We start from the raw sequence: 72,089 nt of genomic DNA on the forward strand, positions 1-72,089 counted from the left end.
TGCGCCGAAGGAAACAGCAGCAGCCGCCATGCGAGGGGAGCTGTGCTGTTCCTCGACGAACAATACGGGCGATGGCGAGGCACGTGGGGACATGCCCGGCGTGTGCTCGTCAGAGCGCTACGGGGACCTCTGGTCGCGACGTTTCTTCTTCCGTGGCTCGAGAGGCTGAGAGCAAGGGACGGGGTTCAGGTCAAAACTGGCGAGCCGAGCCCGAAGGGTCTGCAGCGTCAGTTCGTCGCACTCCGGGCAGCCGCCCTGGTTGAGTGCAGCCTGCGTGTGGTCTCGTCCGAGACATGACACGCAGATGATGTGACGATCCTCGTCCGCGATAAAACCTCTGCACGAGGCGCAGGAACGAGACATTTGGAACAACGTCTCGGCTCTTTTTGAATGTGTAAAACACAGAAAGTATTAAAAGGATATGTGCCGGATGGCGCAGCTGGAAGGCAGGCTGAAGGCGGAGAATCCGACGTCCTCAGGCTGCAGAGTTCCGCTGGGTGCGTGTCGACGGCAGGCTTCGATCCAGAGCTCAGCGATAGCAGTCGCTGAAGAAGAATTAATCTGTCTAACCTTGCGAGACGGGGTCTTATATACCCTTGGTTATGCAAATTCTGTTGCCCCTTGTGGCGGGAGTTTAGAAGGACCTGATTGGTCCGTCCCGCCCCACGGTCTCACTATAGGTTGCTGCTGTTGCAGTGGCACAGCCAATCAGCACGCAGCTGCTTCCTGCTGAGAGTTGTGCAGCTGCACTGCGTGTAAAAGGTATTTTTGGATAAAAATTTGCTTCAATATCTCGAGGAAAGGAATTCCCCCATAAGCGTTTAGCAAACGCAATACGAGAGTACTCTTGTAAGGGAACTGTAATAGTGTCTTTTTCACCTGGGACTTTTTGTTTTTTATTTAACAAACAAGCCTGCAAAAGGCTGAACCAAACAAAGAAACAGAAGAGTTTAAATGCCACATCATCTTCAAGTGGGCGGTCACTTCGGAGTACGACATGCATTTTCTGCAACTGAGGGCTTGCGATTCAGACAGCACACTGCAGTTACCACCCGAGTCGTATACAGGCTCTGATGTCATTCTCCGAGGAGTTGGTTTCGGATGCAATAAAGTGCCTTTGCATACGATTTATCTCCGAACAGGAATAGTAACGGGAACTGTATGTGTTGGGTTGTGTTCCCAACTCCCTGTGGAAGGAGTTGAGTTTATTTTGGGTAATGATTTGGCGGGTGGGAAGGTTTTTCCTCTTCCAGTCGTGGTAGATACCCCTGTTGTTAACATGAAAACAGATGTGTGTCCTCAGTTTTCTGAAATATTTCCTACCTGTGTGGTAACACAAGCCCAAGCTCGTAAGGAAGAGGAAGCAGTAGATTTATCTGATAGCTTTTTGCAAACTGCTGGCGAGGGTATGACTGTGAAAGTATGTGCTGACGTGAACCCTGTTACAACTCCGGCTGAAATATTTGGTACTTGTGAGTTCCCAATACAATTAGGGCGTGAGCAGTTATCTGCTGCACAGAGAAATTATCCTTCACTGACTGTGTGTATCGCTGCGGCGGAAAACGGGACAGTTGTTGATAGGAAGGTGCAGTATTTCTGGGAAAATGATCTACTGATGCGTAAATGGGAGGATGGTGATAGTGTTCACCAAATTGTTATTCCTGTTGGGTATCGCTCTCAGATACTAATGCTTGCACATGACCATGTTCTTTCCGGTCATTTAGGGATTAGGAAAACATACGAGCGAATATTGAGGTATTTCTTTTGGCCCGGACTTAAGTCGGATGTTACTGCTCATTGTCGTTCCTGTCATTCATGCCAGTTAGCGGGAAAGCCGAACCAAAGTATACCTCCCGCGCCTTGACGTCCAATCCCTGTGATCAATGAACCGTTTGACCGTATACTGATGGATTGTGTTGCCCCACTGCCTAAGTCTTGGGCGGGACATCAGTACATTCTCACTATAATGTGTGCGGCTACGAGGTACCCTGAGGCGATGCGCAGTATTAAAGCAAAGGCAGTAGTGAAGGAGCTAATTAGGTTTTGCTCCGTTTTTGGGTTGCCAAAATTTATTCAAACAGATCAGGGCTCTAATTTCACATCCACTTTATTTTCACAAGTTTTGCGCGAGTTATTAGTCAAACATCAGCTATCGAGTGCCTATCACCCCGAGTCCCAAGGTGCTCTAGAGCGGTTCCACCAAACGCTTAAATCTATGCTGCGCACATTTTGCGTGGAAACAGGCAGGGACTGGGATGATGGGTTACCGATGGTAATGTTTGCCGTTCGTGAAACCGTACAGGAGTCTTTAGGGTTTAGCCCTGCCGAGCTGGTGTTTGGTCATACAGTTTGTGGGCCGTTAAAGGTCCCATGGCATGGCATTTTTCTATTATTTTATAGTGTTTCCTGAGGTGTACTTATATTGTTAGTATGATTTTTACATCATAAAATGTCATAATTTAGAAATAAAAGGCATTTTGTCTATACTGCTGTTTGCCCTGTGGCTGACTGCCCTGTTTCAAGAGGCGTGTCTGCTGGTAGACTTCAGTAAAAACGCCCACTGTTGTGATTGGCTGACATCTTTGCATTTGAAATGAGCGGAGGGGGCGTGGTTTAACGAGGTCTACGACGCACAAGCTGCTGCCAGAGAGACGGATGGACCTGAGTTCACTTCTCATCAGTTCTCTCAGCACGTCTCAGTTCAGGGTGAACTGTTGTAGTTACTAGAATATACTTCAGGTTATTAGTTTATTTCTAGTCGGAGGGGCTGTCACTCATGTCAGAAAGTTAGTAACTTTAGTAAATTATGGATCAGCGCTGACTCGAGACGCGAACCGTTTCGAACGATTTAGTCCGATTTGGTGAACTGGTTCGGTTCACTAAAAAGAACCGATTCAAAAGAATGATTCATTCGCGAACCGGACATCACGGAGACGAAGCGATTGCTAACAAAGTTATTTATAGTAACTACTGAGTTATGAGAGCGCTGTCTGTCAGCGCGAGTTTATTGTGTTTGTATCTGAGAGTTCTGAATAAACACGAGTCCCAGTCACGCCGAGTCCGTCTTCATCATTATTCTACCAACTTTGTAACACATGCAATGTACCATTACAGCGAGATGAATGAGTTAGTAAGTTTGATTAAAGCATTATTTCTAGATATGTTCCAATCATATGAAAAGCGTCAGTGACGCGCATTGAGTAACTTACACAGCGCAAACAAAGACACAACAGCAGTAATCGAATGTAATCCAGTTTATTGTGGGGAAAGCTGGCTAGCCTAGCCGGATACCCTCACGCTTACCCCCCTTCTGCTTAATCTCACGCTGCGTTTGGTGCCTCCGCTGTGGGCCAGATGCAGTACTGGGGGTCGGGGATGTTGAAGGCCGAGCTGAAGGCGTGCGTGAGGTTTATCTCTAAAGATGTGGCTCTGCCGATGTTAAGCAGAAACTCCCGACTGTATGCACATTTAAGAACAGATAGACGTGACGAGGACGTACAAAAACACTGACTCACAAGATAGAAAACACGAAAACACCGTTCTGTCGGGAGAGAGAGAAGCCGCAGTGTGTGCACGAATAATAAATAATTAGCTACACATAAGAAATCACTGATCACTGATCAGAAGGAACTGAAAAAAGACTTCTGTTTTCATTTGTACACCCAAACACTGAGAAACTGCCAGCATTCACTCGTTCACAACCCATGATCTCTCGAGCGTTTGCATGGGCGTGCCAGATTCTCTGGGTGGAGGAAAGGGAGGTAACCGTTCCTGCTTGGACGTCAAACCAGGAGACTTCAGGATTGGCTCGTCTGGCCTGTCATTTTCTCAAAGGCAGAGAAAGTCAGCCAGAACTCGGTTTTACACCGATCAACATTTCTATCCACTTGGGGACAATATTCAGGCTAGGGGAACTCATATTAATGTTGAAATACCTCATAAAATGAAAATTTCATGCCATGGGACCTTTAAAGCTGCTTCGAGAGCAGCTAGTGAGTAATAGTGCCCCTCCAATTTCAGTCCTGGACTATGTGAGTAAGACACGTGAACGTTTGCATAATGTGTGCGAGATGGCAAGAGCAAATTTGGCTGTGAAGCAAAAGCAAATGAAACAGCAGTTTGATAGGCGTAGTAGTCGGAGTTTCCAAGTGGGCGACTTGGTATTGCAGGGTGTTTCCTACATTGAAAATTTTTTGGCGGCCGCCAAAACAAATGTATAATTTGTGATTTATGAGTGATGTAGAATAGATGACTGCTGCACTTGCGTTAACTGAGTGACAGAGAGAACCATCAGAGAGCTCCTCCCCCGCTCGCACTCTCTCTGTCTTCAAAATAAGCATTCTTAGCTTTCTAATATTTCACATATTACGTTAATCAAAATCATAAGGTCGGAAGACCGAATCCATGTTGCACGTGGCGCTGACAATGTTTTCCTTTAATTTCCGCTGGGTGTGAAATGCGCTCAAAAAACATTGACTGATTCTCTGACCAGCTGACAATAAGCATACTTTCAATAAACGGGAAACAAATCCTATCCAGTTATGAAGTATTTTCTGTGTGTTAACAAATCTTTTGCGATGTTCTAACAGAAGGGATTCACACACAACGCGTCTGCTAATGTCCGATTCGCCACCTAATGACTCCTTTGAACCGAATCATTTTAACGACTGGTTAGAACAACTGATCAGTCCAACACTGAACTCACAAATCAGTTTAATCATTTACTCAGAACATCTGAAATGAGAACACAAGTGTGCTTACCCACTTTAGAAAGAGTGGATAGTAAGAATTAGCTTTAATCATCCACAGTCTTTCAGCTTATTTATTTGGACAATGTGTAGTAAAATAAATAGCCTAAAATCATTTAGTTTAGACTGGAGTGAGGTGAACCCAGAACCCAGTTGTTGTTAGCTAGCTGATAATTTTATGAAATTGTATATGGCAGAAAATTAGGCTATTTGTTCATTTTTTAATACTACTTTTAAATATTGATATGATTATATACCAAAACAATTATCAGTAAATAGTGTAAAAATTAGGAACAAAAACAAACATCAAGGTATCAAAATAAGAAAAATAAGTTGGACAGATGTACAAAGAGTCGTTGTGCTATCAAGATGATGCACCACACCGTCTCGTTGCATTGGTGTGAACTGTGGCAGCTTTCAGAGCGTTGCAGACCGGAGCGCTACTGCAAGTAACTGCCTGGAGGATTAATCTCGTCTCGTCGTTACCAAGGTTATAATGGTTAACGAAAATGAACGAAAACTAGGTGGGTTGTCGTTAACTGAAATAAAAATAAAAAAAGAGGCATTACAAAAAAATTATAACAAACCAAAACTGTAATGTGTGTTTAGCAAAACTAACTAAAATCAAATTATAGATTAAATGTTCTTAGTTTTCGTCTTTATCAATGTCTTTCATAGAGCAAATAACGTTCAGCTGCATTTCCTTTCCCTGCGTCTCTCACTCACGCTCTCTCTCACATACATGCGCGCGCCCCACACACACACACACACCGCCATCTCCATGAGAACGAGTGTTCGACATTGAAAGCAAGTTCGCGAAAGGTTGGTATCTCGTGAACACCTTTACACAATCACACATTAAAAAGTGGTATAAAAATATTTTTAATTCAGAATATAATTTTGTCAGTGTGTTAATGTCGACCCGAGAAGCGATTGCTACTTTAGAAAGTTAACTAGTCGTAAGTTTGACGTAAAATGCACTTGGGTTGTCGATGTCAAAACACTATATAAGCTGTGATTCAAATATTAAATAATGTTATGTCATTTGTTTACTCTTACACTGAATGCTTGCTGCTTCAATGCAGATGAGTAGGCTATTGTAGGCTATAGGGTAAATTTAGTTAGGGTGTGAAAATTGTACAGCTGTGGTATTTGTATAGGTTTAGCTCAGTTTAGGTTTAGGTTTAGCTGTATATTTGTATTTTACCTCAAAAATGGGTTGAATACATGCGGTTATGTGTAATTAAATAGCATTCTGTGGACAAACCTATCTTATATAGAGAGGAATTAGATATAGTATGCTATTATCATACATTTACATGAGCAGACAGATAGCATTTAAGTCATTGCTTATAGTAATTCATCAGGAGCAAAGTCTGGCCTAAGTAAATTCCCCCATGCAGCTTTGATGTGTCTAAAAGCTAACATTACAGTAAATTTTCTTTAACAGAGTAGAAATGGAAGAAGATGATATGTCTGTCACGTTTAACTTGTTAACATCTTGGTTTCTTGACTGGTTGTTGACATGTGACGAGTGTAGCTCTAGATGTGAATGCAAAGATTTTGCAAACGCAAGTTACAAATACCCTGAGGGCTAAGCCCCCACTGTCTTCCGATCCCAGTGACGTTCCTGATTGTGTTTATTGTGTTCCCATATAAATGTGAATGTATGTACACACATATATACACACATTCACAGAATTAGTTACAATCAGTGGTTACAACAGACTTCTAGTTCCCAGCATGGTTTGCACTGTTAAAGGAGAGTAAATGTTAAAATTAAGTGTTATTTCACATGTTTTGCTCAATATTAATATAGGTGGAGATCATCTGTTAGTGTTTAATGTTCTATTATATTGGAATTTTAAAAGGTTTTCAGGTCTGTGTGAGTTTTTGGGGTTACCTATGTGCTGAAGAGTTGAGCCTGTGGTAAGGTTGATAATTGGCTGAAGACCATTAAGACTATAATTGCTTTATTTGAAAAGTAATGGCTGTGCGCTCTTCAGCACAGTGATAGTCTCTTTGCCAATACTTTAGTACATCCATGTGTAGTTGTATTAACTACCTATATATTAACTTTAAATATAAATAATTATGAAATATAAGAAATGTCTTACATTTTATATTTCTCTGTATATGTGTTTATACTCTGTAAAATATATCTGCAATATATTACACATGCAGCACCATATATGATCATATATATATATATATATATATATATATATATATATATATATATATATATATATATATATATATATATATATATATATATATATATATATATATATATATATATAATGAAGTGTATTCTGAATATAAAATTACATACATTATGAAATATTAGTAAATATATGGTAACATACTTTTCAATATATAAAAAGCGGAACTGTCTTCTGTATTATTCATTATTCGTATGGGCAGTTCATCAAAGGATTGATTTTAAGGTTATTTTATTGGTTTATAAAACACTGCATAATCTGGCACCTTTATAAATTTTTAAGACTGTCTGTCGAGATACGTTCCAAATCGCAGTTTAAGATCCTTTAGCGCTAATCTTCTGGAACATTATACAGTAAATCATAAACGATCTGGCAGTACTTCTTTTAGCTACTTTGGAATTGTCTACCAAATGAAGTGAAAGAGGCTACTAGCATTCATATTTTAAAAGGCTGATTAAGACATCTTTTTAAAGTTGCCTATCAGTATAACAATAAGGTGTGAAGTTGTGTGTAAGTCAGTTTTATGATTTTATTTTAACTTCTGCTTCACTTAGTTGTTTTATTTATTTATTTTTATTTAAGTTATATTATTTTATATTGATATTGAGGTGAAACTGTTTTGCCAATTTCTTTATTCTACATTGTGAACCTTTTATAGTTGTTTTTGAATATTTTAATTTTGGCATTGTGTGAATTTGTATCCCCATTATTTGCTTTTTTGCTTGTGAAGCACTTTGAGTTGCATTCCTTGTATGAAAAGTGCTATACAAATAAATGTATTATTATTATTATTATTATTATTATTATTATTATTATTATTATTATTATTATTATTATTATTATTATTATTATTATTATTATTATATTCAGCTACATTGATAGCTGGATGCCTTTGTCCACATAAGAGATTTCTCAAAAAGTATTATTATTTGTCTTGGACTGTCTTGCAGCTCCGGCTACCAGTATGAATGAAGCATACACTATATGACAGTTTTTAGCGCTCCATAATGCTCACATTTTGTGTAAAAAATAAATAATAAAAATCAGTTTAACATGTGTTTTTCTCCAAATGAGCACACCTTTGGACTGAAAGCCCTGAGGGACGTTGTTTTGTAATTAGCTCTGAGGAAATGTGTATTGGAGTTTTTTTTTTCTTTTCTTAGAGGATGTATAAGAGGCTAATTTTAAAGACTTTTTGATCTTCTCGGTTTTGCACAATAAATTATTATCACTATAATTTATTTATAACAAAATAGAGGTATTAAAAAAGACATTTCTAATGATGTATAGTATGTCAAGATAAAAAAATTATATTACTTGTTATTACTAATGTTATTACTTAACTTATGCGGTAAATAAAAAAACAAAGGTAATTTATAAATTAACATCAATCAAAAAAAATTTTTTTAATGCTTTAAAAGATATTCATTAATTCATGATACCTAATTTAAAATGTAATACGTGTTAGATGAGCAAATGATAATGTACACAACCTTGTTGTAAAGCATTAAGAATCACAAAATAATACCCACTATGCACCCCTTAATCATAAAACTTTGCCCGACTACTTTTGAAGTTGTAGTGCCACCCTTGCCTGCAGCTCCCCCTTATGTCTGACTACTAAAGATAGGAATACCTAGGGCCCACGCCTGCAGCATTATCTCCAGAATCCTCCACAAGCAGTACATTAGCAGTACAACAAAAGTACATTTTCAAGACTTGGTCTTATTGACCTAGATTTGTCAGGTCAGATTCATCAAATCACTTACATTACAGCTGCCCTGTCAAGAAATGATACTCATAATCCCAACATGACTACTCAATTACGAGCAAGTTCGTCAGATTCATACTCTGTCTCGGATTGGGGAATGGACATGTCCTAGTTAAGAATGTGGACTCAGAACATTGCAAAGTGAGTGATATGTTATTTGTGGCCTGGGGGGGTACTCTATTTACTGTCGTGTCAGTAGCACTTCACCCAGTGTGTCAAGAAAGCTCAGTATTCAGTTGCATTGGCTTTTATTGGGCTACTTTTTTAAGACGAAGTGGTACTCTTTTTCTGTTGCTCTCTTCCTGTTCATTTCTTCTAGTACCTTGACACAGCCTCTTATTGGTCCTTTGGGGCCTGGGGCGTATTTCCACGGCAACACAGGCCAAAATAGCAGATGACAAATTGCTCCAAGGCACTGTTTATTCGCTCTCTTGCTTTTACAGCAATTCCAGCCAATTATTTTGAAGTCTGACACTTAAAGCGTAATCAGTGGTGGATCATTATCTGGCGGGAGTGATAGCCAGCAGCCTCCTTCCCTGGTTTGCCCAATTTGGCAAGGAGATTGCAATTAAGGGTGCAAAACTCTTCTGTCTCAAACTTTTCTTCACACAGTTATTGCTCTTAAAATATCGAAATGTCCCTTACAACTACTCGGGATGAGAAATTGTGTGTGAAAGTGGATAAGGCAACCTGGAAAGTATAAACAATCCATCCCGATGACATGCACAGTTGAGACATCTGATTTCTGGCAGAGTTTGATGTTCTCTTAGTGTGATTTATGAGGGAACGCTGATGTTCAGAACAGTAACAGGTGAGAGGGGGGAAATGCAGACCAGGCAATTAGGTCTTTCCGCAATGTCACTGAGCCCATTAGAGCTAGCACTCGGATATAGATATTAAACCTTGGATTATTTGTAGAGCGATAACCTCAGGTGTCCTGCTGCTAAGACAAGAGTCCCTCATGGAGCAAATTACAACAGCTGTTCTGTGTCCTTGTAATGAGGGAAGTCAGGAGAGGACGACAAGGAGAGGGAGGAGAATATAGCTGAATGAAGAACCAATGAATATTCACTGTGGATGTATCCATGTTGTATTCCCCACCGTTCAGTAAAAATACACATTTGCCATCAAATAACCCAAAGGTATTATGTAATTAGACTTTTGAATTCTCCCATTGAGTAAACAACTTTTGCAATTCCAGGAATCAAATTGGAAAACCCATCTGGAAATTGTCTCGTCATTTTAACATTTTAATAATTAAGCCTTGTTCACACCCACAGAGATTCTCAAAAATCCTCAAATTGCAGGAACTCGACAAGCACAGAATTCATATAAACAAGCTTACAACACTCTAAACAGAAGAGAGTCACAACTGCCATGCTCATTATTAATTTCTTATTGGATCATTAGCCCATTGTCAGAGCTGAATAAAGATTTTAGTATTACAGATTACATTAATAAGAGAAGCTTAGAAGAGCACTTCTAATGATGGCGGTCTCTCTGGTGGAAGTAGCATTGTCTAAATTGTTAGAGTTACTCCAGCACAGCTCTCTCTCTCTCTCGATAACCCTCCTTCCTACATCGTCTCTCAGGAATAGCATGCATGAGTACCTGCATTCTGCTCCATGACTGCTTTGCATGCATGACTGATGTTTAGCTGACTATCCTTGACTCATTCCTGCATACAAAACCTCTTCCTAGCATGTTGGGGTTGCCCTTAGGTGTCCAATTTACAGTGGGCCTTCCTCAGAGAGGTTAAATAAAGATGTTTTATACTATTATACAAAAAAAAAATCTACTTTTGAGTCTCGACAACCTGGTGTTGCTTCTCTTTTTGCTTTCACTATAATATGATGCATTTCATAAGAAGCATCACATGAATCATATGAATGCCTTTCACTTGAGAAGGAAAAGATCAAGCTTTTTACCATGTTCTGTTCATGGTTAGACTGAAAATCCACTGCTTCTGACATAGACCCCTCTGAATATATTGTGCCCCTATGTCCCACCAGCTCCTGCAGAGACCACACCAGTACCACAAAAGGTCAATTGTAGGGTCTGAATGCACGAATGAAATGATATTGTCTGCACTGCACAACACATTTGGCAGTGTTTTGGCATTTGTTGATGGGGATATATCCTTAATATAAGCTGTTTGACAGCTGAGGCTACCCATCCTCGTGCAATATTTCACAATTAAGGGACAGCAAGGGCAAAGGCTGCCAGCCTGATCAATGCAGTTTTTGATTGGTTGGCTGAAGCTCTAAAGGAGCTTCCTCCAGAAGACTTGGAACGTTCCACCATCATGAAAAACAACTTGAACAACTTGGGGTGGAAGAAAATCCTTGAGAAAGACCAGGAGTTCATTCTTGAGTTATTCATTAAATCAGTCATTGAAGTGAATAAGGATACAGTTATGACCCTCCTGCTGACCTTGAGCAAATTTGGTCAGAGGGATGAGAAGGGAATTGACAAACAGTTGGAGTAGGAGTGCACTCTTGAAACTGCTTCAGATAGATTGGTGTACAGTTGTTTCATAACATTTCCAGTAACAATTCTTGCCCACTATAATCTCATGTTAAGATGCCCTCTAAGCTACCATCAAAGCTAATAAAGCAAATATTCAGGAACATCTTGAATGTTTTGCAGGAAACTCTTGATGCACCAAAAGGTTTTTTTTATTTATTTATTTTTTATCATCTAGGTAAGAGAGGGCCATAAAGATGATACTTGAAAAGAAGGCTACAAACACAACACAGAGCAACAGCAGCATCTTCTGGTAGGATGTGCACACTAGCTATAAAATCAGCACTGAGTAAAAATGACAAAAAAGGCTACACCTTAAGAGACTAAATGAAAAATTGAAGTACTCGTTAATCAAATTGCAACAGATCTTTGGCTACATCTTCATAATTACTATCTCAGAAGAAAGAAAAATTTGATGCCTAGACAGTTACCTGAACATCAAATGTAGGCTTTTGCCTAAGTCTCCTGATTCTGACATTTGTCTCCTGAGAAAAACCCTTTAAAACCCACACGTTTGTCTCCTAAGTTTTAGAAGAGACCTCAACATCACACACTGTGCTCAGATTTTTCTAATTTGCTAGACTCTAGTGTTCTCATATTTGTCTCCTCCTAAAGCCGCTTTTCCACTGTCAGGCCAAATCAAACTCGTGACGCAGCCAGTATGGATATGGTTTCATTTTCCACTGTAGGGCTGATAACAGCCCTTTTGAATGTAATACAAATGCGTCAGTCGTTGTGCGACTATGTTGGAAGTCACCATGCTGCGACTATGTTATGGAGGATGGTCAGATAGGCCTATTTCTTTTAATTTTATTATTAGCCTAACTTTAGTTTACTTCGCTCAAATAGTGCGCTTGGCCAGCTACAAAGAAACTGATAGCAGTGGCTAATGTAACTTGCACAGGTGACTCACAAAAGTTGTTTAGGAAACCTAAGCCCTGCATGGTAAACCTTATATTTGCTTCAAATAGGGTGTGATGCACACCGGATGAGAAATGCCATGCCACACACCAGACACATTGCGTTCTCAAGTTCAAGACTGCAGTCCAAAACAATTAATCGAATCACTAAACAGGCAAAAATGTCACTTCAAGAATGAAAAAAGGGAGTTGATGAAGTTTGCTTTAAAAAAAAACGTGAAAGAGCAATCTATATTATTATTATTATCTCTCCATATATACAATCCTCAATCCACAGAAAGACAAATATACAAACATCTGAGACACAGTTGAGACTAAAATGAGAGATCTGGGAAAAAAACACAACTAATTCTTCTGAGCTTAAGAAAGCCTCTGAGCAATACATTGGTCATATGGGTGCCATTTTTGTGGGATAGATGTACAGAAAATGGGTGTCAAGTCAAGTTAATACCTGCAGTCTTATCTCAAAGGTCATTAAATCAATGCTCCATCAAGGTCGTAACTACAGGGTTATTAGGTCAATGGTGATTTGAACATCCCCATGTGTCAAGCAGCAGTAAAGTACTGTTCAGATGGTGGTGCATCAGTACACAGCTCTTAATGTGTTGGTAAGGGTTCGTTGTACAGTTGTGGCCAAAAGTATTGGCAGTGACATATATAGATTTTGTGTTTCACAAAGTTTGCTGTCTTATCTGTTGATTATTTTTTCATATGTTTCTATGATATAGTGGAAAACAATGATAAACATTTTACACATTTTTAAGGCTTTTTTTTGGCAGAAACATTCAATATGCAAAGAGTCAATATTTTCAATGTTGACTCTTCTTCATCACCTCTGCAGTTCGCTCTGGCATGCTGGATATCAGCTTCTGGGCCAAATTCTGACTGATGGTGATCCATTCTTGCCTTATTAGTGTTGATCACAATTTGTCGGCTTCTTCTTGTCCACTCGCCTTTTGAGGATTTTCTATGGGATTAACTACTATGGGAGTTATACGGCCATAGATCTAAAATTTCAGTTTAATGATCTACAAGCTACTTCATTATCAATCTGGACTTGTGACATGGTTCTCCATGATGCTAGAAAATACATGGACAAGCCTGATCTCTGAATAAAAAACAACCCTACACATTGATGGTCTCAAAATGCTTCACTGGACTAATGGTAGCATTCACCTTCTCCAGACAATCGATTTTCTAGATGTTCGAAACTCTCTTATCAGAGAAAATGACTTTGCTCTAGTCTTCTGCTGTCCAATCCTTGCACTACATGCACTTCGTGGTGCTTGCTGGACACTCTGGGACATCCTGAAGCCTTCTTTACTGAAGTTGAACCTTCTTGTTGATCTGGTACATGGTTCTTTCAGGTGCAATAGTCTTTGCAGCAATTTCCTTAAATGTAAGGCCATTTTTACATATTTATTTGGAGGTAACCATTGCTAACACAAGAACACAATGATTGGCTCTTCTTCCCTCCATTTATATTAATCAGTCTGCTTTTATAATATAGTCAGAATGATAGAGTGATTTTACCAGACTAGTACTTGTTCACACGTTTCATTTTGTGCCATGGCTAAAAGCTAAAAAAAAAAAAAAATTCTTAGCCAATTAAGCTTTTTTCAATGATTTAAAATGCATTTGATCACTCTAGAAACAATATGAATCAACACGACAACAACTGAAGCAGCAAACTTTGAGAAACACAAAATTGAAGTCACTGCCAATACTTTTGGCCATGGCTATACACAGTGGACATATCTACAGGGTTTGACTCAGAACCAGGCAGATCTGAGCTTCTCTTAGCACACTAGAGGCAAAGCAGTTGAGCTGAAAGTGCCATAACCGTCAAAGCCCTGAGCAAGATGGCAAGACCTGCTGAAATATTTATCAGTGACAGCCACATTCACAGTTTAAATGTTGAATGTGGCACATCAAATATAGTAAACAGAAGCTCAGTCATGAATGCTTGACTTGAGAGAACAATCTTCCAGAAGCTCATACATACTTGCTTGAATAACACACAAGCACACACATTTGAGCTTCCCTTTACCATATTTGATGTGCTCTATGTATGCGTGTTGAACAGTTTTTAAATGTAAATAAAAGCCTAAATTATATTTAAATTAAAATAATCTGTTCCAGAGCCAGCCCTATATCTATTAATGATATAAGAGGTTGCATAAGACCCCTGTTAGAGTTACACTGTTAGAGTTACACTAATCCTTGGTAATAATTATAACTTTGATAAAGTTTGCTTGTGTCAGTAGCATGTGTTAATGTTTAAAAATGAAGAGGCAGCACTATCAATCTGGTGCAAAAAGAGGAAAGTGAGCAAGAAAAGATGTTGAAAGATGTTGTTAAAATGGTGGTTGCTGCATCATGTTTAATTCACTTTGAAGATGCTGTGCCAATGTAATAGTGTCAGTCACATCCATATTGTGGTAATGAACATGCATGATGATTGTTATCGAGGCACTTACATTAATAATTCTAGATACTTCTTTATTTGAATTGTTTAGTTTTGTAGAATGCCCAATAGCCCAACATTTTACAACAGTGCATATATGCTGCACTAAAAATTGGACTGATTTTCATGTTGATCAGAACAAAAGTAGCAGATGGGCTAAAAGAGAATGCAAAGTCACACAGTAAGTGTGTCTCACAGACAGTAAGTGACACTTAGAGAACAGCAGAAATACAGCTGTTAACGTTTACCCCAAGCACAACTTTCTATTTCTGACACCTGCATGCCACAGAAAAGAAAGGAAGTCAAACAGTATTTACGTATTCAAACAGCCCTTTAGTATTTCTGTAATTGCTTTGGTGTTTATCAAACAACACCATATACTGAAAAACCCACATTTATTTACACTTTTGCATTTTTTGCATATTTACATTTTTGCATTTAAATCTGGACTAAGACATGCCAGCCCAGAAAAGAGATTATTAACTTTTATTATACTACGGGGCCGTTGAATGCTTGAATCTGATTGGTTGATGAACGTTCTGAGGTGTGCAATTATTTTCTGGGAGATGCACAGCGAACGTAGTTCCAGGCAGCTCTTGACCGCATTACAGTTCCATATCACTTCGCATAGTTAACTGTAATAACGGAAATTACAGGACTAAAAAAAAACACCATGACAGACGATTTTCCTAAAGTTAATTTTAATATTTACGGGAACTATAAAACGTTCAACAAATGGGCGGCAGGAGTATTAGACGGTCCAGATGAAGAACAACATAAACGGAAGCGGACATCAAAGACAGCCGGCAACTACAAAAGACATAAAATGATTAGCGAAGAACAGCTAGACATACTCGAGGGAGAAAAACACGAAGAAAACACCAAAAAAACGTGTTTTCCGCTCCGCTTCGCGTCGTGACCGCATCACCACCTCGGGTGTGCATTATCATTCTAATAATTGAACGGCCCGTCGTCAATTATTCCTTACTTATTATTTATAATATTTTATTATTCTTTATTGTTATTTTCATACCCCATTGAGGGGTGTTTTTGCTTTATTAAAGCATTAATCTCACTCAATTTTTATAAATTTTCTTTGAAAGCAACAGTTGAACACTTAAAATGTAAAAATATATATATATATAGATATATCTTCATAGTTAACTCTTGAAAGATAAATGGGCCTATGGACCAATCCCCCCAAAAAGGTCCACAAGAGTGCAGGAAAGGTCTCTGTTACCAGAGCTACCATTTTCAGGGTTTGTTGAAGGGATGCCAGAACTGCAAACACAAGAGCTGTGTCCCAATTCAAGGGCTGCATCCTTTGAAGGCTGTGTCCTTTGAAGTGCGCGACCGAAGCTGCCTTCAAAGGATGCACCGAGACTCGTTTACAGTGGAAGGTATAGCGGATTGCGTCACCGCGGCGCGACGAAGGCTGTCCCAATTCGTAGGTCCTTCGAAGGCTCCTTCAAAATACGAAGTGAAAGTTGTATCCTCATTAATTATGGCACTTATTCAGTGATATTTAAGTTTATTGACCAGAATAAGCAGCTTTTACGGACACAAAACATACTTTTGTTGTATATTTGTATATTTGGATAAATGGTTTAAGGTAAGGTTAACATTGAAACAAACGTATTATGTATTACAGAAAAAAACCCAGAAAAATATATTTTATATCATGAAAAAAAGATGTACAATTCCCCTTTTACCATTTTATAGATACATGTTATATCCCTAAACCCAAACAGAGAATAAAAAATGACAATACAACTTAATGAGCAGAAATGTTTTGGAAAATTAAAATTTTAGTAACAATATAGCATTACAATTATGTGTTGAGCCACTAATCTCACTCAAACCTCTAAACCTACATATAAACATTTCTTATGCAGTCAGTATGTAAGTATGTAAAGTTAGGGTGAACTTATGAAGGAAAAACATAACAAAAGTGTAATCACAATAATTTCCTTATTGTGAAAATGTCAAAAGCGATACCAATAGTAGTCCAAATGACGATGTTTTGCAGTCGGAGTCCTCTCTGGCGATATAGAGAATTTAAGTTATTTAATTTAAGCTTCACTCCACTATTTGAAGGCGCACGTGTTTCTCATTCAAACACTAAAACACGGCATGTCGCAATCTGTGACGAAGCAGGCGAGAGCCAATGAGCGTTTGATATCACTGCCGTAAAGCGAGATTCTTTTGAATTCATAACGTGTGCGGGATTTGTTTACGGTGTACGGTCGCTGTTGAACATGAAGATGAAGAGCGCTGGATAAAGATCATCGTATGGATTCTAAAGATGTGGATTACAGCGAACAAATTAAATTGGTGTATTTTGTGAATTTATGTTGCGTTTTGGTGAACTTTCTGTCATTGTGTCCACGGCAAACAAAATAAGTATTACATGATAAATAATGGTTAAATTATTACAGAAATGTTATTCATTTTAGAGTTTTAAAGGGAAGTTTTGTTTAACGTAATCCTTTGAACCGAGTTTGCAGCAGAAGTCACAAACAGCGAAATGTTTAGTGATAACTCAATAAGTGCCATAATTAATGAGGATACAACTTTCACTTTAGAATAGGGGGTCAAATTGCCTTTATTAGTACTGTATTAATGGTAGTTAGGCTTAATTATTGGTTTATTCTGGTTAATAAACTTAAATATCATTCAATAAGTGCCATAATTAATGAGGATAAAACTTTCACTTCAGAATAGGGGCTCAAATTGTCTTTATTACACTATTTTAGCAATTTCTAACGGCAAAATCAGCAGTAATTAAACATAATTACTAGCTTATTGTTCAGTTAACTTAACAGAAAATACAGACATATAATTACACAGCTACAGAAAAATAATATATGGCTTATTAAGTTGTAAATTATGTCTAATATGCCCTTACTGTAATGTTAAGTTAATCATTAATAACTATTGTGTCCATGCTTAACTAATGCTTAGTTGTGAACAAGTTAATCCTTAATTAATGCTTAATTAATGCATTATTCTGGACCCTTAAAATAAAGTGTTACCATTTAGGGTAATTTACAAATTATAACTTGCATAACAAAAATAATGTGTAGAACGATAATATTTCATTTACACATTTTAAATTTACAAAACCAAAATTTTAGTTCTCAACTATCTCTCAAGAAGAGAAAACAATCAGTCCATTCTCTCCCTGCTCTGTCTCTCGCTGAAACTTCATGTCCTCCCTCAGTATCTCCGTCAGCTCATCCTCTCGGTCTCGTTTCCTCTTGGCTGGAGTTGCTCCTCATCTTGGTCATCCGTTGCTGAACTTGGCCCTGGGGTTTCCTCAGGGATGGAGGCAATTAGGGATGAAACGATTACCGGTTTCACGGTAAACCACGATAAAATTTAGTGACGGTTAGTAATATTGTATCAAATTTAATTATCATTAAAACCGCGTGTGATTATCACGATTGTGAAAACTCGCGGTAAATCTTGTCCAGTCAGTCTGACGCGACACCGCTGTTTTCTGAATGAGAAGAAATGGCAGAAGGCAGTGACAGCACTCGGGGGATTGTTCAGCATCTAAAAGGACCAAATCTGAGGTGTGGTCGTATTTTGGCTTTTACAAAAGTCCTGAGGGAAACTTAATCGAAGATGGTCACCCTGTCTGCAGAACATGCCAGAAGAAAGTCACTGTAATGGGGGAAACACTTCAAAACTACGAACGCAAGGCAAGTGGACTTTGACCTCAATACCAAAACTACGTCTGGGAAATAATAACGTGAAGCGAACAAACAAATTCAGACAAGACTAGGGTGACATTAAGGGATAATAATCAGGGCTTGACATTAACAACCGCCATTTGCGGGTGTAACGTTATTTCGGCTGCACACTAGCCACTCTGGCTGTTGAACTTATTATAGTCTTCTCAAAAGCCATCTGTTATAATCGCGTTGCGCATTATAACCACTCACACGTGTTGCTATTGAGTTTATGAATGCAATGTCTCATAATCAGAGGCGTTCAGATTAGCCAGTTATGTTCAGAGCGCGCGCCGCTCTCACTCGCTGAAATATTCACTCAAAGCAGAGATAAATATGCGATGTACACAAGAGATTCATTCATCATACTGTGGTTGACTGTTTTTGTTCTATTTCAGCAGCGAAAATAGTTTCAAACAAACACAGCAGAACCAAAGCGCATCTGATATGACTGGAGTAACGCTGGCGAATTTAGGGACCGTCTCTAAAGTTACATACAACATTGGTAACGTTATACACGTTTCTGACTTCAATAGCATTTGAAGAGAATGACAGTCATAAAACTGACTGTAAAGTGTTCATCTAGGTGTCAGGTATGATGCACACATTTTGATATTTAAAATAATCTGTCAAATCAAATGGAAATATGGATATGCATTATTTCACTAGGATACTGTTTGGGCTCTTACACAAAATATGCTAGATTTAAATGCATCATTGCTGAACACTGATGAGAATATTGCTTGTGAATATATTTACAGAGATAACATTAGAGATTTTATTTACAACAAATTATTATTATTTATGCATTATGCGTTGCTATTGACGACGGCCATTAAGGAAGGAAATCCCACAGAATCTAGTTTAAAAAAGTGCATAGAGCTGCTTTAGTTATTTGTTGTTTGTTGAATTTCAAATATAAAACTTGTTGAAATGTTTTAAGTGTGTGCATCTGTTCTTTTTGAACACTTTCATCTCGTTTGAACAAAACCGTGATAATATTGATAACCGTGATAATTTGGGTCACTATAATCGTGATGTTAAATTTCCATACCGTTTCATCCCTAGAGGCAATGAGGACAGTGGGGTTGTCCGAACACCCTCATTCATGAAGACAAACCATGGCCAAGTTTCCCACTCCCTCACCTGTCCCAGGACACTTTCAATCCTAAGGCAGAGAAAATAAACATGTCTGTCAACAACAAACACAACAGCACAATACATTTCAGCAAAGATGTGTCTATTAACTTGCATACTTGTTTTTTTTTTTTAAGTTGTTCCATTTTTTTACCTGCAAGGCAGGGGTGCAATCTTAAGAAAATTAAAAAATATGATGCATCAGTAGCCTACATAACGTTACATACAAAATTATCCAGAAATCATATTTATAGATACTCAAATTCTATATTCTTTTTGTTGTGGGCTTTGTATAGGATAAAGCCCCCCTATACATACACGAGAACCTATGGAAATACTACAAATGGGTCGTACTCCAATCCACACTGGCCGAGTTTTTCGGCCAGGTAAATAAATACTAATTTTCTGCCCTCATTTTAATAAAGCTGTCTGCTCCTCCTTGAACTGCCACCTTAACGTGGTGGAGGGGTTTGAGTACCCGAATGAACCTAGGAGCTATGTTGTCCGGGGCTATATGCCCCTGGTAGGGTCTCCCAAGGCAAACAGGTCCTAGGGGACGGGTCAGACTAAGAGCAGTTCAAAAACCCCTTATGACGACAATGACAACGAGGACCGTGACGTCGCCCGGTATGGCGCAGCCGGGGCCCCACCCTGGAGCCAGGCCTGGGGTTGGGGCTCGTATGCGAGCGCCTGGTGGCCGGGCCTTCCCCCACGGGGTCCGGCCGGGCTCAGCCCGAAGGAGCGACGTGGGGACACCTTCCCGTGGGCCCACCACTCACGGGAGGGACCGTAAGGGGCCGGTGCGGAGAAGATCGGGCAGCAGTCGAAGGCGGGGGCCTAGACGACCCGATCCCTGGACACGGAAACTGGCTCTTGGGACATGGAATGTCACCTCACTGGCGGGGAAGGAGCCTGAGATTGTGCGTGAGGTTGAGAGGTTCCGACTAGAGATAGTCGGAATCACCTCTACGCACGGCTTGGGCTCTGGAACCACACTCCTCGAGAGAGGATGGACTCTTCACCACTCTGGAGTTGCCCATGGTGAGAGGCGGCGGGCTGGTGTGGGTTTGCTTATAGCCCCCCAGCTCTGCCGCCATGTGTTGGAGTTTACCCCGGTGAACGAGAGGGTCGTTTCCCTGCGGCTTCGGCTCAGGGATAGGTCTCTCACTGTTGTTTGTGCCTACGGGCCGAACGGCAGTGCAGAGTACCCGGCCTTTTTGGTGTCCCTGGGAGGGGTGCTGGAAAGTGCTCCGACTGGGGACTCCGTCGTTCTACTGGGGGACTTCAACGCCCACGTGGGCAATGACAGTGACACCTGGAGGGGCGTGATTGGGAGGAACGGCCCCCCTGATCTGAACCCGAGTGGTGTTCAGTTATTGGACTTCTGTGCTAGTCACGGTTTGTCCATAACGAACACCATGTTCAGGCATAAGAGTGTCCATCAGTGCACATGGCACCAGGACACTCTAGGTCGTAGGTCAATGATCGACTTTGTGGTCGTTTCATCTGACCTGCGGCCGTATGTCTTGGACACTCGGGTGAAGAGAGGGGCGGAGCTGTCAACTGATCACCACCTGGTGGTGAGTTGGATCCGATGGCGGGGGAGGAAGCTGGACAGACCCGGTAGACCCAAGCGTACTGTAAGGGTCTGCTGGGAACGTTTGGCCGAGCCCCCTGTCAGAGAGATCTTCAACTCCCACCTCCGGCAGAACTTCGACCGGATCCCGAGGGAGGCTGGAGATATTGAGTCCGAATGGACCATGTTCTCCACCTCCATTGTCAAAGCTGCCGCTCGGAGCTGTGGCCGTAAGGTCTCCGGTGCATGTCGAGGCGGCAATCCCCGAACTCGGTGGTGGACACCGGAAGTAAGGGATGCCGTCAAGCTGAAGAAGGAGTCCTATCGGGCCGGGTTGGCTTGTGGGACTCTTGAGGCAGCTGACATGTACCGGCAGGCTAAGCGGACTGCAGCCCGGGTGGTTGTGGAGGCAAAAACTCGGGCCTGGGAGGAGTTCGGTGAGGCCATGGAAAAGGACTATCGGCTGGCCTCGAAGAGATTCTGGCAAACCGTCCGGCGCCTCAGGAGGGGGAAGCAGTGCCCTACCAACGCTGTTTACAGTGGCGATGGGCGGCTGTTGACCTCAACTGGGGATATCGTCGGACGGTGGAAGGAATACTTTGAGGATCTCCTCAATCCCGCCATCACGCCTTCCATTGAGGAAGCAGAGGCTGGGGGCTCAGAGGAGGACTCGTCCATCACCCGGGCTGAAGTCACCGAGGTGGTCAAGAAACTCCTCGGTGGCAAGGCACCGGGGGTGGATGAGATCCGCCCTGAGTACCTCAAGTCTCTGGATGTTGTGGGGCTGTCTTGGCTGACACGCCTCTGCAACATCGCGTGGCGGTCGGGGACAGTGCCTCTGGGATGGCAGACCGGGGTGGTGGTCCCTCTTTTTAAGAAGGGGGACCGGAGGGTGTGTTCCAACTACAGGGGGATCACACTTCTCAGCCTCCCCGGGAAAGTCTATGCCAGGGTACTGGAGAGGAGAATTCGGCCGATAGTTGAACCTCGGATTCAGGAGGAACAGTCTGGTTTTCGTCCGGGCCGTGGTACACTGGACCAGCTCTATACCCTCTACAGGGTGCTGGAGGGTTCATGGGAGTTTGCCCAACCAGTCCACATGTGTTTTGTGGATTTGGAGAAGGCATTCGACTGTGTCCCTCGCGGCATCCTGTGGAGGGTGCTCAGGGAGTATGGGGTCCGGGGTCCTTTGCTAAGGGCTGTCCGGTCCCTGTACGACCAAAGCAGGAGTTTGGTCCGCATTGCCGGCAGTAAGTCAGACTTGTTCCCGGTGCATGTTGGACTCCGGCAGGGCTGCCCTTTGTCGCCGGTTCTGTTCATAATTTTTATGGACAGAATTTCTAGGCGCAGCCAGGGGCCGGAGGGTGTCAGGTTTGGGGACCATGCGGTTTCGTCTCTGCTCTTTGCGGATGACGTTGTCGTGTTGGCCCCTTCTAACCAGGACCTTCAGCATGCACTGGGACGGTTTGCAGCCGAGTGTGAAGCGGCTGGGATGAGGATCAGCACCTCCAAATCCGAGGCCATGGTCCTCAGTCGGAAAAGGGTGGCTTGCCCACTTCAGGTTGGTGGAGAGTTCCTGCCTCAAGTGGAGGAGTTCAAGTATCTAGGGGTCTTGTTCACGAGTGAGGGGAGGATGGAACGGGAGATTGACAAACGGATCGGTGCAGCTTCTGCAGTAATGCGGTCGATGTACCGGTCTGTTGTGGTGAAGAAAGAGCTAAGCCGTAAGGCGAAGCTCTCGATTTACCGGTCAATCTACGTTCCTACTCTCACCTATGGTCATGAGCTTTGGGTCATGACCGAAAGGACAAGATCCCGGATACAGGCGGCCGAAATGAGTTTTCTCCGCAGGGTGGCTGGGCGCTCCCTTAGAGATAGGGTGAGGAGCTCAGTCACTCGGGAGGAACTCGGAGTAGAGCCGCTGCTCCTCCACATCGAGAGGGGTCAGTTGAGGTGGCTCGGGCATCTGTTCCGGATGCCTCCTGAGCGCCTTCCCGGGAAGGTGTTTCGGGCATGTCCAACCGGGAGGAGGCCCCGGGGAAGACCTAGGACACGCTGGAGGGACTATGTCTTCCGGCTGGCCTGGGAACGCCTCGGTGTCCCCTCGGAAGAGCTGGAGGAAGTGTCTAGGGAGAGGGAAGTCTGGGCATCTCTGCTTAGACTGCTGCCCCCGCGACCCGGCCCCGGATAAAGCGGAAGAAGATGGATGGATGGATGGATGTCTGCTACTTTATCCATAAAACAAAACGAAATATTACGTCAGATCACCTAATGAATAAAGCCGTGCAGTGGTAACACAGAAATAAAGACCACCGGCTTTTAAAATGTTTCGTTGGTTATTTGAGTAACTCAAAACACAATACTTACATTTATAAGTGTATTCCTCGGCCGCGGGATGGGCAGAGTAATACACTGCGAAGGATCCACTTGTTCTGGTTGGTTCTTTGCGGCCGGGGAGAAGGACGTGGGTAGGGTGGCCAGGTCTCTGCAACAAAAGTAGTCCAAAACTCCCAGTGCGATTTTCTCCAACGAGCGGTCGAATTCTCCACTGGAGTTGTACGTTTAGCGGTGTTGGAGCGGCGAAATCGTACTAATGGGGTAGAAACCAACCCGCGGAAATAATTTTTACCCGTGGCAACAACTTAAAAGTAGCCTAAATCGTAGGGATGGCAGACGCGAAACAGACGTTTCGGGGCTTTGCCGAGATCCCGAAGCGCAGATGTTTCGAAACACTGCTCCGAACTGTGATTCGAAACACCCATGTCACGTGACTTAGGCTGCGTTCACACTGCAGGGCTTAAGGCCCATTTATACTTCTGCGTCGAGTGTACGCCGTAGTGTACGCCGTAGGCTACGCGCGTAGCCGACGCCGTCGTGAGCATTTATACTTCTGCGCTGTTGTCTGCGTCAATGTGCAATTCCACATGCAGACACTAGAAGGCAGTGTCCTCGGGCATGTTGGTGTAATCAAGACAACAGCCGAAGAAGAAGCAGCTTGATGTGTAGAATCTGTACATTCATGTCGGAATATCAGCAGCAGTGAGAGAGCGGCTTTTCTTGCAGCTTGAGTTGTTGTATCTAATACAAATTAAGCATCTCTAGTTGATTAGTAAAGTTAAATAAGGCGATCTGGCGCTGGAATGCATTTGTGAAACCATGCGGAGCTCGTGGCCGCTGTTTTCAGCAGCGGTGGCTCAGCAAGCGATTGTTGTTGCGGAGACTTCATTCACGAAATATACCCTAATGTGTCCCTGTTCTTGATATACAATTACTGATTAACATCTTTGGTTTTAATGAGAAAATAAATAAACTATATTCAGCGGATCTATGTATTTATTTACTACCATAAAGAATCGCTGGACTGCAAAATAGTGTGTTATGACGCAAGGAACTATCATCCAATTTCTGGACACACACACACTCCTATCGCAGATTTTTTATTTATTTATTGACCTGAGGGAAGGGTTCTGGCAGACCAATCACAGCGCTTGCGGTCCGCGTAGAATTGACGCGTTGTTACATTTTTGGAGAGGTGCGCGTCAGGCTACGGCGTAGGGTACGGCGTATCCAACGCGTCTATGCGTAGGGTACGCCGTACCCTCTGCGTGCACTCGACGCAGAAGTATAAATTGGCCTTTAATGCTCAATTCCGATATTTTGAAAAAATGCGATTTTTTTGCAAGGCCGTTCACATTTCCAATTAAATGCGACCTTTTGTGATCTCCTGTGTGAACGTGAAATGACCCAGAAGTGACCCGCATGCGCAGAAGAGTACTCAACGGTCAACGACGTCACTTGTTGTTTACGGAAGTAGCCAAATATGGGTGTCAGCATTGGAGTTTGTTTAGCTTTATTAAAGTTATTTTCGCAACGGAGCCAGCACCATTACAACCTTCTCATGTTAAGAAGAAAATTAAAAAAGAGGAGGAGAGCAAGGTTTTTGGCCATGGCGTTTTGTGGAGCAGTGGTAGCAATGTCGGTACAGAGAAACGTGTGGGTGCCGAGTCGCAGCCAGGAGTGGTGGGATACTGATGTGAGTGGCTTTACTGATACCGAATTCGTCAGTAACTTCAGAATGACCAGATCCACCTTCAATTATGTTTGTGAGCGCCTTCAACTAACTTTGTCACGGGAAGAGACACGTCTGCCGCAGCCCATAACAGTGCAGAAACGCGTTGGAGTTGGAGTGTATTGGCTAGCAACAGGTGCGTACTTCTTCTTTTATTGGCGGTTAGCAACTATTTCTTGTGCATTCAACGTACAATGATGACGTTTGTCGCGTATCAACGACGTGCGGGTCGGATACATGTGACCTGGCAGTTCAGACTGAAGACGCATTTCAAAAGATCGGATATGTGACGGATTTGGACCACATACCCAAGTGGCCTGGGTCGCATTTGAAAAGATCGGATCTGTGTCGTTCAGACTGTCATGAAAAGATCAGATACAGGTCGCATAAGGGCAAAAAAATCGGAATTGGGTCGTTTCAGCCTGCAGTGTGAACGCAGCCTTAGGCTAAATGAAGCTTCAAAGTGTTTCATCAGGTGGCGCCTTCCGAAACTGCGTTGATTAAAGGGGGCGGGAACAAGCCAAACAGTCACACATCTGTATAAACCACCACAGTTTAAAAGTGAAGTAAATCCATCTTCAACTCGAGGGTTTTTGTGAGAGGAGAGTGATTTTGTGATAGCAGTGATTTTGTGATAGCAGTGAGATTTATAGTGCGCTTTGGTTAGTTATATTTAGGCTAGATTTAAATTAGATATATTGACTGATAGGTATAGACAGTGACATATAGTATAGATATAGTGACACATTCATATAGGCTAAGTTAGATAGTGACAGATAGATAGCACAGCATAAGTTAGATATATAGAATTATATAGATATAGATTCATAGGTGATATATAGATAGATATATTAATAGAATATATTAGCCTGACGTCGTCATACTCAATTCTAGCCAGAATATGAGTCTGATATTGCTCGGTTGGGCTGTAATTATGGGGCGTGTTTCAACCGAACCAGGAAAGATCTCAATTGGATAGACCTACAACCAATTAGAGCAATGGAGCGACGCATAACGTTAGTTATCAAATGTCAACAGAACTCAACTGCACTGTGTTGCCATGTCCGCGGGTTGAAGCGACCCCAATTATGTGAAATACAGACCCAGGAATGCAAATTTTAGCTGGCATCCCTGCCAAAATAACACATATTTTACCCCCCAAATGCCTTTCCCCCCTGGACAACCCCCCTGGAAAGCTATTGGGCTTGTTTTTGGCTAGTTTTGCGGAATATTAGCAATTGGGCGTGTTTTGTTGTAAAGACTTGGCAACCCTGTCTGCACGCACGCTGGAATACGTTAGAAGAAAAAGATGAGTGAACGATCTTTGCCGGTGTTGTAAAATAAGGATACACAGAGTACTTACCAACATCATAATTTCTGAGAGAAATAGTAAAAGTGAACGCATATACGAACAAGTTCTCCGTTTAGGATTAGAACAAATTCAACCCAAGCACCTTTGATGACGTGGATGATTACGTTACTGTTTACCATCTGTCCATCATCGTCTAAAGCCCGCCCTGACAATTTCATTGGTCCGAACAGCTTCTGTTCGGGCATAATTTCTTCTCTACCGATCAAGTCCAGACCGAACTGCCCGTGTAAAAATGTTGTGGGCGGGGCTAAGTTCGGCTGGCATCCAGGCTAAGAATATATAAAAATGGAGGCTGCACGCAAGAGATGCCGTACATCTGTGGTGTGGGAGCATTTCCATTTGGAAGCACCAAATAAAGTGAGATGTGTGTATTGTGATCAGAGCCGGCTCTCCCTATAAGCGAACTAAGCGGCTGCTTAGAGCCCCGCCGCCACTAGGGGGCCCCCTAACTACAGATTGCACTCGCCAGCGTCGCCGCAGTTTATCACGCAAGACGCTCAATTCGCGTCATTCGCACCGCGCGAAAAGCGCCTTCCGCGCCGCGGGACCTCCAGACGCTCATCAACGCGCCTTTCCATTGACTTAACATTGAAATCAAATCACTCGCGCCAGACACTCTATTTGCGCTTGGTGTGAACGCAGCATAACGTTAGCTGTCCGTCGATTATGCTGAATCAACATTGCTTGCGCTATGGTCCAGCCGTCGGCCCCAGCTCTGGGCTACAGACCGCGTAGAGACAGACCAACCTCCTATGAATGTATTTTCTTTTTAACAGTTAACGTTACATGACCTACACTAGTTCTGGGAAAGAAAAAAACGAAAAATCTTTGTCTCAATAGACGCTTATTACAATAAAAAATAGTTTAATTATTGAACATTCGAGAGAAAGAAAGTAAAAAGGAAGAGAAAGAGCAATCATTTGACAGTCAAAATCAAAATGAAGTTTAAAATAAAGCGGTTAAATACAAGCTTTTTCTTATGGTCTTAACTGAATAGGCAATTAAAGATTATTAATAAATATTAATCTATATACTATTATGAAATATTTTATATATTGTTAAGCTAAATCGCCCAGACCATTTAAACCTAAAGAAAACACAGTGTCCTCTATGAAACATTATTGAATGATGATGATCGATACAAGACACCTAAAAGCAAAATGGATTTGTGGTAAATTTTTGTAAAGAACACTGTAAAAAAAAAAGCAGGTCCCCAATTGAAAATGTTCTATTGAGCGATCACATCTAAATTTTTCAGTTGACCAAATTGAATTAATGTGAATTGATGCAATTTAATTCAATTAAAATTCAAGAAATTAAATTTGGCCAACTGAAAATTTTAGATGTGATCGCTCACTAGAAAATTTTCAATTGGGGACCTGAGTTTTTTTTACAGTGAATGTATTACTGTATGTAATCATAAAAGGTAAAAAATATCTCACTCCATGCTGTGAAGGTTTAATATATGAACAGCATGTAAGAGTTAATCAACCAATAATTAAATAATATAATTTAACATTGGATTTCTTTTAATTTACCCTTAACATAATTGTAAAAAACAAAATGTCACTTTCTCAGGAGGAGCTTAAATATTTTGGTGGTTGTGGAGAAACATTTCATGAGGCTGACACCAGAGATGGCACAAGTAAATATTTCCCACTGCCTTTCTTTTGAATAGTTTTGTGCGCAACTTCAACATAGCTAATTTTCCTCTTGCCAATAAAAAATATAGTTTTATAATCATAATTCGCTATGTTGTCTAATTGTACTTTAATATTAATTTAAAATTAATGTGTTTTATCTACTCTGCATACTGTATTTATTATTAATTATATTGTAATCTCAACAGCTGGAGGAGGTGATTCTACTGCTGCTTCAGTAGAGCATAGCGAGCCGCATACCACTATGGCTAATGTTGTAAGTTAGCTATATATTGTTAATGCTAAATTATTAATATTTATTTGTTTACAACAAATTGACCTCATGTATGAAAGAAATTTGCACATCTGTAATCTTTACTTTTACTGTTTCAGTGAGTGTACTTTAATAAGCAGTAAAATAATTGTAGGCAATCATGTTAAAAGATATACAGATGAAATGTGTAAGTGTTAGATTGTATACAGTTGCTGGTTTGCGGTGCAATACTCCATTATTCACTGCAAGGCAGGGCCCCAAAATTATCCTGCTTAGGGCCCCCAGATTTACAGAGCCGGCCCTGATTGTGATAGGCAGCTAGCCTTCTGCAACAATACATCATCCATGTATTTACATCATCCAAAAATATTTGTGCATGCCAGCAACAAGTGTCCCTTGTGAGAGGATTTTTTCAAAGGCTGGAGAAATTATATGTAAAAAAAGAAGTCAGCTGAGTCCTTCAACAGCAGAGCAATTCATATTTTTGAATAAAAATGTTTTGTGACAAATGTGACACATTGTGGCTTTATTTATTTTATTAATGTTCATTTTGTATAACAAACAAAATATATATAGTTCTTTACAATGACGAGGCTACAGGTTACAAAACCAAGATCATGTAGTTGTCAGACAGATGTTAAAAACAATTTTTTTTACATGGATCATTGTCAAGGTATTTCAGATCAACACATGGAAATGACCACTAGATGCAGTGGCGCCACCAGGGGGTGGCCAGGGGTGGCCGTGGCCACCCCTGGCCGACTCCTGGCCACCCCACTGGCCACCCCATGGCCAGTATAAATTTTAGTAGCATCAGTTATGCATTTCATCCCTAATGCACAGCCAGGCAAGCCGCTCTAGACCTTCGATCACACCCTATGGATCACACACAGCCCGCCCCGCCCCTCCCCCGATGCCGCTGTTGCGCGCTCACACAGCAACAGTACAGGTCAGCGCGTGCCCGTCAGTCAACAGTTTCAAAAGAAGTTAGAAGACGAAGAAGACTACCGTAAATAAGTCAAAAAATATTCTTTAGTAAAAGAAGACGGGGAATTATGTGTCGTGACGTGCTTTTTAAGTGCCAAATGGTTACAGTATACTGTTACAGCAGCTTTTTGATGTGTCTTTGACACGTTTTGACAAGAGTACGTTACCTAGCTAACGTCGTTAGCTGGTGCAAGTTATATCAATTTTCAGACAATGAAGAGAAAGTCCACAGACATCTCTTCTTATTTTAAGAAGAAAAGTACAGAAGGAGGAGTGAAAGAGATGGCAGGGGAGCAAGAGAAGCTTAGTAATAGTGAGGATGAGGAGGAGGATGCTTTTATTTGTATCTGCCAGTATCTGCTTTTCCCCAGTAACTGTTTTGTTTGCAATAAATGTACACCTTATGCCAAATATAATTGCAAAATAAAACAGAATTGTTGTGCAACTCAAAATGTTAACTGTACTGTTATTAGTCTATGCACATTATATAATTAGTAACATTAAATATAACACAATAAACCAAAGTATATCAGTAGGAGTTTCCTTAAGTCTTTCTGATAGTTTTCTACAGGCCGGTTTACTACACCAGTAGAACACAATTCTGAAATTATGGTTTCTAGTTTTGGTGTGCCACCCCAAGATTTTAAGTGGCCCCATCTGGCCACCCCTATGAAAAATTTCTGGAGGCGCCACTGACTAGATGGCGCCGTAGAGACGGGTGTCAGATTGATTCGAAGCTTCGAAACAATATGACACATTTGCTTCAACTGCTTCAGTGCTTCACGAAGCCTCGGTCTGCCCATCACTACTAAATCGGCCGGAAAACCGCGGACTTGGCAACATGGCCGGCAGGCAGCATTTGAAGGCCCCTTCGAATTGGGACAGCCTTCGTCGCACTGCAGTGACGCAATCGGCCTTCAAATGCGGCCTTTGAAGGATGCAGCCCCTGAATTGGGACACAGCTAAGGAGAATAAATAGGGAGCAAACAAAAGAGGGTAACGAGGGAAGACAGGTGGGGCAAATTAACCAATAATCAGGAAACAAGATGGGCGGGGTTAGACTGTAGTGACTATGAGTCAGATAAAATAATAACTCAACAGGGAATTGAATTAAAATGAAAGAGACTCAAATTACATTATAATTTATAAATAATTCAGAATTAATGTTTACACCTTAACTTATTCGTCCACCGATGTGTACGAACTTAAAGGGGACTCTGTTAAAGGGAAACAGGTCTATTTTGCTCAAATTAATGAATTAATGAATTCATTGGGAATTTTGAGAGAGTATTTACTGCCGGGCAAACGACTCTTCCAGCGTTCATTTGAACGGGCCGTAAATATCAACTCTGCAGCGGATATTAATATCCGAACAATAGTGAAACACTATTTAACAGCCAGGTAACTTAGATCGGCAGTTCAAGACATTAAATTCGTAAGCACATAACACAAGAACAGTTATCTTTGAATACAAACAGTACTTTATTGATTACTCTAACACATCAAACTAATATCTAACATAAACACATGCACTCGCACATTCACACACGTTGCAGAAAGGAAGAAGGTGAGGAAAATAATACGTTTTAAGAGAGAGAAATAATGAAAAGAATAAGTTTTAAGAGAGAGAAAATATGAAATCCCAAGCAATATATGCATTTATGACACATGACCTGAAGAAACCATTGATCAGTACTTTAACCTCCTATCGTTTCTTAGGCAGGGTTATTACATTTGATCTAATGCACCAGTTCAGCTCGGAATCTAGAGGTATTACTTGCCTTTGTGTCTCGTGTGTCGTCTCAGACAGGGGATTCTCTTTCCCCGGCTGGAGAGTGGGTTTTCCCGGGTCTTTGATTTGCTGAAGGTCTGTCGTGTCTTTTGATCGACGTCTTGGGAAGCCAATCACGTGGCGTGTTGGCAGCTGGATGGAAGTCTTGTGGGCGTTGTTTGAAGTTGAAGAGACTCGTTGAGAAACTCTGCGTGGAAACTTAACAGAACCCGAGACTTAACGGAAAGAAAATAAACTTTAAGTAAAAGAAAGGAACATGAGAGAAGAGCAGATGGCCTGAATGAAATCGTTTAACCCATTTTCTCTGATCTTGGTCTGCCACGATCGTCAGATCGTCTCCTGGGAGCTCTTCAACTCAACTCTGGTATTTTTCGAAATGTTAATCATTTTAAAGGTTTAAAGTGTAGTCTTGTTTAACATTATGTAATAGGCCTAACGTTAATCATCCTAATACTTTTAGCCAGGATCTCTCCCTGTCTCTCATCAAAATGAAAACCCCCTCAGTCACCCAAGTCAAGATAAGTTATCTGCTAAAATCATCTTTTCCCAGGCTAAAGGCCTGTTCACACCGGGACGATTTTCGCGCGCGTTTATCGCCGACGTTTAACGCCTCGTGACTAAACAATGGGCGCCAATGTGAGTGTTCACACTGACTCGCACTACACACTACTCGGATACAGGGACATATATGTACATATATTACATTTCCGTATTCCTGACATTGTTCGGGAAGCAGACACACTCTGTCAGTTTAAATCTAGACTAAAAACACATCTCTTTACTATGGCATACACATAAAAAAAAATTTTCAATTAAATAATTGTTAGGCTGCATTAGCTAGGTCAGCCGGAACCGGGAACATTTCCCATAACACCTGATGTACTCGTTACATCATAAAAAGAATGGCATCTACGCTAATGTTAGTCTCTCTGTTTATCCAGAGGTTTATCCAGATCCGGGCCGTATCCAGGTCAGATGTTGGACCTGCGCTTAGACATGACCAACGCATCCCTGAAGTGTCTGCAGAGGCCGTGTCAATTAGACTCCCCCTGAAATTGCCTCATCGACACGGCATCCTCAATAAACCCGTCTCTTGCGTGATGACCGATCTTTCAAATATTCCTATTTAATAATTGTTTAATCAACACGTCATCCTCAATAAACCCATCTCCGGTGCGATGACTCCGATCTTTCGAATATTCCTATTTAATAATTGTTTAATCGACACGTCATCCTCAATAAACCCAATTCCAGCGTGATGACTCCGATCTTTCAAATATTCCAATCTAATATGACCTCTGACCTGTAAAGTTGCCAGAATAATAATCATACACTGTTTGTTAATTGGCCAGAGGAGAACTGGCACCCCGACTGAGCCTGGTTTCTCCCAAGGTTTATTTTCTCCATTATGCCACCTGTTGGAGTTTTGGTTCCTTGTCACTGTCGCCTTTGGCTTGGCTTGCTCAGTTGAGGACACAGCATTTTCAACTAAATATCCAAATAAATTTAATTACTAAACTAAATTAAATACATCAACTTAATAACTGATCTGCCCACATTGTCACTGTATGATAATTGAAATGAGCTAGATGACATCACAGTTTTCTCCAGAGCGGCTGTACAGCCGAACCAAATTCTGTTGCATTATTTTCCTGTTTAACACTGTGAAGCTGCTTTGAAACAATCTGCATTGTAAAAAGCGCAATATAAATAAAGTTGACTTGACTTGACTAAACACGGCCAAAATGTCTAAAAATGAGTTGGACGTATGACAGAGTATTAATATGCCAAATAACCCTAAGTTTCGGAAAGTTTTTTTTTCCGAGTATGGCAGAGTATGACATTATACAGGGCTTGTATGGGCACTTCTCCCGGATGAGCACGCACACACACACAGACACACACATCAACCCGAGCGAGAGCAAGAGCACGTCCATCAATGAGCTTCGTTCGGGTTATGGAAGCTGTCGGCAGTGCTGTCATTTTGTTTTAGACCACAAAATCAACAATGTCACTAAGGAAGTTTGTTTCTGGTTGTGAGGGAAAGATAACCTTGTTCAGCTTTCCAAATAACCCAGCATTAAGGAAACAGTGGATGCCGTTTGTTTTTCCGGAGAAGCAACAGAGTTCTGCAAGTGTGTTTGTTTGTTCCCGGTCACGAGTCGAAACTGCAGGCGGTGAGTGAAATGGCATCAAATGTCTGTGTTAAGTACATATAATGTAAACAACACGAACGTATAGTGAATCGAAAGTTATTCAGGGATAATGCCATGTATTTTGTGTGTGTGTGTGTGCTTGTGACTCTTTAGCTCCGCACACTGCACGTCTCCACGAGTTCAGCTGTTTTCGGAAAAGAATCGGTACAGCGTAGCTGTCTTTTATAAATATGATAAAACTAAAGACTCTTCAGAGATATTGAATGATGCAATACTACTCTATAGGTACTCAAGATTAACTATAGAACCCAAGTGCAGTCTTTATTAACAAAATTTAAACAAACTGAACAATGACTTGAACTTGACTTGACAACACAAACAGAAATAGAACTTATCAACAGCGGTACAGGGAACAATACTCAACCAGAGACCAAGGGGGACAGGACCAGGACCAAGTCATAGCAATGGCGGGCCTGGGCCGTGGAGCATGGGCGGATCCAGGCTGTGGAGTATGGGCAGATCCGGGCCCTTGAGCATGGGAGGATCTGGGCCATGGAAGTGAAGACATTTGCCATGGAGACGCCGGTAGTTCAGGGGGCCAGGGAGGCATAGCCAAATGAACCAATGTGGTGTGGTTATGATTCTGGGCAGCATCACAAGTCAGATTGAAGATTTGTATAATTCCGAATATTTCATCCAGTTCCTTCTGCTTAAACACTGGGATACATCACACCATCATATGGTGGGGAGTTGCGAAGCTGGCCACAGGGTCTGTGCAGAGGACTTGTCTGGTTCTCATGGTCTTACCTGAGGATCTGTGCCAATAGCTGTCGTGTCGTCAAGGTCTAGTTGTCATAGCCCCCGCTGACATTCAGGGCTGTTGTGGTCATCACTTGGTGCAGATCGACCATCTGATCTGGATACAGACCAGATCCGGCTGACTATGGTAACCTTGGGATAAGGATGAAACAGAGAGAGACTAATATTCAAATATTTAATATTCTAATATTTGATATAGATGCCATTCTTCTTACAATGTAACCAGAACATTAAGTGTTATGGGAAGTGTTCTTGGATCTGGTTGACCTAATTTATGCAGCTTAATATTCCTTTAATGGATTTGAATTATAGAAATGTGATAGTGTGTGATGTGTTTGCCAAAGAGATGGGCTTTTAATAAACATTTAAACTGACAGAGTGTTTGCCTCGCAAACAAGGCTAGTGTGGGATTACAAATTTAAAAGATCTACCGATCCTAAGTCCTGACCTGAACATCATATGAAAAACTAAGATGAATTTAAATATATTGGGCATTCTAGGTGAACATGATTCTAGGGGGACAGTTTACTGATTAGATTTTACTGAAGAGTAAGGGGGTTCTGCCAGTCTTTGTACTGAGAACTATGTGTGAATGTTAACATAGTCTTAGTTCTCGTGACCAGGTGGTGTTCACACCATTTGGGGGTACTATTATATTTAAGGCCCACAGTTGTGGGTAATTTCCTGTATTGTCTTTAGATGTTTTGACTAAGGCCTTGTCTCAAATGGCACACTCCATATGCACATTCGGTCTTGTGGACTTATAATGGCTGCTGCGTGCGTGTGTCCGTTAAGCCAATGAGACCGTATTGTGTCCCATTTGTCATTTTAGGTCTCAGAAGGGTGCTCGCGAGCGCCCCCTTTGTGGTCGATATGCGCCCTCAATGCGCACTTCTGCCAAGCCTTTACTGGTGCGGGTTCCACAGCGGACTTCTTCCCGACAGTCAAAGTGGCATTACTTCATGAAAGTTTGGACTCGTAGGAAGATCGCAAGGGTTTAGGGTGCCATTTAGGACAGGGCCTAAGTGGTCACTTCTGAGGCTGTGTGTAAGGCCAACACCTTTAGGGACTGCTTACTGAATGCCTATAAATTCAATGTACATTTTACATTTATGCATTTGACAGACGCTTTTATCCAAATTTTATCCAAATATTGCATTCAAGATACACATTTTACATTTTTGTCAGTTATTGCTTTCCCTGGGAATCGAACCCATTACCTTGGCGTTGCTAGTGCCACACTCTACTGTTGGAGCTATACAGGACAGCTGTACAGTTCCCTTGTCACAATACTCCACTGTAGGCAAGTTGATGGAACCCAAATTCTGCTTTATTTAGTCAAACAAAACAAACATAAACCATGAAAAAAGAAGACATGAACTTGACATTAAATTCCCCAAACAGCGGTTACATGAACATCAAAGCTATACAAAGGAACAATGGTAACATGAGGTTTATATATGCACAGAGACTAATAAAAAAACAAGATACACCTGAACACAATGAAACAATGAACCAATGAGAACATGACACATGAAACAAGGTAACCACTCAGAACACGGCTGCATCCAAATTCGCTTACTCTCTTGAGTAGGTACTTATTTTAAAGTAATTACTTCACGACCAAAGTACGTTCTATATAGGATGAAAGTAATCTGGACATACTATATTTGCCATGTTGTCATTATCATGTGACCTTCCAGCGTCAGTTCCGTCGTGTCACTGCCATTCACAAATCCTCCTGTGGCCTCATGGGATAGTAAAGTGTCCATCATATATACACTTCAGAATTTTGCTGGAAAAAGGGTACTTTTTGCCTACTCTTTTATGAGTACTTTGAATTAGAACATACTTCTTTTGTCACATACTGTTTCGCATACTATATAGTAGGGAAGTATGAAATTTTGGATGCAGCCAACTTCATGCAGCGATGCGCAGACCAATCGGCGGCTGACTTGAAGGAGAGCATGCCGGTTAGAAATTTGTATCCGACTTGAGGCGGCGTCGATGCCACAAAGTATAGCGAGAGCAATTTGAGAGCAGCCGGCTGGTTCATTCTGCGTAGCTTCTCCTGAGCGACTGCATGAGCACTGATGACGACAGCTGTTCCACGATTGGCCGGATTCACCGCATGACAGCGATCGCAGTTTCGTGTTTATTCTAAAACCTTCAGTGCCACTAATGCTCTCAAATCAGTTTTTTATAACAGTAAAACCTCTTTTCATGTAGTTGCAATGTCATATTGTGTCATGGTCAGGGCCTGAAATTAACACCCGACCACGCGCCAAATGCGAGTGAATTTTGCAATTGGCGGTTAACACTGTCAATCTACCGGCCAATGAGAATTGCTGCAGTGACTGTCATGTGTATGGCTCAGAGAAAGTGAAGTCAAATCCTTTTGTAATCGGGACTAAAAACTGATATGAGCAAATATCCAAATCATATGCACTAAAGTTAGGGGGTGTTTAGCAACGCTTGCAATGCTGGTGTCAGAGAATTATACTCACGGAACACTATAGTTATTCAAAATCACGAAAGTCCATTATTTGCATGCGTTTTAAAGCCTTTCTGGTTAAACGTTTCATTCGCATGCTTGTGCACTGTTAACATGCACTGAACGCACGCACTAAAAGCCTGTCAAACACACGTGATTACTGGACTAAGTAGTCTTACTGCACTAATACTGTCAAATACACACAAGGTTAACATAAACACAGTCGGTTATGTCTAAAGTGAAAGTAAAATCGGCGTGTGTCTGTATATTAGATGTGTAGAGGTCTTAAATTGACAGCAGCGCAGCCTATAGTGAACACGCTGCCGCTTGTCCTTAAAGGGACAGTTCACCTCTAAAATTATGTCATTATTTACTCACTCTAATTTTGTTCCAAACCTGTTTTCATTTCTTCTGTTGAACACAAACAGTTGAATGGTAGCATTGACATTCATATTATTATTTCCTACAATGGGACCTGGTTGGTTTCCGACATTCTCCAAAATATATTTTATGTTCAACAGAAGAAAGAACTTTATTCAGGTGTAAAACAACTTGAGCGTAATTGATGACAGAATTTTCATTTTTGAGTGAACTATCCCTTTAATGTTAATAAAACAACAAAAGACAAAAAGAAAATCACTCACTCACTCACGACTAACTTTAGTAAATTTAATAAGAATCACTATACATGTAATACAGTGAAGTTTGTTTTATTTAACATTTAATTGTTTTATTAAATTTCTATAGTATTTATTCTTACTTGAATAATCCTACTTGAGAAAATATATCATTATCGTGAAATAAGATATTAGTATCGCCCACCCCTAAACATTAGCATTTGGTGTTACCAGAGGCATTAAATAATTGAAATACAATAAACAGGTTAATTTGTTTTTCTTGCACTTGTAATAATAAAAGTTCTACATATATCTATGTCCATTCTATTGTTTGAAACCATTTTTGATTGTAAACTAGTTGATCTGTTGACAAAATAAAAATGTTAAATGGCAATGGCTAGATGTAATAGTGGTATTTTTTGTTAAATTTTATATTGCCAATGGTTTAATGGGTTGAATGGTTAAAATATTAATAGAAGATACAAATTTACAATAGCAATTTCTAATATTTTTTCAATTGAATTAGACTCTGGACTCGGGCGGACTCGACTCGGACTCGGTCAATAAGAACTCTGACTTGAGTCCAACTCGGCCCCTTTTGGACTCGGACTTGGACTCGGACTTGATTGTTTAAGACTTGGACTTGACTCGAACTCGACAAAGGTGGACTCGGACCCAACACTACCATAAACTTTAAACATGGTGGCAGGGAGAAATACTGCTGTGACAGGTAGGCTAAATAATTTTTTTAGTTACCCGAAAACAGCTAGATCGTTTAGTCTTGCCATCAATGTAGTGCATATTTACATACACCAGTAATCATTTGAAGCGTAGGCTATTGTATGTTTTATACACAGCGAAAGTTGCCTGCATTTGACCAAAATTACAGAATTTGGCATCGTAAATGTTTATGGTTGTCAATGCATGTGATGTGACACTATTATTTTGGTTTTAATAAGATTTTCCCAATAAATATTCAAGACAAAACATGGTGTCCTCCATAATTCCTGTTCATTCCGACAACAAAGCACTTGAATGCAACAAGCTCGTAATCACGACTTCTGAAGTGGGAAGTAGGACATTTCCGATAGCATGTGAAGACAGCATAAATCAGCCATCAACACAACCGCGTGTTATTTGTTACATCCCAGATAGCAAAAATCATCTGGCCCAGAGTTGGCCCAGACCATTCGTAAGTTCTGTGCCAGATCCGCGCATCGGACTTGGGCCGGTGTCTTTTGGCACAACGGGCCAATACTGGCACGGATCCGTTTTTACTCATCCGGACCAGCACTGGGCCAGCCCCGGACCAGATGCGGATTCCTTTATGGCGATTTGGCCCAAATGTGGCCCGAATCTGCTTTGCGACTGTTGTTCCCGCCCACGAAAACCCGGCCCGGGCTGGATCCGTATTAGAGCAGTGAAACGGAGGTGATTGTAATGCAGATTTGCCGGTTCGGAGATGGATCTGGCTTGGAGTCAGCTGCTGTCTGGGATATGAGCTGCGGTAGGTCTAGATCTGTTGAGTTAGCACTGTGTGTGTGTACATGCGTTCACAGGTGTTATCAAGCTTACTGTGAATTGTCATTGTGTCTGTAGGGTGGATGAACAGAAAGGGTTAGCTGTAGGGAAGACGGACAGAAATGCAAACCAGGCCCAAGTCTTCATACACTACATAGCAGAGGCTGAAAGGAGAAAGGTAAAGGAGGAGATATCTGCTACCAAGTTCATCTCCATAACGGCAGGTGGATCCACAGACAGCAGTGTAATGGAAGAAGTGTTAGTCTACACTAGAATGAGCAGAGCAGGAAAAGTCAAGGTGCAGTTTGTGGGGATCCAGGCATTGAAAAGGGCAGATGCAGCACATATAACAGATGCAATATGCTCCCAGATGTCTTTAGTCAGTGGCAGATCCAAGACAGGAGTTGTCAGCAGGCTTCGTGGGGAAAGGAAGTGCATGTTATGAGTTTCTTTGTTCTGCTGAACACAAAAGAAGATATTTTGAAGAATGTTTGAAACCAAGCAGATCCAAGCAACCATTGACTACAATAGTATTTTTCCCTACTATGGTAGTCAATGGTTGCTCTATCTGCTTGGTTACAAACATTCTTCAAAATATCTTCTTTTGTGTTCAGCAGAACAAAGAAACTCATAAAAACTTGAGGGTGAGTAAATGATGACAGAATTTTCATTTTTGGCCGAACTATCCATTTAATGTAAAAAAAAATGTCTAATGCCAGAGAGCAGTTTGATTTTCTATTATTAAAGTTAAAATTTGCCAAAATATTAAACTCAAAACAACATACATTTCTACTATAAACTTTTAAAAGAATATTTTTATATAATTTCAGACTTTGGCGACTCAGAAGTGGACAGGTTCACAAGTCACTTCAAGCCGATATTGATCTCTTCTGGAGTTGATGTCGATCTGATTGCAGACCAGAACTCTACAAGGAGTCACAGACACTGGAGAAAATCACCTGGACTGAAGTTAACAGGATGCTGAGGGAGACATGCCCTGACTTCCTAGACCTTGTGGATCTGGTGTTATGCATGCCTGCATCAACAGCAGACTGTGAGCGGGGGTTTAATGTAATGAAGATGGTGAAGTCTGATTGGCGGTCCAGTCTCAAGTGTGAGACACTGTCTGACCTGCTCTTTGTCCATCTGTCCTTACCCCTCAATCAAAGACTTTGACTCTAGCCCAGCAGTTGAGATGTGGCATGCCAGCAGCATCCGGTCAAGGAGACCAGACCTAATGAAAGATGCAGCTGCAGCAGAGGTGGAGGAAGAGGGCATCTGCTCCTTTTTTGTGGACTCAGATTAGCAGCAGTCAGTATATGAAATCAATGAATAAAAAGATTTTAAAACATTATATTCTAAGAGTTATTATTACTTATATTGATTTACTTAATAACTTGACAGCACTTAAATGTGTATTCTTACAAGTTAAAGAACAATGTTTGTGCAATTCCTGTTTTTCACCTTTATGAGGCAAAAAAAAAACTGGCTTGTAAAAAGTCACTGTGGCTGGTGGTCAAAAAAGTTAATTTCAGGCCTGGTCATGGTTATCAAAATAAAACTGATAAAAAACGTAGACACCACTTAATTGATAGTGTAGGCTTATGTTGAACTTTATTCTTACACAAATAGAGTATTAAGCAGTACATAAAGTATTAAATAATAATGTTTCTGAAACATCTGTGTTTTTGAGAAAATTGCATTAGTTTCACTTCAGCTGTAATAAAGTATGCAAACACAGCGTAAGCGTCATTACGGGAAGCAGAAAGTGCCCTAAAAGTATGTACTGTTTTTGTGAAGAAAAAGTATACTTTTGAATGTGTAGCAGAAGATTAGGCGAGCTTTGGGACATACTATTTCATCATAATTGCATCTTTAAAGGACAGCTCTGTTACTTAGTTATGTGCATCCTGTCACTGTTTAAACTGCCATGTCAATCATCTTGTCACAGTTAAAATCCTCCACATTCAATTTAATTTAATTTCCTACATTTTCGGAGAGAAATGTTTTCACTGCCAGTTGTGGGTCTTTCATGTGGGTAACTCTCCTCATGTGTTTGCAATTTGCATAATGATGCATTTAAAAGTTATATGACCAAACGTATCTTCACAAAAGTTCACAGTGCTGTTGCAGATGAAATATAATGTGGATAACCTTGAATAAATATATTTCATCAGTTAGATACTAATCATTAATCACTCAAAACCCTTTATCTAAACCTCTCTACTTAACCATCGGACTCACACATTCTGCCATGTTAGTTTTTTAACACGTTTTATTCATGCTTGTAGCTCTAATTGAATCCTTGTCCAACACGCAACGGGTTGTGGGCAACATTAGCCCTTAGAGTGTGCACGGATCTGCACTTTGGATTGTAACCGGAAAAAGTAGACCATCCTTGGAATACTAATTTCGGCATACTTCTACAAAAAATAAGTTTATTCAAGTGTTCTATTAGTATACTTCTTTTAAACTTAAAATAAGAAAGTATAGTTTCAGTCTACTTTTTATTTACTTCTCAGAAATACACTTTATGTACTTCTCAGAAATATATTTAAAAATCCACTTAAGTATACTTGACTTATACTGACAGAAAAGTCTTTGGCCTATACCTGTACCTGTTCTTTTGATCGAGATATCCTTAAAAGTATAATTAAGTATTCAAAGTATACTTGGCTTGTAATTGGGTTTAATCTTTTGATTGAGTAGCCTATTAAATATACTTTTTTTTTTTACATAGTTTTACGCACAAGTGAAAAAATCTGTCAATAATTGTTTGTTTAAATCGGTATTGGCCCCAAAAAATGTGTAACTGTGTATCCCTATATTTTAGTGTTCCTTCAACGTCAGCTGATCAATGCAGATCATGAAATATCATACAAAAATGACCGATCAACAGAATCATGAAATAATTTCTCAAAATAATTAATTTAATTTATAATCCAATCCAAGTTATACAAATAACATCTGTGTGTGTGTGTGTGTGTGTGTGTGTGTGTGTGTGTGTGTGTGTGTGTGTGTGTGTGTGCGTGCGTGCGTGCGTGCGTGCGTGCGTGCATGTGTGTGTGTGTGTGTGTGTGTGTGCGTGTGTGTGTGTACTGGAAAGATGGTGGGAAAATATATGTACCACTTCTACAACCCCAACATTCAAACCTACCCTCCTTCAAGCACTTTAAATCACAGCAATGTAGGAATTAATGTAGTACACCAAGCCATTTTATGACCCCCTCAGTGGCGGTGACACCACTTCAATGTGCAGGCTGCTCGCTGGCTCTCAGATAAAATTTATGTTTTAGGGCTGAGCCACACTAAATCTCCCCCATACTCTGTTCCTCATGAACAGACATGCAGATAATGGATGGCTAGAGAAGCTGATCCAATGAGAGACTGCTTCTCACAAACAAATACACAAATACTGTATGTCCAAAGAACAGGCCTGACAGAGCGCTCATGTATTGTGTGCTTGCCTAAAAACATTCTGATGTGCTAACCAGCACGTAACATGGCCAAATTTCATGGATTACATGGTGTTTAGCCCATAATGCCATGCATTAGAGAGATTGGGGCTCTATGCATTCAGACTTTTTACTTTTAGAGCATGGATAAACAGCCACCCCCACATTCCCCACATTCTCCACCTTCAGCACCGAGCTGATATTACCTTTACCACACTTTGGGAAATTGAAGGTGAGTTTTTAACAGGAGTTGAGTGAGTTTTAGAGTCAAGTCAACCTTATTTATATAGCGGTTTATACAATACAGATTGTTTCAAAGCAGCTTTACAGTGATAACTGGAAAATTGTGCATTTCTGCTGGGAAGGGCTAGCTGGATCACCCAAAAACTAGGGCAATTAGATAACAGCTGGCAAATATCGGAAGCTGTGCTTGAAGAGCAAGGGGAAAGAATGCTGAGGAGTGGAGAGAATGTGTGGAAAAACAAAAAAGGTTTTGACAGGCAGCTGCGGGACCCTGAGGAGCCAAGATGGAAGAGCTATAGTATCTGATCCAGGTCCCAAATGGTTCCCTGCAACTTTTTCTGTCTGCCTGCAAAACGGGACTGGAACGCCTGTCGAAAAGGATTCAACAAAGCATAAATAAACATTTGTTATTCACAGCTAAGTGTTTGCTACTGTTTGATGAACTCAGTTACTCACCTGCTTGCATCACTTGTTTCCCTGACAATAAACAACCTTTGTGGAAGTTACGTTTGTACTGTCTTCTTCTGTATGTTAACACTATGGAGATCTCAGTTAGTGTAAAACATTGATTACATGTTCTTAGTAATACCTTAATCGCAATTGTACCTAATGGGTATCCATAGTTATGACATCAGTATTAGCCCCGAATGTGTACGTTAGTAGATTGTCTAAAAACTACATGTGATAAATATACAGTTCTCTAGTAAAGTCATTCAAAACGAGTTATGTGTCCATCATTCATCATGGTTTCAGAAGATGGTTCGTGGAAAAGAGAACGCCTTTGAAGAAAGTCAAGTTTCATTGAAAAGACTTGATTACGAGAAAGTTTCACTTATCTCGTCAGATATAGTGGAAGGCTTCCGAAGACCCGAACCGCTGTGTTTGATGGCAACATTAGTGAGAACTGGCAAGTATTTGAGCAAGAATACAATATATTTATAACAGCTGCACACTCAGACAAAGACGCCAGGATGAAGGCATTTATTCTCCTTAATTTGGCCAGCTTAGAAGCCATTGAGCGGGAGCGTGCGTTTGTGTACGCACCAGCCGTAAGCAAGTTCCTTATGGCAAATTTCTCTTGATGAAAAATCATCAATGTTGACGATGTTCAACTCCCCATTTTCGAGATACCATTCGGAATCAGCACAGCGAGTGAGGTGTTACAAAGAGCCACGGAACAAATATTCACAGGTTATACGTGTGCTATTATTGTGGACGAGAAAAAGGACGTGAAAGAACATGATGAAAACCTTAAAAAAGTGCTGGATCGTGCACGAATGGTCAACCTCTTAGACTTAACCCTCTCAAAGATTAAAGCCATTACAGAGATGGAAGTCCCAGAGAATGTCACAGCCCTACAACCCTTTCTAGGGATGGTTAATTATCTTGGAAAATTCATTCCAGGTTTCAGTGACCTCTCAGCACCCTTGCGAGAGCTGACTCACAAAGATGTTGAATGGTGGTGGCTTAAATAACATCAAGATGCATATGTGAATATTTATGAGTTTGATGCACCCTCGTGCGCCGTTTGTGTTTGTATCTGAGAAGCTGTTGCTTAATAAAGTCACAAGTCCCAGTCACGCCGACCCCGCCTTCTTCCTTCCTCCCCAACACAACAAAGAACCGAGTTAGACTGGTGCCGAAACCCGGGAAGGAAGAAGTTGCCGCCGCCATGCAAACTCCGCCAAGAACGCCACTTGCGGACATCGTTCAATCGCTCACCGGTCTTCACCAGGAGCACCACCAAGACCTGCTGGCCGTGAGGGAGGAGCAGCAGAAACGCTTCGAGGTTCTCCTTCGCGCCCAGCATGAAGACCGCAAGCTGTTCCGGAGCTGGATGGACCGGGAGGTTTGGGCCGTCCCCACCCCCACTACAGACTCAACCGCCGCCGTGCCTCTCAGCAAAATGGGTCCTCAGGATGACCCAGAGGCGTTCATCAACCTTTTTGAGAGGTCCGCCGAGGTCCGGGGATGGCCCCAGACGGACTGGTCAATGCGGCTCCTGCCGCTGTTGTCCGGAGAGGCGCAGATAGCCGCACACCAACTGCCAGTCCAGAACCTCCTGGTCTACAAGGACCTGAAGAATGCCATCCTTCAGCGGGTCGGCCGGACCCCCGAACAACATCGCCAACGCTTCCGGACCCTGGCACTCGACGAGTCCGGCCAGCCCTTTGCGTTCGCGCAACAGCTCCGGGACTCCTGCCGCAAGTGGCTGATGGCCGACGGAGGCGACGTCGAGGGAGTCATCGACCGTGTGGTGCTGGAACAATTCGTCGCGCGGCTCCCAAGGAAGACCGCGCAGTGGGTCCAGTGCCACCGCCCGACGTCGCTGACCCAGGCCATCCAGTTGGCGGAGGACCAGATGGTGGCGTGCCACGGGGTCGGCGAGCCCCTTCCTTCGGCTTCTCTCTCTCTTCTTCTCCCCCCTCTGTTTTCTCCAAACCTGTCCCTCTTCCCAGGTCTCGCAGCGGGCTCCTGCCCAGGCCAGCACCGAGGTGGAGGACAGGGCTGCCCGCGGAGGTTCCGGCAGCCCCCAGACCCGCACCTAGGGGAGGGGGAGTGACCAGTGACCCGTTCCCCTCCACATCCGCGCCAATTTGGGGACCCGCTGCCAGCCACTAGAGTGGCGGGGAAGTCTGGGCCGGCTTGTTGGCGTTGTGGGGACCCCGGGCATTTTATCGATTGGGTGTCCGGTGATGGAGGTGGGGACATTGATCCGGGTCCCCGACGCGCCACAAGCTGCCCCCGATCAAGCTGGCCTGTACCAGATACCCGGGAGTATCAAGGGGGGTACTTATCAAGCTTTGGTGGATTCAGGTTGTAACCAGACCTCCATCCATCAAAGTTTGATTCAACCTAGGGCATTGGTTAATGGCCGCATGGTTAAGGTACGGTGTGTGCACGGGGAAGTGGTGAACTTTCCGTTGTTGCCCGTGGATATTCAATTTCGGGGTAAAACGCATAGTGTTGAGGTTGCAGTTAACCCGCACCTCCGGCATCCGCTAATTCTGGGTACTAATTGGCCAGCATTTAATAAACTATTGGGGTACTTGTGTGCGGATGCCTCTTGGGGAAAATGTGTAAAAAGGAAAGAGACGGTTGCTCAGTTGGGAAAGGTGGATTCGGGACCTCTGGGTGCTCTTCCGGGGGAACAGAGCGGTCTGGAGGTACCCACTCTCACAGACCGCGATGACTTTCCCCTGGAGCAGTCCGAGGATGAGTCGCTTAAACACGCGTTTAAACAGGTCCGTTCTATCGACGGCCACCTCCTCCACCCTGACCAGCCGCTCTCTTATCCGTATTTTTCTGTTATAAAAGATAGGTTGTATCGGGTGACCCAAGACGCCCAGACAAAACAAGATACAACCCAGTTGTTAGTGCCTAAAAGACGCCCGGAAATGCTTTTCCAGGCGGCTCACGCGAATCCAATGGCCGGGTTTTTAGGACAAACAGCTACACTTAACCGTCTAATGGCCCGGTTCTTCTGGCCGGGCATTCACGAGAATGTACGCAGGTGGTGTGCGTCTTGTCGTGAATGTCAGTTGGTGAATCCACCGGCCACCCCAAAAGCACCATTGTTCCCCCTACCTCTGATGCAGGTCCCCTTCGAGCGAATTGGCATGGACCTCATCGGGCCATTAGAACGGTCAGCACGTGGGCATCGCTTTGCATTGGTTCTGGTGGACTATGCAACGCGATACCCGGAGGCAGTTCCGCTCCGCACTATTTCGGCGAAAACACTGTTTTCGTTAATCTCCCGGGTGGGAATCCCGAAAGAGATTCTCACCGATCAGGGCACGGCGTTCATGTCACGGACGATTCGCAAACTTTATGAATTATTGGGAATTAAGTCGGTTCGCACCAGCGTCTATCACCCACAAACAGATGGTCTGGTGGAACGATTTAATTGCATGTTGAAATCCATGATTCGTAAGTTCGTTCACGAGGACGCCAAAAATTGGGATAAGTGGCTGGAGCCTCTGTTGTTCGCTGTTCGCGAGGTCCCGCAAGCCTCCACGGGGTTTTCCCCCTTCGAGCTTCTCTATGGGCGCCAGCCTCGGGGGGTGCTGGATGTCCTTAGGGAGGCTTGGGAGGACGGACCTTCCGCGAGCAAAAATGAAATTCAGTATGTCCTGGACCTGAGAACAAAACTCCACACTTTGGGGCGGCTGTCAATGGAGAATTTGTTACAGGCTCAGGACAAACAACGACAGCTCTACAACAGGGGCACTAGACTTCGTCAATTTTCACCGGGAGATAAAGTCCTTGTATTACTCCCTACTTCTAGTTCTAAGTTACTCGCAAAGTGGCAAGGGCCCTTTGAGGTCACACGGCGAGTTGGCAAGCTCAACTATGAGGTTGTGCGGTCAGATAGGGACGGGGCACGTCAAATTTACCACCTCAACCTCCTTAAAAAATGGTCTGAGGCGGAGTCAGTGATGCTAGCGACGGTAGTGAGTGGAGAGGAGGATCTCGGGCCGGAGGCGGTCCAAAAGCCTCAATCTATCGCTCTGGCCTCGGGGGGAGACCACCTCTCACCCTCGCAGCTCACTGACGTAAAACGTTTACAAGCAGAGTTTGCTGACGTGTTCCCCTACCTGGCCGGACCGACCTCATTCAACACCACGTTGAGACGGAGCCGGGCGTGGTTGTTCGCAGCCGGCCTTATCGCTTGCCTGAACACAAGAAAAAAGTAGTTCAGGCGGAATTAGAAGCTATGCTAGACATGGGGGTAATAGAGGAGTCCAACAGTGACTGGGCGAGCCCGATTGTTTTAGTCCCTAAACCTGACGGCTCGGTCCGCTTCTGTGTGGACTACCGTAAGGTAAACGCGGTGTCAAAGTTCGATGCTTATCCAATGCCAAGGGTTGACGAATTGCTTGATCAGCTAGGGACCGCTCGCTTTTACTCGACACTGGACTTAACAAAGGGATATTGGCAGATCCCCTTGTCTCCCATGTCCAAAGAAAAAACAGCTTTCACCACGCCGTTCGGATTACACCAATTTATCACCCTTCCTTTCGGCTTGTTCGGGGCTCCTGCGACCTTCCAGCGTCTGATGGACAGAATTCTCCGGCCGCATGCTGCATATGCCGCTGCCTATCTAGATGATATCATCATCTACAGTGCGGACTGGCAGCGTCATATGCAGCACTTGCGAGCTGTCCTGAAGTCGCTGAGAAGGGCAGGGCTCACGGCCAACCCAAAGAAGTGTGCGATTGGGCGGGTGGAAGTAAGATATCTGGGCTTCCACTTGGGTCATGGGCAGGTGCGTCCCCAAATTGATAAGACCGCAGCTGTTGCGACCTGTCCGAGGCCCAAGACCAAAAAGGAGGTTAGACAGTTCCTGGGGCTAGCGGGATATTACAGGAGGTTCGTGCCTAATTATTCGGACCTCGCTAGCCCGCTGACTGATCTAACTAAAAAGGAAGTACCTGATACAGTTCAGTGGACGGAGCGGTGCCAGCAGGCTTTTACCCAAATAAAGGCTGCTCTGTGTGGTGGACCGCTCCTGCAGGCTCCTAACTTTTCTCTCCCTTTTTACCTACAGACTGACGCCTCGGACAGGGGGTTGGGCGCAGTCCTGTCCCAGGAGGTGGAGGGTGAAGAGCGGCCGGTGCTGTACATCAGTCGGAAGCTCGGAAGAGAGAGACGATGTACAGCACCATAGAGAAGGAGTGTTTGGCCATCAGGTGGGCCGTTCTCACCCTTCGCTATTACCTCCTCGGGCGGGAGTTCACCCTCTGTTCGGACCACGCCCCCTTGCAGTGGCTCCACCGCATGAAAGATACCAACGCGCGGATCACCCGTTGGTATCTGGCGTTACAACCCTTTAAGTTCAAGGTGGTCCACAGGCCGGGTGCTCAGATGGCTGTGGCTGACTTCCTCTCCAGGAGGGGGGGGGGGAGGCTGCAGGCCGGATGGCTCCCCGGCCTGAGACGGGCGGTGGAGGTATGTGGCGAGGCGGGCGTGGTTTCGCAAGGTCTGTAGCGGGAGAGAGAGGGCGGAGCCGAGTGGTCGGTAAGTAGGTCAAGTGCAAATGACGAACACCTGTCTCTGATTGCAGTAATTGGCGTGGAGAGACCGTATATAAGCCGCTGCCGGGAGAGAGATTAGATTAGATTCAACTTTATTGTCATTACACAAGTACAAGTACAAGGCAACGAAATGCAGTTTAGGTCTAACCAGAAGTGCAATGGCAGCAAGTGCAGGATATACAATGGTTGCGTAAGTGCAGGACATAAAAATGTTCTGAATATATATAAATATGTATAAGTAGAGAGATGGTTATTACTATAAGTAGAACTGAATTTACAGATGAATATATACAGTGAATAAATATACAGATGGCTATTACTATAAACAGAATTTACAGGTGAATATGTACTAGAATATAATATACAGATGGCTATTACTATAAACAGAATTTACAGGTGACTATGTACTATGAATAAATATACAGACGGTTATTACTTGAACAGAATTTTACAGTTAGAGGTATACAATAATATGTTAGGCTAATATGAGGAATATAGCAGTGGATTAAGTTAGTACAATAAATTATGGACAGAGCTATCCGAAAGAAAGTGTAAAAGTGCAGTGGAAAGTGGTTGCATATTCCAGTTAGAAGTACGGTGCAAAATGCAAATGTAAACATTGTTACTGTAAATACAGTCGGCAGTGCAAATGAGCATAATCCAGTTACGGTATGTTGGTGCAGAATGCATAAGTAAACAGTTGTTACTGTAATAAACAGTCGGTAGTGCAAATAACAAAGTGAATGTAGGTGTGAGGTAGGAGAGTTCGCAGTTTATGAGGGAAGTGGATCAACGGGGGTTTGAGTTCAGTAAAGAGACAGCTCTGGGGAAAAAACTGTTCTTTAGTCTGCTGGTCCTGGTCCGGTGGATCCTGAAACGCCTGCCGGAGGGCAGGAGAGAAAACAGTCTGTGGGCTGGGTGAGAGGAGTCCTTGAGGATGCTGCGAGCTCGATGCAGGCAGCGTTTCCTCTGGATGTGTTCGATGGCAGGCAGTGGAGTTCCTGTGATGCGCTGGGCAGTTTTCACCACCCGCTGCAGTGCCTTGCGCTCCGCAACAGAGCAGCTCCCATACCACACTGCCACACAGTTGGTCAGGATGCTTTCTATTGCGCAGCGATAGAAGTTCACCAGGATAGCCGAGGAGAGCTGATTCTTCCTCAGTGTCCTCAGGAAGAAGAGGCGCTGGTGAGCCTTCTTGACCAGGCTGGAGGTGTTGGTCGTCCACGACATGTCCGCCGAGATGTGGGTCCCCAGGAACTTGAAACTGGAGACACGCTCAACAGCCATTCCATTGATGTGGATGGTGTCGTGTGTGCCTCTTGACTCCTTCCTGAAGTCCACGATGAGCTCCTTCGTTTTGGTGGTGTTGAGGAGCAGGTTATTATCAGCGCACCATGTGGCCAGGTGCTGGATCTCCTCCCTGTAGGCAGTCTCATCGTTGTTGCTGATGAGACCAATCACCGTAGTGTCGTCCGCAAACTTGACGATGGAATTAGTTCCATACACAGGCTTGCAGTCGGAGGTGAAGAGGGAGTAGAGAAACGGACTTAGCACACAGCCCTGTGGTACACCAGTGTTAAGAGTGATGGATGTGGAGCAGGTGGATCCTGATCGAACATTCTGGGGTCTGTCAGTTAGGAAGTCCAAAATCCAGTTGCACATTGAAGTGTTGATGCCCAGGTCTCCAAGTTTGGCAATTAACTTGGATGGGATGACAGTGTTGAATGCTGAGCTGAAGTCAACAAACAGCATGCGTGCATACGTGTTCTTATGGTCCAGATGGGTGAGCACAGAGTGCAGTGCCATGGAAACGGCATCCTCTGTGCTCCTATTGCTGCGGTAGGCAAACTGGTGTGAGTCCAATGTGGATGGTATAGAGTCTTTTAGGTGTTCCAGGACCAGCCGCTCAAAGCACTTCATAATGATGGGTGTGAGTGCTACAGGGCGGTAGTCATTAGGGCACCTCGGGCTGGAGTGTTTCGGCACTGGCACAATGGAAGTGCGTTTAAAGCATGATGGTACAGCTGCTTGGGCGAGAGACAGGTTGAAAATGTCTGTAAAAACCCCAGCGAGCTGCTCCGCACATGCCCTGAGCACACGTCCAGGGATGTTGTCTGGTCCAGCAGCCTTGTGCGCGCTGATCCGGCTCAGTGCCTTGCAGACATCTGTGGAGGAGAGTGTGATTGGTGGGTGGTCAGCTGAGGGTTTGAGCTTGGTGGCAGTTTCTCTGTTGTCTCTTTCAAAACGAGCATAAAAGTAATTTAGCTCATTCAGGAAGTTGACATCAGTGGCTGCGGGGGTGGAGTGGGGGGGTTTGTAGTCACTGATGGCCTGGATGCCCTGCCACATGCGTCGAGGGTCAGAGTTGGAAAAGTGACCCTCAATCTTAAGCTTGTAGCAGTGCTTGGCCTTTTTGATGCCCCTCTTCAGGTTTGCCCTGGATGCGCTGTAGGCTTGTGCATCTCCTGATCTGAAGGCAGTGTTGCGTGACTTCAACAGGAGTCGTACTTCCCTGTTCATCCAAGGCTTCTGATTTGGGTATGTGGTGATCTGTTTCTGGGTTGTAACACTGTCGATGGTGGTATTGATATGATCCAATACTGAGGAGGTGTAGGAGTCAATGTCCGTGTGATCGCCACTGGTGGCTTGAGAAGCAAACATACTCCAGTCTGTGTTTAGAAACCTTTCCTGGAGTGTGGAGTCTGCCCCCGCAGGCCACACCTTGATGGTTTTCATTGATGGCTTCACGCGGTTGATGAGGGGTGAATATTTGGGTCTGAGAAACAAAGAGAGGTGGTCTGACTGTCCTAGGTGGGGGAGGGGTGTCGCAACGTAAGCTCCGGCCATGTTTGTGTAAACATGGTCTAAGGTTTTGTTTCCTCTGGTGTGGCAGGAAACATGCTGGTGAAACTTGGGTAGCACTGACTTTAAGTTTGAGTGATTAAAGTCACCTGCAACAATAAACGCAGCTTCCGGGTGATCAGTCTGTTGTTTACTGATGGCTGCGTGAAGTTCTTTCATAGCAAGCTTGGCATCAGCATCGGGTGGAATATAGGCTGCTGTGATAATGGTGGAGGTGAACTCCCGGGGTAGATAAAACGGTCTACATTTAACCATGAGAAACTCCAGGTTAGCTGAACAATGACTCCCAACAATAGCAGAGTTTGTGCACCAAGCTTTGTTAATATAAATGCACAATCCGCCCCCTCTGCTCTTCCCGGAGCCATCTAATGTTCTATCCGCCCGGAGTGTGTGGCGTCCCGCTAGCTCGATAGCGGTGTCCGGTATTCCGCTGTTTAACCAGGTTTCCGTGAATATTAGGACGTTACAGTTCAAAAGTTTCTTACTGTGTGTGATGCTGAGTCGAATCTCCTCCATTTTGTTCACTAGCGACCGTACATTGGAAAGGAAAATGCTGGGTAAAGAGAGCCGATGAGGAGTAAGCGTTAGCTTAGCACGCGTTCCTCCACGTCTCCCCCGCCTTTGTTTACGATCACGCCGCCGTCTGCGTGCACTTCCGCCCGGCCGGGTAGAGTGCAGAGTCACCGGTGTCTTAGCGATCTCAGGAAGGAGTTGTAGATTGTCCATAAAACTGTCGGAAATTCGCAAACCAATATCCAAAAGCTCAGCGCGGGTGTACGATGTAAAGGCACAACTGTTCTGTGCGAACAGACCCGAGAAGAACAGGAAAAATACCGCAAAATTGCAGAATCTGGAGAGAACCAGAGCCTCGCGATCTACTCGCGCCGCCATCTTGGTCAAGATGAGAGAGAGAGTTGGACTGAGACTTGACGCACGCTGCTGGCCGTGAGAGAGAGCCGTTTGAACCTGAGTGATCAACGTGACAAGTCAAGAGTGAATATTTATGAGTTTGATGCGCCCTCGTGCGCCGTTTGTGTTTGTATCTTAGAAGCTGTTGCTTAATAAAGTTGCAAGTCCCAGTCACGCCGACCCCGCCTTCTTCCTTCCTCCCCAACACAACAACGAACCGAGTTACAGCATATAACAAGCTAAAAGAGGTCATAACAAGTCCACCAACACTGATATATTATGACGTCCAAAAACCTGTTACACTGACGTGTGACGCTGCACAGTTTGGACTTGGTGCTGCATGCCTTCAGCAAAATGCTCCCATAGCATATGCTTTACACACCCTGACTCAAACTGAGAGACAATATGCTCAAATTGAGAAAGAGCTTCTTGCAGTGGTATTTGCTTGTGTTAAGTTTTATGATACATTTACGGGAAGAAAATCCACATTGGAACAGACCATCAGCCATTAGTGATGATACTCAACAAGCCACTGCACATGGCTCCAGCACGATTACAATGCATGACGTTGAGGCTCCAGAAATATGACTGTGATAAGCTATAAAAAAAGAAACAAATATACCTGGCTGACACTCTTTTGCGTGCCCCTATGAAAAACACAGAAGTGTTAAGCAGTGAAAAGGCTGACTTCGAGGTAACAAGGACATCGCAAAGGAATGTACTTCATGTTCTATCTGCAATGGTATGAAACAGCACCAAAAAAAGGAACCACTGAAGCTACATGATACTCCAGAACTTCCCTGGTCAATTGTTGGAACTGATATATTTGAATGGAATGGCCAACATCATCTTGTTCTGGGGGACTTGTATTCAAATTGGTTTGAAATATCACCAGCAGAAAGACTCCTGTGAAGACAAACACAGACAACACTCCGAATGGACAAAAAGTTGCTAGCCCCTTTTACCAAATTCATGTCACGGTCAGAAAACAACTTACACACAATAAAGGCTGTATTATGACAAAAGTAGCAAGCTTCTCTGTCCTCCTTTCAAAGGTGAAGTAGTCAGGTTACAAACACCTCAAGGATACAATAAAGTGGGGATCATCAAAGACATCTGCAGGGAACCAAGATCATATGTGGTGGAATCAGAGGGAAGGGATTATAGAAGGAATCATACTCACATCTTGCCTGTCAAAACTTTGCCACTACAAAATGATGAATACAACCCTGCAGATCACCCAAAAGTTTGTACACCAGGAAAAGATTAAAGTTTCCTCTCAGATCACACAAGTGCACAGGTGACGTCATCTGATTCTAAATTAACATCAGAGGCCAAGGGACCTGCCGAAGAATCACCTCATTTATTTGGGCTTTTTTATATTTCCATCAGGATCAGTGGAACAACATGATTTGTATACAAATTATGACTATTCATTGTATTTCAGGATATCGGACAAACCCAAAAGTAAACAGCTGATTTTACATTTTAAAGCACAACCATGATGACAAATATTTACTGAACATTGTACTAAATAAAAAGGTAAGTAAAATATTAACTTTTTCTAATATTATTTTTGAACAATGATAGAATGATTGAATAACTGTTGTTCAATTCTGTATTCCAACATTGAATTGACAAAGCTTACTTGCATGACTTAGTACAAAGTATTAATAAAAAGTGTTCTTGTGAAACTTACATCCCCCCTCATTTATCTGTTAATATATTTGGGATATGGAAAAATATTTTTATTATACATCCAATATTCATCCACTCCTTGTGTGTGCGTGTTATAATCTACAAATGTATGGGATGAGATGTCATCGCTCCAGCAGAGCAATGACATCTCAGATCATTATATAGTATCGTGTTTTCTTAATTTAACCAAGGCTGCAAAGCTGTCCCCTCGTTTCAAATATGGCAGGACTATCACAACTCCTACAAAAGATTGCTTTGTAAATAATCTTCCTCGTCCTACCTCATCTAATCCCCTCAGCATCCCAGATAGCCTCGAAGAACTTGATGTTGCAACAGAAACTATTGACTCTATCTTTTCCAGCACTTTAGACACAGTTGCTCCTCTACATTTAAAGAAGATTAAAGAAAAGTATTTGTGATCGGGAACACGCTGCTCACGTGGTCTGTAACATGATTGTATGCTGTAAACAAAATGTCATATGCTTGGTATGATAATAAATGCTGCTGTAAATACGGCCCAATTCAAATGTTTACGTGCTTTTCCTCTTTTTATTTTTTGAGCGGTGATGAAATATATTGCTCTTGTAAATACTTGGCAGCATTTAAAGAAATACAAGTCTAGAAATGCATCCAAATTACAGTGAAGTGCAACCTTACAGTGCTCTGCAGTGGTCAAAAAGGATATAAACAGTGAATGTTGAAGTGATATATTCTTGAAAACTCAGAGATGTGGATTCGAACAGCAAATAAATTACCACACAACCTTGGTGTTTGTCAAAAGCAGTAGGTAATTCGGCCGGGGATTTTTACGCGGGTGGTGGGAGACGGACAGCAATAAAATCACCACTGTAAATGATGACAATACCTTACGACCCCACGAGAAATAATTACCGCCCGAATTGGGCTTCAGCCAACTCCTTCACCGCTAACGGAGCGAGCTGGAAAATCTAACTTTTCCCGAACGCTGTGGGGAGGAGGACCACAACATCATGACCACAAACTGTTGCCTCTGTTGCCTCTGGCTTGGCGTGCTCAGTTGGGGACACTAAATTTTTCAACTAAACATCGAAATACATCTAAATAATAAACTAAATTAACCATTTAAACTAAATTACTGATCAAATTATTGATCTAAAGCCCACACTGTCACTGTATGATACTTGAAATTTTTCCAGAATGGCTATACAGCTGAATAAAATTATGCTGCATTATTTTCCTGTTTAACACTGTAAAGCTGCTTTGAAACAATCTACATTGTTAAAAGCGCTATATAAATAAAGTTGACTTGACTTGACTTGACTTGACAAACAAAACTCAGCAAAGATTGTTCTTGCTCCGGCTTTAGCTTCTGGATATTCGGCAGCGATGCCACAACTGAATGAATGGATTCGCTTGCATCTTTCTCCGCCGCCATTACTGAACTACAACTCAAACTAGTGCACAACATCAACGTCATCGTTCTCAGCCACTCCCTCTGTTCGCTGATTGGACCGGTTAAAATTTAATCTGAGAAAACCTAAGAATATACCGCAGTCCCAGACAGAGTACTGAAGGAAAATGAAAATTGAGCGGAAGTACATAGGAGGGCGGAGCCAGGCTAACAGCAGCCAGAAAAATGAAGCGCAGCTGGAAGAAAACTGGAGGTTTTTTGCATTTTGTGGAAAAAGAACATGATTGCATACAGAAAGGCCATAAAAACGGCTAGATCTGCTTATTTTTCGACTCTCTTAGAAGAAAACAAACACAACCCTAGGTATTCATTTGATACAGTGGCTAAATTAAAAAGAAATAAAGCTTCAACTTGTGATGAACTTGAAACAGCACAGCTGTAATGACTTTATGAACTTCTTTAAGTGCAAGATTGATAATATTAGGAAGAAAATTATAACTATACAACCATCTACTACAGTATCGCATCAGAAAAAAATCCATTCATTTACTACTATAGGAGAGGAAGACATGGCTAAACTCGTATTCAACTTTGTCAAATTTCGCAGTTTTATATGGAAAATATATAATTTACATGGTTAATACAATCTAATTCCTAATGTAATGTGACAAGAAAAGAAAAATTTTCAGCATATTAGGCACAAGACGGCACCGACAACCCAGGGACCCAGGGTGACACCGGCAACTCAGGAAACCAGGACAGCACCGACAACCCAGGGATGCAGGGATCCAGGAACTTGCTTGTAGAGATGGTCATCTAAACCACACCAAAACACGGTCTTAAAGGTGTCATCGTTCCAGGTTACCTGATGAGAAAGCTCGAGGAACTCCTCTACATAGTCCTCGATAGGGCGGCCATCTTGAAAACGGGAGATCATGGGGTGAAGAGAATGCCCATATTGTTCTCAGTATAAATGGTCTGGTCTTCTGTAATGCAACAGAAGGAGACAAACAAGCTAAATGAATTTTACAGTTCTTTATTGAAGCAGAGACCAGGGAAGAAGCGGGAGTGAAGCAATGGTGAGTATATCAGCAGTCGGATAGTTCATAGAAGCAACATGTCCTCCAACCAATGTGGGGTGGGGGTGGGGTGGATATAGTTGTTAATAAAAAAAGATTTTTGTTAAATAGAAATATGACAAATGGTGGTAAAAAGTCCACATATTGCATTGAAATGAACACGCATTTTGATTGGTAACAACATTTCATGACGACAGACGTAACACGACACTGTCATTATTTTTACACCAGCTAGAGGGCGCATGACTTTAAAACGTAAATAAAGGTCGTAATAAGGTGCTTGAAAAACGACCTTTAGAGTCGTTTTTTTTGGAGGACAGTCTGCGTAGAAGACTTGTTGAAGAAGCTGATGGATGATGGAGTTCTTTGTATTTGCAGATGGAGATCATGAACTGGAAACTGGAAAATCAGACCCAGGAGGATGGTGGCAGCAGACTGATGATAGGAGATAGATGACAGAAGACTGAAGAGGATGAAAAACAGGTAAATAGCTCAGGTGAGTAACACAGGTGGGTAGTTGGTAGCGTATGGTAGATATGACGAGACCAGACACTTGTGAGGTGGAAGGTGACTGCTTGTATAGAGGGTGTGATAACAAGGATGATTGCTGGCAGGTGCGGGTGATGGAGGAGTATGTGCAGGTGGTGAGCAGGGAGGATCTTGGGAATCTAAAAATAATTGACTTTTAGTGCTGTTGTGTGATGGACTGGTGCATGGAGATGTGTCAAAATAATATTCTGTGCTCACTGAATAGAAAACGGTGGACACTGCATAGTGCATAGGGACGTGTAGGTCCTAGATCACCTAATTTTCAAAACTCACAACTTTCAAAACTGTTTTATGGAATTTTTGTTTACTGGAAGTCTTTTGGAAAGATGTTTTGTTAGCTGAACAGTCAAACAAAAGTACAGTCCGTCAAACACACTGTACTTTTATCCCTTACAGCCTCATTTTAATTCCAGTCAAAAATTAAATATGATTGTTTTTGTACAAATAATATTAATAAAAAAGTACTTCCAAATTATTTGTATAGTGCCTTTCAATAAATATTGATCCAAAGCTAGTTCTATGTACCTCCTAACCTCATTATTAAATGTTTTCAATGTAATTAAATAATGCAATGCATTCATTTATTATAGAGCTATTTATATTTGAATAGAGCCCCCCTCAGAAAAAAAAAACTCTCTAACTTTCTATCATGCGACTCAGAACCGACTATAGTATCAGTGGACTGTCATAATTTTAACTTACAGAGAATAATGAGCATGAAGCCTTTTATAGATGGCTAGAAGCTCACGGAGTCCCCTGTTAAAGCAAGAAAATGTAAATGTGTCTCAGAAAAACAATAAGAAACACAAAGAGCTGGATCAGAACTTTAAGCAGAAGTGTTTTATTTTAAATAAATATGTAAGCTATCTAGTCCCAAAAGTAATTCTGAATGCATATAATTTATTATTGTTGCAGTGTTCGGATAATAAGATAATATGAACTCAAATCAATATTTATTGTTTATGCATTTATTTTTTGTAAGCAATCGTGTAATAAGCAGAATATCATGTTACTCAATAATACATCTTTCACGAGTTCGCACTTACATATAATTTATAGAGAGTAATTCAATGCGTATTTGGCGTTCTGTACAGGGACGACTTACATATACGTCAATATACGTACAAAACCATATACGTACAAAACCACTTACATATACGTCTTCCCCCCCCCCCCCCCCACGTATATGTAAGTGGTTTTAGAGTTAAAAGGTGTGGCGAAGGGGTGGTGGAAGGGTTGCTGATAACTGTCAACAAACTGAGGTAGGACTGCTGTGTGTATACAGTATATACCTCTATTGTTGATTAGCTGAGTGCTCTCCACCTGTGTCAATTATCTGAACGTGCTTCTTCTGAACCTTGTTAATAAAACATAATTTAAAAGTCAATTATTTTTAGTTGAACACAAATGTTTTTGAGAGTAATTTTCAATTATGTAAAAAAAAAATGTATACGAAAAAATCTTATCAGTAACACACTGCAATTAAAGACAGATAACTGTGCCTTCACAGGCATAGCATTTCAGTAAGCCAGTGTAAAAGAATCAATGACATCACTCAGCCCTTCTTTGCTCAGCAACAACACCACAGAAACAGACAGTTTTGAGATGGGGCGTTCCGCTATATTGAGTTTAATTTGTCGAAAAGTGCCTGGTACAGCAAAACATATTTTATTTATTTGCTTGGTTTGCCCCTTTCAAATGAACCACTGAACCTGAGAATAGCCTGCCAGACTATCCTTCCTTTTCACTATATTCATTTTTATGAGGCTGCCTCTACCCCTATTGGATCCATTGAAGGTGTTCATACAAAAGCCCCAAAAAGGAGTTTTCTGCTTGGATTGTCATCAGTACTTCAGGGCTACATTAATGGGCCATTGTCCTGCCTGGTGCTGCATCATTTTTGTAGATACAAGTCTATTTATCTAAACCAAGGATTTTACATCATTTACATCTTCAACAAAACCCAACTTTCAGCAGTAAAAAATAGATCAGCCACTTTTTCATAGCCAGTGTATTATGCAGGCCTACATATACTTAGTATTTAACATGTTTTCTGTACTTTTACTCAAGTAAACATGTCACAAAAGTGGAGTATTGAGAAAGAAGATGGACTTGTACACAGGGGTGGTAAAAGTACTCAAAAGTTATACTCAAGTAAAAGTATATATACCTAAATAAAAAATGACTCCAGTAAAAGTAGAAAGGCCTCCATTTAAACATCACTTGCGTAAAAGTACAAAAGTATCCAATTTAAAACGTACTCAAGTACCGAAAGTAAAAAGTAAATATTCAAATTAACTGTAAATATCAATAATTAAGCAGATCAATTGTTTTGGGAGTGATATGCAATGCTTTAATTGAACAAATGATAAGATTAGATACTGCAATTAAGAATTTGTTAGATTTGCAATCATAAGAGACAATGAAGCACCTTAACATTATAGGGGTTGAACTTAAAATAGACATGCTCCATAACATTAGCTGCATCAAACAGAAGATGTGCAAGATACTATTAACTAATTTAAAATGAATTAAAAAGCCATAACCACAATGACATATTACTTAACAATTAGTTAATAGTGATGTGCCTCAACAAGTGAAGTCATGACATAATGAAACCTTTGCAAATCTTTATCTAATGATTAATTAAAGCAGACAACTGGAAGTTGAAATACATGGCTTTGACCCATTGTGATAATTAACAGATTAATTTACATTTATTAGTTAATATAATATGTTATTAGGGAATTAATACATTGTCATATTTCATTAATAGAAATGCATGCATTACTTAACATATTAATCATATATAATGTTCATTAGTTGCTGATGCAGTAATCATTAATAAATGATGTAGTTCTTCATGAGTCACACATTAACTCATGATCATCTGTGCATTAGTTAAGCATGAATTAATGCATAGTAGTGCACACGTATTGTAAAGTGTTACCGATGCTTTCATAGTGTGCCGCGAAAGAAAAAAGTTTGGCAAACACTGAGGTAACGTTAGTGTGGCCAACCTAGTCAGCTTTTCCAAGTCTAGCCCCGACTGGATAATCCATGACTGATTGACAGCATGCAGGGAGAACCAGCTTACTAGCTTGATTCTCTCCTGTACCCACGGTTTTTGTTGGTTTGGAAAGCAAGTGTAATAAATACTTGGAGCAGGCATGGGGAAATGTATTGGAGTAAAAAGTAGACTTTGTCTTTAATATTGTAGTGGAGTAAGAGTGAAAGTAGATGCAAATAAAACATACTCAAGTAAAGTACAGATCCCCGAAAAAAATACTTAAGTAAAGTAACAAAGTATTTTTACTTCATTACTTACCACCTCTCAGGCACGTGCAGAGGGGGGGGGGCTTTGGGTGCTCGAGCCCCTGCCCTTTTTCAAAATGAATCAAAAGTGCCCCTCTCAGACAAATATCAATGATAATATCGTGGTCAATAAAACTAAATAAATGTGATTATTATAACATGACAATGCATACAATAGTAACGAAAGGCTCAAAAGTCGGACAATTTCTGTTGAGGCGTTGCCATAACGCGTTGCTATGGGTCGCGTGCGTTTTGATTGACAGCTGATTTTCCACTGTTCGGAAACGGCTCTCGAGCCAAATATGGTCCTTTCAGAGAGTGTGTGGCCTCGCGGGAAAAAAGTAAACCAATATTTTTTTTTTTCATCCATAATCAGAGCTAATGTGTTGATTTAATTAAAAATCTATATATTAGCTATATATATTTTAAAGTATTACACAATTCACCAATGCTCGTTTATCATGTATATACACCAACCAATCGTGATCTGGCAAAGCAAGTTCAAATTCCATTGGGCGATGTGAAACTGTAATTTTCTGTTCTTATTCATAAATCGGTTGAAAATTACATGGACAGACGAATGAACGTTTGTGGAACAATTTCCTGCGGTTTGTCTCATTTTATAAATTGCATCACTGACAAAATGGATTTTAACTGACAACAAACAAATCCCTGCACAAAACCACAGCAGCAAAAGTCGCATTAATGGTAAGTAGTGTTAAATTCACTTGTATTTATGTATATTGATACACCGTTTACTATTTCATGACACTATCAAAGTTAACAAAACCCAAGTGCCAGCGGCTCCTACAGGCCTATTATGTGAAGTGTAAGCTGGCAAAATGGTTACATGAAAGGACTTTATTATATTACCATTTTTTAATATTATGCAGCATTATGAAAGAAGTCTCTTATGTTCATCAAGCCTGCATTTATTTGATAAAAAACAGCAATATTGCGAAATACAGGGAGTGCAGAATTATTAGGCACGTTGATTTTCTGATCATATTTTTTTCCAGGCACATTTGACCAATTCCAAACCACAGTAATCCTAATAACTACTATTAATTTAGTATTTAATAATGTATAAGTGATATATAATTGTTCATGAAGGCTGGAAATGAAAAACACCTTATATTCAGGTGTGCAGAATTATTAGGCATGTTTTCTTTAATAGAATACAATGTAATAATATTTCACAATATTAGGCTACTGTTTTTTTCTGTATTTTTGATTAAATAAATGCAGGCTTGATGAGCATAAGGATATATATACATACATATATATACATACATATATACATACATACATACATATATATAATGTGTATTAGATTAGATTCAACTGTATTGTCATTACACAAGTACAGGTACAAGGCAACGAAATGCAGTAAGAGGCTGGTTCGCCCGAACAGGGACGAACAGGGTATATATATATACATATTGCCCCTTTTTTACATTTGAGCCCCTGCCCCTGACGAACTCTCTGCACGGCCCTGCCACCTCTGCTTGTACAACTATGGCAACAGTACGGGTGCCTTTAAAATGTGACATCCATCGTCCTCCATAGAGACAGAGAGATTTAGGCCACGCCCACACAGGGGGGGGGGGGGCAATCCAATGCTCTCCATTGACTTTGCATTGCTTGAAGCGGCCTCCTTGTCACCTCGGACTTATAACAAATAACAGAACAATGTTTAAAAGCTTATATGTGACAAGGTGTACAGCAAACAAGCTAAAAAACCCAGAAATACGTTTTTATAAGCTGTCGACCCAAAAAAACAGAGCATTTAAGGAGACAAAACTGGAGACAGGCAAGCTTCAGCAGGAAGAATGGGTGAATTTTTAGATCCTGACACTCAGTACGCCTCAGTATGCCTATGTGTGCAGTACACATGTTGTCACTGTTAAGTAAAATATCCAAATGTCAGTTTTATATATTATTTTTCCTGTCGCTGATTAAATTCCCCTCCAGTGGGCGTAGTTCTCAGTGTAATATAGCATGTCGCGCTCTGTCTCAATTGCCTGCATCCACATTTTTTTTTTTTACGTTCGTTTATTGGGTCAACAGCTTATAAAAACTTCTGGGTTTTTTCGTTCAGGGTTGTTTAGCTTGTTTGCTATCCAAATGTCAGTTTTATATATTATATTTCCTGTCGCTGATTACGTTCCCCTCCATTGGGCGTAGTTCTCAGTGTAATGTAGCATGTCGCGCTCTGTCTCAATTGCCTGCATCCACTTTTTTTTTACGTTCGTTTTTTGGGTCAACAGCTTATAAAAACTTCTGGGTTTTTTCGTTCTGGGTTGTTTAGCTTGTTTGCTGTACACCTTGTCACATATCAGCTCTTATACACTGTTCTGTTTTTTGTTATAAGTCAAAAATGACAAGGAGGCCACTTAATGCAATACAAAGTCATTGGAGACGGTTTGATTAGGCTTGTTTGAGATGAGCAAAATCTGCGCAGAAACAATCACCGGTGATCAGCGCGAGATGCATGCCGGTTAGAAATGTGTCCGAAGGCGGTCCGCCTTGCTCTGATGTCATGCTGACGTGTGTCAAAAAACTCTCGCGAGCGAAAGGCGGATGTGTCGGATTCTGCAGTCAAGCGCAGTTGCTCTCTATAAATATATATATATATATATATATAAACATGTATGTAGGCCTAATTAAAGTAAAAATGATTGATAAACACATCTTTCGAATGGAAATAAATAACAAAAACTTTGGGTGTCTTGTTCATAATATTTATTTTCATATAAAAGTAACAGAACTTAAATTACATCCAGTTTATCAGCAACAAATTGCACGAGTGTGAATCCCACGATTTTCACTCCTCCCCTCACTGCAGCCGCCTAGTCAAGGCTGAATTTCGGGCGAGGCACATCTGAAACAAGCGTGGTCTTCAGATTATGACGCGTGTCGCTCTGTCTCTATACTTGTTTTTCTTCTGAAGTCACGTTTGATCACACGAGATCTTGTGTCTGTGCTTTCAGAGGATTACAATGTTAAAAATGGTTAAAACTGTCTTTATGTCTGTGGTCTCCCACGGTTTTAAAATCGATTAAAATTTGAAACTCGTCTGTAACACGAATAATGGTCCGTCATTAATAGGTAACTGTAGTAAATGTTCGTATAAATAAGGAGGAAGAAGGCAGGGTCGGCATGACTGGGACTCGTGGTTTTATTCAAATACTCTTTGAGGATTCGCACACAGCGCTCTCAATAACTCAGTTCCATATAACTTGTACACAGCAATCTTTCTCTGCAATCTGTCTCCAGTCCACGAGTGCTCAGTCTGTAGCTGTGTCCCAAAGCGAAGGGCGCACACTTCGAAGGCAGCATTTGAAGTGCGATTACGTCATAGCGGCACTACGAAGGCTGTCCCAATTACCCCTTTTCCACCAGAATGAACCGGGTGCTAGTTCAGAGCCAGTGCTAATCCCAGTTCATAGTTGGTTCGACTGAGGAGCCTTCTAAGAACCGTTCGCTTTTCCACATGCTGAGAGCCACATCAGAGCCAGGTCTTACGTCACTGTATACGTCTCATCTTCCTCAGCACCGCTAGCGAGGCAGCGGCAGTGTTGCCAAGAATTGGGCTACTTCATCACTGTTGCCGCGGGCTGTTTTTCATGTCCGCGGGTTGAAGCGACCCAAATTATGTGATATTTAGCCCCAGGAATGTGAATTTTAGTAGACAACCATGCCAAAAAAACACATATTTTACCCCCAAAAGTGATTTTTACCGGGGAAGCCCCCCAGAAACACGGTTGGGTTTGTTTTGAGTAGCAATTGGGCGGGTTTTGTTGTGAAAACCTGGCAACCCTGGGCAGCGGGAAACACAAACACACCAGGCTTGTTCGAGATGCATCGGCGCTGCACAGACGTATGATATAAAAAAACGCATGAGTGAATCAAAAGCATAAGGAGTCATATGCTCTCGCTGGACTCGTTATCATACGGCGATCGGTCTCTGCACAGCACCGCTGCAAACAAGCCTTCCATCAACAATGCAAACGTTGCGTTACTATTGCTTCACATGGCTTTACGATCCTACAGCGGCATCAAAACAACGAAAACCCAGCGAATCCAACGCATTCATGCAGTCGCCGTAGTTTGTATAGACGGAGATTACAAACGAGCAGCAGCTGTTAGCTCCATTAGCTGCTATTTCAAAAAAGGCGGATCTCAAGTTTGTGTTCGTCTTGCAAAAGGTTCAACCCGGCGCTCAGGTAGAGTTAAATAGTCCGTAATAGGTGCTCTTGGGGTAGGGAAAAATCCAATGACAAAAAAAAGGCAGGTCCCTTGTGTTTGTCTTGTTGACCCCGCCCCCAGCGCCTGACGTAATCGGTTCTTACTTCTAGCCCTGTTCTAGCCCAGCAATGTTTTGGTGCTACTTAAGAACCACTTTTCCTGGCTCGGAGCTGGGGCTTTGGGTGTGGAAACACAAAGAACCGATTTGAAACTAGGCTCTAGCTAGCTCTAGCACTGCCTTGGTGGAAAAGGGGTAAATGTGAAGTCTGCACCTCTGAAGGCCGCATTTGAAGTGCGATTACGTCACAGTGGCACTACGAAGGGTGTCCCAATGTGAAAGCTGCACCTGCTGAAGGCATTTGAAGTGCGATTCTGAGGTTCCATCTGTTTTGCGCAAAATGAAAGCAACTTAAAAATGCGCCCTCCGTTTCTCAGGCAAAGGAAGGGTACAACAGATGGAACCTTCACACAACTTCGCAGCCTACCCTATCCCAGAATTCATAGCACACTGGTGACTACAGGATTTGACTGGTCCGCATTCCCGCGCCACTCAATCAGATTTCTTGCGGCGCGGGATTAAATTTCCCAGTGAAAGACGGTAGCTAGCGGTCGGTAACTCAAGTGTAGCCTACTATTGAACACAACAGCGCAACCGCTTGAACGTGAACCCTGCCCTGAACCTGGCAAGATAAACTTTAATTTCCTAATTTTAACTTGCATAAACGTTATTTATTTCTCAATTATTCTATCCCGTTTCGCTCTTTCTTTCTTTTTTCTGCACTTTCTTTAAATACAAATTAGATCTGCACGGGGCTGTTTTTTCGTCCACTCCCGCAATAGGATCTATTCCGCACCGCACCCTCCCGTTCGCGCTTAAAATACACTCTGTGCTCACCCGCTATAAATTATTTTATATAAATGACTCGACTGATCCCGCTAAATTTAGATTTAATTTCCAGAATCTCTCTTTTAAATTTCCCCTACAGAAAGAGAGAGACTGGGGATAACAAAAGTAATAGACTATGTTGGCCATGCAATCATTTTATTTAATTTTCTTATCATACTGTCTACACCGTAGCTAAAAAATTTCACAGAGAAAAATAGGGTAAATCAAATGCGACATCTGTCACTCAAAATTATAAGCCAAAATACAAATAAACGGAAACTGCTGACTGTAGGCTACTGCAGAATAAAGTATTTTATATGAATGAATGAATGAATGTCGCTCTCTGACGAAAGGGCCATTACCGAAAGTCTCCTCCAAAGGCTGAATGTAAAGTCATGGCCGGGATGCACAGAACAAATTTTCTATATATTAATGCAAGTAATTTGTAAATGTAACAAAGTAATTGCTGTCTATTGTTCATTTTCTTTAACTTGAAATGTGTAGGCTAAATAAAAGAGAAGTGGTTGTTCTGTACATTGTTTATTTTTGTAATGCTTATAAGTTATAATTTGTTCAAATTCATATAGGCTATGTTCATATGTTTATATATATATTTTCTTGTCATGTAAATTAAAATGTGTAAATGAAAATAAATTGGTCTATACATTACTTAAACTATTTTTACAACTATTTATAGGCCAACAATATAACGTAAGTTTAACATCAGAAACAACAGAAATTTAAATTAACAGCTAACAGAAGAAAACATTTGTATGTACACTTTAATTGAGCTGAGCGGGAGACGTTGGTGGAGCTGGACCGGGATGGGGAATAATGCACAATAAAGACCAATAAGGCCTGTGCCAGCGGGACAACCTCTTCATCTGGGATGAGTGCATATTTCCACTGTCCGCAGGTTATATATATATATTTTACTATAAAACTCTTACGACAATCATGTCTTCTAATACCTTCAATTGTCGTGTATACTGAGCTGCAGCGGACACATTTGTAAACATCTTTACTTGGACCCATTGTGCGAGCTGTCTCTTTAATAGCAAATTGAAGACCCATTTCAAATCTTCCATTTATGTCTAAAATACTACAAAAAGTTGTGTCCGCTCAATTGTGCTCTTTCTTGAAAGAAAATGATATCTATGAAAAAATTTAATCAGGATTCAGGCCGCATCACAGCACAGAAACTGCGCTCGTTAAAATCACAAATGGTTTACTTGTAGCTTCTGACCAAGGCTGTATCTCAATATTAGTTCTACTCGATCTTAGTGCTGCGTTCGATACTATAGATCATAAAATACTCTTAGATCGACTTCAAAATTACACTGGTGTTCAGGGACAGGCATTAAACTGGTTTAGATCGTACTTATCAGACCGCTACCATTTTGTCTGTCTAAATGGGGAAAAATCAAAGATAACGTCAGTAGACTATGGGGTGCCGCAAGGATCCGTGTTAGGCCCTCTGCTATTCTCAATATATATGCTACCACTTGGTAATATTATAAGAAAACATGGAATTAATTTCCACTGTTATGCTGATGACACTCAATTATATATTTCATCACGACCAGATGAAAACGCTAAATTATCTAAACTGACAGCGTGTGTTGAAGATATTAAATACTGGATGACGTGTAATTTTCTGCTATTAAATTCAGATAAAACGGAGGTATTACTTATTGGTCCAAAAAACTGCCCACAAAACCTCTCACAATACAACTTTAACTTGGAAGGATGTCCTGTCACTTTATCCACTACAGTAAAAGACCTGGGTGTTATATTAGACCGCAACTTGTCTTTCGAAAATCATATTTCATATGTTACAAGAACGGCATTTTTCCACTTTAGAAACATTGCTAAGCTACGTAATATGCTATCTATTTCTGATGCAGAAAAGTTAGTTCATGCATTCATGACCTCGAGACTAGATTACTGTAATGCTTTATTAGCTGGTTGTCCTGCATCCTCAATAAACAAGCTACAGTTAGTCCAAAACGCAGCTGCTAGAGTTCTTACTAGGTCAAGAAAATATGATCATATAACACCAATTTTATCATCTCTACACTGGTTACCTATTAAGTTCCGTATCAATTACAAAGTATTGCTACTGACCTATAAAGCCCTAGATGGTTTAGCTCCAGTGTATTTAAAGGATCTTCTATCGCCCTACAATCCATCGCGCTCTTTAAGATCACTAAACTCGAGGCTTCTGGTCATTCCTAGGATATCTAAGTCCACTAAAGGAGGGAGGGCATTTTCACATTTAGCTCCTAAACTCTGGAATAGTCTTCCTGATATTGTTCGAGGTTCACACTCGCTGTCCCAGTTTAAAACTAGATTAAAGACGCATCTCTTTAGCCAAGCATTCACATTATAATTACCTTTTATACTACAGTTAAATCGGATCAAAAGCATTAATATTCTGAACAGCAGCTATGCTAATTATTTCCCATCTGCTTTTCTGTTGTTATCTCGGGACACTAGTCCCGAAGTAAATAGTTCGTCAGCTCCAGTTTGTATCCAGCCTCTCATGGAGACTTCAGATGCCCCAACACCTGTGATGAGACGACTCGACGCCTGTGAAGAGACGACTCAACGCCAGCGTTGTTATGGCCTAAATTAATACATGATTGATTCACTTTTTCTAACATTTTTCTTTAACATTCTCTTTCTAACATTTTTCAATGTACATTTATGAAATGCACTTTCTGTAAAGCTGCTTTGAAACAATGTGTATTGTGAAAAGCGCTATACAAATAAATTTGAATTGAATTGAATAATACTGCGTGGTTTATATACATGTTGCTGCTGATTGGGCTGACATATTTGTCACACCCACCAAACGAGAGAAAACGCATCTCAAACCCGTTGCACACCGTTGCACACCGTTTCCAGGAAACATGACGTTCAACCGGAAACCGTAGCAAAACGTTGCGCACCGGTTTGAGCTTTGAAAGTGCCCCAGCTATAGCCCATTTAACGACGCTCGGTTCAGTGTTGCCAAGTCTGGAATTGGGCTGCATTTACTGTTGCTGTGGGTTGTTTGTAGCCTATAGTCCACAGGTGTAAGTTGTCTTTACTTTAGCAATATTTCTAACGCCCGCACCCCGCGTTTTGCCGCATTTTGTCAGTGATTTCGCTACTTTTGATTAGCAATTGGAGGGGTTTTGTTGCTTAGACCTGGCAACCTTGTTATTCGGTTCGCCCTTCGTGAAAATTAAAAAATTCAGATATTACTGAACATTTATTTCACCATAGCAAAAGTAATTTTTTTACCTACGTTTATTTTTCATCTCTGTGTTTTGTGTTTATTTAAAATAAGACAAACCTGATATTATTTTAATCTCATCTGTTATTTAACAGTTGAGATCGTTCTTTAATGCCAACCAGCAAAGACACGAGCCGCCGTTTAAATCCCAGTTGCGCAGATGGGGTGCGTTGTAACATTGCGTTACAATGTACCCCTACTAGAACTACGCTATTATATTCTATACTTTTTTTTATTCTTTTGAGAAACCACGAGAAAAGGGTGAATAATGACTGAGAGTCAATGTTCAGAAATAATTCATTATTATTATGTTTTTAACTATGCCGTATAGCTGTCAAACTCATTTAATGATTAAAAAATGCCATTATTTTATTTAAAAAAGTGAATAATTGTATTTTATTGACAAAATATTTTAGTTTGTCTTGGACATTTTTTTTATTATATCAGGTAACATTTTAAGCTGTCTTTTGGTCATGTTACAATGTAGGCCTACCCCACCTATGGGGCATGTTGTCACATTTCACTTCCATTCTTTCAGGGTAAATCAAGAAAAAAAGTATACACTGTATTAATGAAACAAAACCACATAATTGTACAAAATGTGTGAAATTAATGTGGGGAAAAAGAAATACTCTGAGTCAAAAAGCATAGGTTGTGCCCCGCTCTCCCCTACGTGTGATTCAGAAAAATGAACATGCACAAAAAAAACGATCGTACGCCTCTCTTTCGCATGTGAAATCTATAAAGCGCAAATGATCTTCAAAAAAAATCCTTCAACTTGTGGAGCGCGTTAGTCAGAGTAAAATTTTTCTTTTCTTTCGTTTTGTTAATGTGTTAAAGGATTAGTTCACTTCAAAATGGAAATTTCCAGTTATTTTACTCACCCCCATCTCATCCAAGATGTTCATGTCTTTCATTCTTCACTCGAAAAGAAAATATGTTTTTTTGAGGAAAACATTCCAGGATTTTTCTCCACATAATGGACTTCCATTGCAAAAATGTTGAAGGACCAAATCAATGCAGTTTCAAAGGGCTTTAGAAAGGCTTCAGAGGCTCTGCGCGATCCCAGACGAGGAATAGGGTCTTATCTAGCGAAACGATCAGTCATTTAAAAATAAAATAAAAAATTAATATACTTTTTAACCTAAATTGCTCATCTTGCGCTGCTCTGTGACATGCCAGTGATTGCACAATCACGTCGAAAACGTCACACAAGACGTAGGCAAATTTTCAGAAAGAAGTGAACTAATCCTTTAATTTAAGTGAAACATATTTTGTGTAAGCCCATTTATTTTATTCCTAATAATATATTATTCCTATTTTATTAATTATTCCCTTATATGTTTATGGACGGTAAGATTTGTTAAATGTTTTTAAAGAAGTAATTTATGTTATAAAAAAGCTGTAATATTGTGAAATATTATTAAAATGTAAATGTAAAATGTTTTCTATTTTAATATATTTTAAAATGTAATTTATTCATGTGATACAAAGTTGAATTTTCAGCTCATTACTCCACAGTTCAGTGTTACATGATCCTTCAGAAGTCATTATAATATGATGATTTGCTGCTCAAGAAACATTTAATCAATTATTATCAATGTTGAAAACAGTTGTGTAAAAAAAAAAAAAGATTCTTTGGTGAATAGAAAGTTCAAAAGAACATAATTTATCTGAAATGGAAAGCTTTTGTAACTTTGTACTACCATTCAAAAGTGTTGGGTCGGTAAGAAATTTTTTTTTTCGGGGGGGGGGGACTTAAAGTAATGAAAACACTTGGGGTTACTTGACTGTAACCCTGTTCCCTGATAAAGCGGAACGAGATGCTGCATAAGCTTATGCAAATGGGGATGTCTTTGACATAACCAGCTGTGAAAATAGTGTGAAAACACGTCAATGAAATTGACCCGGGAGGTATTTATAGCCTCGGCTGGTGACGTCATAGGCGCACCTGCTGCACGAGGCTATAAATAGATGAGCTTCAGCTGGAGCAAACCAGATCTTCTTTGTTTGAAGACCAGTCCTGAAGCATCATCAGCACGGCCTAGCAATGCAGCATCTCGTTCCGCTTTATCAGGGAACAGGGTTACAGTCAAGTAACCCCAAGTGTTCCCTTTCAAAAGCTACACTCAATGCTGCATAAGCTTATGCAAATGGGAACGAGAATACCCACGCCGCCGTGCTTGATGGTGCCTGGACCCCTTACGGTTGTGTAGGTGTGCACAAGAACGCAAGAAGCCTCAGGCATTAGCCTGTGATGTCGACTCAAGGACATGAGAGCCCAGAGTGGCATGAGCATCCAAGCTATAAAGTCTTAAGAATGTGTGCGGAGAGGACCAACCTGCCGCATCACAAACACTTTGTAAGGGAGCACCCCTTGCTAACGCAGTAGAAGAGGCGACCCCCCTGGTGGAGTGAGCCATTAATCCTATAGGTGAAGCTTGACCGCGCGCCTCATAGGCAAGAGCAGTAGCATCCCTGACCCAATGTGACATTGTTTGATGGTGGCAGAACCTCTGTTACGGCCCCCATGGCAAACAAACAGTTGCTCTGACTTACGCCACTGGCTAGTGCGGTGGACGTAGGCCTGAAGAGCATGGACTGGACACAGTCTATGAAGTTTCTCCTGATCCGGCGTTGTGAACGGCAGAGGGCAGAAGGTTTCAAGAGTGACAGGATGTACAGTCGACAAAGGAACCTTAGGTAGGTAGTCAGGGTGGGGATGCAAAATCACTTTCACCAAACCTGGGGCAAAGTCTAAGCAGGATGGCGATATTGACAGAGCCTGCATGTCCCCAATTCTTTTCAGAGAAGTTATAGCCATAAGAAAAACCATCTTTAAAGTCAGAAGTTCGTCAGACGCTGATTCTAGAGGTTCAAAGGGGGTCTCAACCAGACCCTCGAGGGCTAAAACTAAGTCCCATGAAGGGATCTTGGCTCTTAATGGAGGCCACAACTGCCTGGCACAACAAAGTGAGCAGGCAGAAGATGCCTCCCAAGCGGCACCCCATCCACCAGGGCATGGCAAGCCAAAAGAGCGGCCACATAAACCCTGAGAGTGGAGGGGAAAGCTAATGTTTCAAAGGGGGTCTCAACCAGACCCTCGAGGACTAAAGCCAAGTCCCATGAAGGGATCTTGGTTCTAACAGGTGGCCTCAACCGCCTACCCCACGAATGAAGCGAGCGAGTAGAGGATGTCTCCCGAGCGGCACCCCATCCACCAAGGCGTGGCAAGCCGAAAGAGCGGCCACATGAACCCTGAGAGTGGAGGGGCAGGTGCCTG

Source organism: Gobio gobio (assembly GCF_949357685.1).
Source record: "Gobio gobio genome assembly, chromosome: 14".
Classification (NCBI taxonomy): Eukaryota; Metazoa; Chordata; class Actinopteri; order Cypriniformes; family Gobionidae; genus Gobio; species Gobio gobio.